Source organism: Eriocheir sinensis, chromosome 50 (assembly GCF_024679095.1).
Source record: "Eriocheir sinensis breed Jianghai 21 chromosome 50, ASM2467909v1, whole genome shotgun sequence".
Lineage (NCBI taxonomy): Eukaryota > Metazoa > Arthropoda > Malacostraca > Decapoda > Varunidae > Eriocheir > Eriocheir sinensis.
The window spans coordinates 8,509,468-8,581,556 of record NC_066558.1 but is presented as its reverse complement, the minus strand read 5'-3'; the positions used below and the strand labels follow the sequence as shown (position 1 = coordinate 8,581,556).

At 44.0% G+C, this 72,089-nt stretch overlaps 1 protein-coding gene across 2 annotated transcripts; it reads left to right on the top strand.

The window, feature by feature from the left end:
* The first annotated feature begins 32,180 nt into the window (after positions 1-32,180).
* LOC126982377 (methyl farnesoate epoxidase-like) lies at positions 32,181-56,159 on the top strand. 2 transcript variants are annotated; one of them, XM_050834393.1, is made up of 11 exons: positions 32,181-32,234; positions 35,084-35,192; positions 35,928-36,155; positions 37,055-37,215; positions 44,707-44,832; positions 47,111-47,212; positions 49,169-49,283; positions 49,550-49,730; positions 53,616-53,715; positions 54,315-54,474; positions 54,862-56,159. In XM_050834393.1, exons 2-11 carry the CDS (start codon positions 35,114-35,116, stop codon positions 55,041-55,043), a joined length of 1,434 nt encoding a protein of 477 aa, XP_050690350.1. In that variant the 5' UTR covers positions 32,181-32,234; positions 35,084-35,113; the 3' UTR covers positions 55,044-56,159. The 2 variants fall into 2 exon arrangements, with proteins under 2 accessions (XP_050690350.1, XP_050690351.1); XM_050834394.1 differs by lacking the exon at positions 35,084-35,192 and having other exon boundaries at positions 32,186-32,234.
* The last annotated feature ends 15,930 nt before the right edge of the window (positions 56,160-72,089 follow it).

The window sequence follows — 72,089 nt, the reverse complement described above, 5'->3', positions numbered from 1 at the left end:
CAAAACTAGCTATCTCGTATATGAGGTGAGCTATGGCATATGATATAGAAACATGTCTCACTAGAGCATGCAAGATGTGGTCCGACATGAGTGTTAGCGGGAGAGCAATGCAGCCAATCAGCTGCAACCTCTCCAACCTGCCTACTAATCCATATCAGACCCTATGACATACCGTTTTTCGCAAATATCTTTCAAACGAAGACACGGATCATCAGGATGCTTTGGCACAGATTGTTTCACACACTCCACTAATTTTTGACGCTATTGTTCATTGCCAGATGCGGTTAATTATGGCGTTTACTCTTGACTGTGATGGCAAAAACCTGCGTGAGCCACTGACACGTTCGAACAGGTGAGGCGTGACGTATTTGTGACGTGTATCCACCAACTACCTCCGCTCCTGGCTTCCCCTACTCCCATCATTCCCTTTCCCTCCCTCCTACCCTCCTTCCCCGAACTCTCTCTCTCCCCCCACCCTCTTTCTACCCCATACCTCCCTTCTCTCTCTCTCTCTCTCTCTCTCTCTCTCTCTCTCTCTCTCTCTCTCTCTCGGTGTACTGTACATGAACTGTGAAGCTATGCACACATATGGCTTGTCTATAATGGCGGAGAAATCGAAAGTATATGCTAAGTATGGTAGGGTGTTTTATGCACACGACCCTGATTCCTGTTCCAGCATAACTGGATGTTGCTTAAGTGCTGTATGAGGTTTGTTTGGCAATTATACGACCATTGAAAGTTGTACGAGTATATGACCCTCCTTCCCACATGTTTCGTTGAGGGTATGATGGGATGAAGTAAGCAAGGTAAAGGGAGGCAAGCCTGGTATTCTCACGTGGGGGGGCGCTGGACCAAAATTGGTGTGGACTGCGCAGGCAGACCGTGACGTCACAGGCTAGACGTGGAAGAGGTATGATTGCTCATTGCTGCGCAAGGTTGCCAACCGTACGATAATTATCGTACATGTCCGATAGTTTTACCCTTGGTACGATGTACGATAGTGTTTCTAATTCTCGTACGTTTGGTACGATAATTTTACCAAACCGCACGATACGATACGATAATTCCACGGATTTTTTTTTTTTTTTCGTTGGGGACATACCCCAAGGATGGAAGGTGGTGGCGTATATGCTGCATGAATAATAAAATTATAATATATAAGAATGATAAATCGAGGTTATGGCTGTATTTTGTTAATAAGGTGGTTCGAAGTCGGGGTCGGAAATCCAGATGTTAACGTAACGTGTCCTGTCCCTGACTCCCTGTACCAGAGCCTCGGGCCGCTGCGACATTCCATACGCCGTTCAAACTGCGGCCAAATTTCAGGTTTGTAAGCATTGCATACGTTTCTTGAAATGTCAAATGTGTTTAAAATATGCTTGAAAAGTGATGGACAACTGATAGAATGACGCCAAAGGCTTTGGAATTTTCGCTGCTGGCTACGCTAGACAAGGATTGTGAGGTTACTACGCCTCACTTCCATGAGCATGAAGTGATGAGTGGCGGTATAAAGGAGCGAGCTAAGATAGTGATGCTGACAGTGATGAAGGGGCTGTAGGAAGATTGTCGTAAGTGGTTGTGGTAAGTTGGTAGGTTAGCAAAATTAAAACAAAAACTAGAAACAGGCTGAAAACAGCAACTGTGAATGGGGCACTCGATCTTTGCAACAGAGAGCGTGAAATCTTCTGGAGCCTGTTGTAGGAAATTCTCCCCAACCAAGGACATGTGTTCTCGCATGACGAAAAAGATTCTGTATTGCAACCTACCAGATTCAGACGATGAAGACTAAGGTAGTACATATACTTGATACAATATTTAAGTTTTTTTTCGGTTCAACCACTCTAAAATTATTGCAAATATTTCAACATTAAGATACAGCAAGTTTTGTTTATTTATTTTGTGTTTATAAGGTTGTGAAACCAACATTAATTTTCATAATATTGCCAATAACAAATTAATATATACATGTGTTTTTGTTCCTAATAAATAAATGAATGAATAAAAAAACAATATATATATATATATATATATATATATATATATATATATATATATATATATATATATATAGATATATATATATATATATTCCCTCTTTCTCCCGGCTGTACGATAATTTGGGTGTAAATACGATAATTTTGAGTGCACTGCACGATAATTCTCTGCTGCGAGGATGGCAACCCTGTTACTGCGTGCGTGCGTGCTAGGGATGGGCAGGTACCGTTAATTTGAGTACTGAGAGTACCGGTACCGAAAACTCAGGTACCGTTAGTACCGGTACCGGTACCGGTACCAATTTTTTTTTATCTTAATGCCGTCTGATGAAATTCCTAAATAAATTTTCTGTAGAGAAAACTCTCTCTCTCTCTCTCTCTCTCTCTCTCTCTCTCTCTCTCTCTCTCTCTCTCTCTCTCTCTCTCTTCTCCTGAATGAAATGAATTTTTTTTTCGATAAAAAGAATAGCATATGTATACGTAGTTATTATGGATGTACTCATAGTCTAATAACAATAACAATATATATTAGTATCATAAAAAAAAAGATTCAGACATGAAGAATCATCCAATAAATCCAATAATAAAATACTGGAGACGGGAGCTATGATGGAAACGAAAAGCAGGACAAAATGGTGGGAACTTGGGAAGACGGTCAGCGAGGCAGTGACTCAGCACCGAGCACAACATTCAAGGCTTATCGTCTCCATAGGGCCCATACCGTGTAGCAGTCACCGCTCAAATTTCGTGTTCCTTCCCCTCAGTGACAATAAGAAAATGGGGCGTTGCAGCATAGACTCTTATGTTCATTTTTACTTTGTGTCAATGTTTTCGTTCGTGCTCCTGTCTCGCTGTTTCCTGTGCGTCTAATTGTTTATCTCTTGTTACTTGTTTATCTTCTACTGTCCGTCCATGTCCTCTTGTCGTCCATTCGTACACATTGTTATACACATACACCAACACTTAAATGTTACCCACACTTCACAACATTCACAGAAACGCATACCCACACAAACACCTTTTCTTAGTGTCTTGTCCGTGTCAATGACCTTTGTGATTTTTGTCCAATAAAGTAACCCTGGCGGATATGACTTTCTCTATCCGTGAACCGATTAGCACTTAGAACACTCGCTACCACCAACAATTGGTGACCCTGCAGTGTTGCTATGGTTCAAGGTGGCTTATAGCCGGTGCCGTACCAAGGGCACTCTCTCCCAGAGTGGAGGACCTGGGCAGGGTAACTTGTCCATTCGTCCGCCCTCTCCTGGGGCAAAAATCCTCACCTCCATTCGGGGTTCGTAAGGCTGAGCACTCAGGTCGGGAGAAATATTACGCCGTAGGCGTAGTTGCCACCTTCAGGGTTCTCCCCCGCCCTCCCCCAGGCGCCCTCTGCGCCTTCCCCAGGCACCCTCTGTGCCTTCCCCAGGCACCCTCTGTGCCTCCCCCAGGCACCCTTTGTGCCCTCCTCCAGACGCCTTCTGTGCCTCCCACAGGCACCCTCTGTGCCTCCCCCAGGCACCCTCTGTGCGCCTCTTCCAGGCACCCTCTGTGCGCCTCCTCCAGGCATCTTTGGCGCCCTTCAGGCATCTTCTGTGCCCCATAGTGCTCCTCCCGGCGCTTACCCACCCACCCCCACCCCTCCTCCTTCCTGCCTTTCCGCTGGTCCGGCGACTGAGACACGCACACCGTGTGACACACTACACAGACTCAGTGAACACTCAAACACAGTGCCACACACGCAGTGTACACGCCACACACAGACTCAAGTGTACACGCCACACACAGACTCAAGTGTACACGCCACACACAGACTCAAGTGTACACGCCACACACAGACTCAAGTGTACACGCCACACACAGACTCAAGTGTACACGCCACACACAGACTCAAGTGTACACGCCACACACAGACTCAAGTGTACACGCCACACTCAGACTCAAGTGTACACGCCACACACAGACTCAGTGTATACGCCGCCACACACCACACAGACTCAGAGAGACACGCAAACACAGTGTGACACCCCACTGGGCTTACTAGCTACCCCCTGGATTAACCACCGCCTCCTGGATCTACCACCGCCGTCTTGGATTATCCTACACTTGTGGATCCTTGTGTATAGTGCAGTGTGTCCAGCAACAGTTCAGTGCAGCACGTCCCCAGCAACAGTTAGTGTCACAGTGTTACCCACTAAGCGCACAGTGTTGTGTTACAGTGCCTTTTTGAACACTGATTCACTCCCCGAGCCACAGAGGCCCCTGGCACGTGCCAGCGCCTATAGTACACGCAGTTCGTTCTATTCTCACGGACTGCCGCGGCTCCTGGCATATGCTTGCGCCTCTCACTCCTCAACCGGCTGTGGCCTCTGGCACGCTGGCATCTAGCGCCTTACCACGCAGTCGTTCAACGCCCTCACGGACTGCCGAGGCCCCCTGGCACGCTGGCAGTTGGCGCCTTTAACACACGCAGTCGTTCTACTCTCACCGACTGCCGAGGTCCCTGCTGGCAGCTAGCGCCTTCACACGCAGCTCCCTCGATGCACTCTGACTGCCGTGGCCCCCGGCGCGTTTACGCCAGTGCCTATTGCCCATCTCCACGCCGCTCGACTTCACAATACCTGGCGACGACATGCAACTCTTCCTCTACTACGGCGGTGTCCTTCAGAGCACCACTCTTCTGCTCAGGACCCGTCTACGTGGTTCGCGATTCGGGAGTGCGGATTCAAGCCTTCCAGGATCTATTAAACAGCCAACCACTCAACTCACCGCAGCCCACCTCACGCAGCCCACCTCACGCAGCCCACCTCACGCAGCCCACCTCACGCTGCTCAACTCCTCGCTGCTCAACCCCTCGCTGCTCAACCCCTCGCTGCTCAACCCCTCGCTGCTCAACTCATCGCTGCTCAACACTTCAGCTCGACTTACCGTAGCTGTTGTCACTGCACTACTCACTCCAGCTCGACTCACCGTAGCTGTTGTCACTGCACTACTCACTCCAGCTCGACTCACCGTAGCTGTTGCCACCGCATTACTCACTCCAGCTCGACTCACCGTAGCTGTTGTAACCACATTACTCACTCCAGCTCGACTCACCGTAGCTGTTGTCACCGCATTACTCACTCCAGCTCGACTTACTGTAGCTGTTGTCACTGCACTGCTCACTCCAGCTCGACTCACCGTAGCTGTTGTTACCGCATTACTCACTCCAGCTCGACTCACCGTAACTGTTGCCACTGCACTACTCACTCCAGCTCGACTTACTGTAGCTGTTGTCACTGCACTACTCGCCCCCGCTCGACTCACCGTAGCTGAACTACTCAGCGCAACTTACCGCGCACCTCAACACAACTCTTCTCAGCGCAACTTACCGCGCACCTCAACGCAACTACTGAGCGCAACTTACCGCGCATCTCGACACAACTCTACACAACGCTACTCATCGCAACGCATCACCGTCTGCCACAGCGCCCCAGCACCAGGGAAGATTTCGTTCCTCCTTCCTCGTCACTGGGGGGGGAGTAATCTGTAGCAGTCACCGCTCAAATTTCGTGTTCCTTCCCCTCAGTGACAATAAGAAAATGGGGCGTTGCAGCATAGACTCTTACGTTCATTTTTACTTTGTGTCAATGTTTTCGTTCGTGGTCCCATCTCGCTGTTTCTTGTGCGTCTAATTGTTTATATCTTGTTACTTGTTTATCTTCTACTGTCCGTCCACCTCCTCTTGTCGTCCAATCGTACACATTGTTCCACACATACACCAACACTTAAATGTTACCCACACTTCACAACATTCACACAAACGCATACCTACACAGACACCTTTTCTTAGTGTCTTGTCCGTGTCAATGACCTTTGTGATTTTTGTCGAATAAAGTAACCCTGGCGGATATGACTTTCTCTATCCGTGAACCGATTAGCACTTAGAACACTCGCTACCACCAACAACCGCATGGCGACTGGCGAGGCCGCGCTCCGCCGAGCGTCACTAAGATCCAAACGGTACCGGGACTAGTGGTAATGGTCAGTGCCGAGTGATCATGAGTCTTCCCGGAATTGGGTACCGGTGCCGGGTGCCGGCTGAATAGATTCTTCTCGGCACCTGGTACCGGTACCGGGTGCCGTGAAGAATCGATCTTAGTGACGCTCGGCGGAGCGCGGCCTCGCCAGTCGCCATGCGGTATGGGCCCTGTGGAGACGACATGCCTTGAATGTTGTGCTCGGTGTTGAGCCACTGCCTTGCTGACCGTCTTCCCAAGTTCCCACCATTTTGTCCTGCTTTTCGTTTCCATCATAGCTCCCGTCTCCATTATTTTATTATTTGATTTATTTATTGGATTTGCTGGATAATTCTTCATGTTCGATTCTTTTTTTAGGTTGCTAATGTTTTTTTTTATTTTTTATTTTTTTACGTCGCGGCCTATTGCGCCGGTAAGCTTCTTCCCGTCGGATCCTGATGGTCGGTCCAAGGCTTCTTTCCGGTGGGTCCTGATGGTCGGCCCAGCCCGTTCTGGCGCAGGCGAGTGTTTATAGTGGCGCCATCTTTCATTGGCTCATGCTGCCCTCCCGGAGCTCATCTTTGATCCTAGAATCTAGAGTTCGGGTTGATAGGTGGTCTTCTGGACACCATGTGGGTAGTTTTAAGCCACTCGGCGGCGGCTGAAAAATCCCAGCTTGATGGCACCGGTCGGGGATTGAACTCGCGTCCTCCTGAACGTGGGGCCGTCTCGCTATCCGTTCAGCCACCGCCTCCCTAAATATATATTGTTATTGTTATTATACTATGATCGAGTACATCCATAATATCTATACATGCTATTTTTTTATCGAAAAACACACACACACACACACACACACACACACACACACACAGTGGACTTTTTCCCTCATATATTTCTGCCCTCAATTAGGATGTTTCTTCTGTTTTACACACACTCTCTGAATGATGTGAATATTTATTTTTTCGATAAGAAAATAGCATGTATAGTTATTATTGATGTACTCGATCATAGTCTAATAACAATAACAATATTTATTAGCAACCTGAAAAAAAATCGGACATGAAGAATTATCAATAAATCCAATAAATAAATCCGAGCAATCTGGTACCGGTACCGAGCAAGCAGGTACCGGTACCGTACCGTTTAGCTGATACCGTTAGTACCGGTATTGGTACCGGTACCTGCCCACCCCTAGTGCGTGGACTTCAGTCTTGACCCAGCCACCGGCTAGAGGAGGTCTATCTGAGCGGTTCGTTTTCTGTGACATGGGGAAACTCTTGTAGAGTATGCCTTCGTGTTGCATTGTTCGTGGGTGCAGATCCCTGCATCCCAAAGGGACCACACTGCTTTTTCAGTCTCCCAAAAGATGAAGTTACAAATACAGTTTAGTATTGTGTATAATTTCATTAGGCATATACTGTACATAAATAAATTATAAGTCTTTAGCCTCATTGGATAGCACAACGGAAGCTGCCAAGCTGTAGAGGGAAGGAACTCGATGAGCTTAGCTGCACTGGGCACTATGGTTTATACCCAAGACCCAGATAATCTACTTGCTCTTTGAAAAAGGAACACTTATCTAGTCTTAAGGACAGGTGAGCCTTCTGCAGTCTGTCCAAGACGGCATGGAGGTTCTTTAGGTGATGGTCCATGTCTTTCCCTTGTACTATCAAATCATCAAGGTATACATGTACAATTCTTCCTGACAGACCTATGAGAACTTGATTCATGATCCGTTGATAGGCTGCAGGTGCTGTTTTTAATCCAAAGGGGACTGTAGTGAATTCATAGAGGCCATAAGGTGTCGTGAAGGCTGTCAAGTGTTTAGATTCCTCTGCCAATGGGACTTGGTGGTAGCCCTGGCGCAAATCAAGGGAGGTGAATACTTTACTTTCCCCTAACTGTTGCAAAATGAGGTTAATGTTAGGGAGTGGATGTTTGTCATCAATCAATTCATCGTTCAGAGCGCGGAAGTCGAGACAAAGTCTGACTCCACCCTCCTTTTAGCAACAGGGACTAGAGGTGCGCTGTGTGACGCACTAGGGCGTATAATACCCTGGGCCTCAAGGTCCTTGAGCTGAATCTCTATTTCTTTATGATATTTTACTGGTATTGGGTATGGCTTTTTATATATAGGCTTGTCATTTTTAGCCTTAAAGTGTGAACATAATAGGGGTAATAGTGAGTGGCTCGTTTTTAGAGCAAACACATCAGGATACTTGCGGGTTAAGCCCTTCAGACAGCAATTTTCCCGTTGTGAGGGTAAAAATAGCTCGTCTATCAGCTTATCGAGTACCATCTGCTTACTTGACTGGGTGACAGGCGGCTTTGTAGCTGTTTTGTGACAGCCGCTACATTCATTAGTCGATGATTGATAGTATTCTGAGTGACAAGAATAAATGTGTCCCATCACTTCACCTGTTGGCATCTCAATAGTTTCTTCAGTTGGGTTAGCATAGGAATGATGAATTTACCTTTGGTTTGTTTGACGTTAGGAGTTAAGGTAACTAACCCGGGAAATAAAAATGAAGAAGGGATATCATTGGACCTTGGGAGAAATAAGGCTTGCTGGGCTCTGCCAATCTCTGCCTCCAGAGTGACATACCCTGCCGTGCCTGGTAGCAAGGACGCCACGTTAATAGCGTATGCTTTCACTGGTACTTCCTCCATCTCGTCTAAAGTAGGTTTATGATCTTCTGGGTACGGGCTCATATCGTCCGCAGCCAGGAATGTACTTCCACTGGGTAGGCGCCCACCATTACACTAAACTGCCCAGGTGTGGCCAGCGGTGCAGCTACCACATTTTGTCTCCACATAAATTCTAGGCCCAACAAAACTGCTGTTGGTAACACTATACCTTGTGATATTACTACAAACTTTTCTTTAATTTCTCCGTGCCCAAAGTCTACTACTACTTCGGCTATTCCTTTATTAGGGATTGGAGTCCGATCTACCCCTTGTATGGAGAGAGGTTCTGTAACTATCATCTTCCCGCCTACCTTCCTAAATAAATCTTCTTCTATTAGGGACGCTCCTGCTCCTGTGTCTAGCATTGCGTAAACCATCTCCTTTTGTGCATTAGCGCCTACGCACAATCTCAACGTGAGGGCGTTGGTAGGGCCGTGGACTGCCGCAGCTACTCTGGGGTCGTGTTTTTTTTGTTATTGTCGTGGTCAGGGTTAAACCAGGAGCGAAGGGGTGAGGGAACGGCCGGGTACACCGGTCGCCAGGCAGCGCAAGGCTAGACAGGCTGACGCCTGTTTCGATTGTGCTGGTACTGAGGGTACCGAGCCCGTTGGTGGGTGGTAGGCACCCCTATACTGCCTTCCATATGTGCAATCGCGAGCCATGTGTCCTACATACCCACAAGCATAACATGTAGGTGGCGTGGGCGCGTTCCCATATGGGCGTGTAGGTGGCGCGGCGTGCCGTCCTCCCCTTTGGGGTATCGGGTAACGTGACTGGCCTGGAGGGCGTGGAGGACGGGCTTGTGAGACATGTTTGGGTCCGGATGCCTGGGTGGAACAGACGTTCAGCACTTTTATTTCTTTGGCGATATCGGCATCGGATAGCTTCGACTCTGGATAAGCTTTATACTCATACCCTTTCTTTAATACCTTCTGTGGGTCCCCCTTTTCTTCCTCCGTTAGGATGAGTAAGAGGGCCGGAGGGAAAGCCTCTCTGAGCCGTAAAGCGGTTATCTCATTTAGCAAACTGGCATTGTCAGGCTTGAGAGCGATCAACTCGTCTCTCAATGTCTCCAGGCGGATGAGGAAGGTGCGGATGTTTTCTCCTGTCCGCCGTTTTGCCTCTCCCAATTCTTTCTGGAGGACCGAAAGGTCCTTACTGTAGAAACACACGTAGGAAGTCTTCCTTTACTTTTCCCAATCCTGTCCACATCTAGTGATACAACCGAGGAGATGATCGCGCGCTGCTCCCAGGGCATATTGTTTGGCTAACTCAATCTTTCCGGTAGTGTCCCAATTTGCCTGTGTCCGGCTTTCAATATCCTCTATCCATTTCTTTGCTAGCTTATGGCATGGGAGGTTTGGTGCTTTGCTACTTTTCTTCGCCACCACAAAACTATAAGAGTCCCTGCACTCTACTAAAATCATTCAAGGTATGACGGCTAAGTAGCGTGACAAGATCATCATGGGCAAGGGTGATCGATTTTCCATCTTCTTTTTTGGGGGGAGGGTTCTTGCCTTCGTCTGGCATTTTTAACTCTAAAGTCTTATTCCCGTAATTCCAAGAATAACTGTCTTCTCCATCGCTTTCGGATGTGGACATACACCAGTACAATACCAATATAAACCAATATAAATCGCAAGTTTCACCACAAGTTTCACCACATGTTTCACCACATGTATCACCACATGTTTCACCACAAGTTTCACCACCCCACCTGACACCAATGTTGTAACCCGCAATCCGGGTCACACAGGAGACGACACACTGTTTGTATTAGTGACACTTGACTTAAAATTCTGGTACTTTAGGAGTATTTAAAGGAGTTCATAAATGGGGTGATGAAACGGTGTCGCCTTTCTTATATGTATTTTATTCTACCTTAATACTACTTAATATTACAGAGGGTAAAATATTGTTTAAAACAGCTTCTGGCTTACTAGTCTCAATGAGTCTTCAGTTTTTCTTTAACTATTGGTTACTGAAGTTAACACTGTTATAATTTTGAGTAAAATCTCACACAATAAAGTATCATAGAAATATAATCCTAAGTAAAACTAAGATAATAGAACACAATAGATATGTTAGATACGCTTTCCTCTATGGTAATTCTTCACTCCATACTCACAGTAGCAACGATGAATGTTCTACCCATGTTGTCTAGGGAAGGACAACTGAGTGTCCAGCCACGAACAGAGTGCTGGTTAATCTGAGGTCAAGCCTGGAGAAAATGCTTCTTATATAGGCAGATATCGCGAGGGTAATACGTCAGGCGTGTGAGTCATACATCAAACTCACACCGAGCTCATACAATAATCTACCTAACCGACATGCTTAATTCACGCGGTGACGCAGCTTTGTTTTCATAACATTTTGTTCCGCGGCTGATCCTGTTTTTGCCGCGGTGATTGTGTTTTGGCTTAGAGAGATAAGCGGGTGCGTTAATGGGCAATTACAATTGTGTATAGGTTGGTAAATGAACAGTGGGGACAATCATGTGTTGGAGTCCGTGTTGTGTTTTAGCGGTCGATACCGCTGTTGTCATCGGAAAATATTGCCGGTGAAGATGATGATGACACGAGTGGTGTCGCAGCCCTCGGGGCACCACATCCCGAGCGAGGCTTCACACTACCCGCAGCGGAACGCCTCGAACGCCCTGCCCGAGCTCCACCGGCGCGAGTGGGAGCCCTGATGTCAGCAGCCGAAGCAACCTCGGACGTTGGTACGCTGAGGACGGGAGACGACTCCAGGACTCGGTCGAGCCAGCCCGCTAGGCACTGGCTCCCCTTCACCACCTAACGAGCCCTCCACCTGACGAGGCTGCTGCCGCGTTACGCCCGGCCCGGCACTGCCCTCCATCACTCAGCCGTAGCACCGCCGCGGTCTACCCGGGGAAGACACTGTTGGCCCCGAGACCGAATACCCGGGCCGCCCTTGCTGGCCTTACCACGCCGGCCTGCCTACCTGTCTTCCGTGGGCTGTATGAGCGGCCTCACCACGCCGGCCGTCCTACCTGTCTCCCGTGGGCTGTGTGAGCGGCCTTACCACACCGGCCGTCCTACCTGTCTCCCGTGGGCTGTGCGAGCTGAAGTGCATATTAAAGACGGAGTTAACATCTTGCGTATCGCTTCTCCTGACTACACTGTGAAAGGGGGGGGAGCAAAACACCTGGCTCAGAAGGAAAACTGTTAGCCCGGAACAGCCTTGGGCCCCTGCAGTTTAGTTTCCTTCACAAGTGGCGACCTTGCCAGGATTCCCCCTCCCCTCATCGCTGGTCAGGAGACCATTGCTACCAGCCAGTCACCACCGACGGTCAGGATTAACCTACCGGCACTTGCTGTTCAGGGCGAAAGTGAGTGTTTGGCGATTGGATTGTGCTGAGGTCCATTCCACCGCCCAGGCCAGGTGCGTCTTAAGAGACTCTGGTCCGGATCTCACGGAAGTCAGGTGCGAGTTCATCTCCTCTGATATAGTGTCTCCCGTTCCCGGATACGTGCTGTGTTCGTGGTGTTTCACACGGGGATACGGTTATGGGTATTTTCATGTGCGTTTGTGCACAGTGTTAACTTTCACCCCACTCGTGCCACTTGTGGGCGTCAGGCCGTGTGCGCCTCTTTAGTGTCAATTGGAAGTTAAGTCTTCCGCGTTTTTTTGTCGTCTATTTGCTTTGGGTCTGGTTTCTTCATCGCTTAGGGTTTTGTTAGATTCAGAGTTGGGATTTTGTATTTGACCTGTGGTTTGGTCTCTTCATCGTTTGGGGTTTTGTTAGATTCAGAGTTGGGATTTTGTATTTGACCTGTGGTTTGGTCTCTTCATCGTTTGGGGTTTTGTTAGATTCAGTGTTCGGATTTTGTATTTGATCTGTGTATCTTTCTATTTTGTTTCCCATTCGGCATGTCTTCCATCCAGGAACTAGTTAAGCTCGGTCGCGAGCTTGGGTACGACGGCGACGAGTTGAAATCCTTTGTGTCCGATGAGCAGGCACGCCTTCGGGACGAACGAGAGTTTGAGAGACGAATCAGAAAAGAAAAGGAGGAACGGGAACGCGAGGAACGTGAACGTGAACGGGAACGCGAGGAACGTGAACGGGAACGCGAGGACCGTGAACGGGAGAGAGAACATGCTCTCGCCCTCGAACGGCTGAAGCTCCAAGTTGCTGGCGGTTCGGCGGCCTTAGGCGTCCCTAGTGTCGACTTTGCTGCTCGTCCCAAGTTACCATCTTATCGCGAAGGTGAGGACATTGCCTCTTATTTTACCCGGTTTGAGCGAGTTGCTACCCTCCTCAACATTGCTAAGAGCGGTTACGCAGTCCACTTGGGAAGCCTACTCACAGGTAAGCTGGCTGAATTCTATACCACTTTGTCGGAAGAGGTCACAGGCGACTACAGTCAGCTAAAAGAAGCCATTCTGAAGCACTCCCATAGGACGAGTGATCACTACCGCACCGCCTTCCGCTCAGCCAAGATCAACGTTGGTGACACGTTCCAGCAATTCTCCACCCATTTGACTCGCCTTTTCGACCACTGGCTCAGCGCGAGCGAGGTAGACCACTCTTTTGCTTCGCTGAAGTCCTTCATGATCCTCGATCAATTTCTAGCCTCTGTTTCCACAGAACTACGGTTGTTCCTGAAAGAAAACAACGTTCAGACCTTAGAGGAGGCAGTAAAACGAGCCGATGTTTGGGCTTCAGCACACCACTCTTACCCACGCAACCCTGCGTCGGAACGCGGCAAACGACCATCCCTCACCAAAGCCGCCTCGCTAAAGGATTCACCACCTACGCCACGAAAGACGCCCTCGGTGGTTCGTTGCCATAACTGCGGTCAGAGCGGCCACATTAGACCTAACTGCCCTCAGAATCCTTATCTTTTTAAACAGAGGTCCAAGCCAGAACCAACCAAGGAGTCTCCCAAAATTGGCTTCTGCCGTTCCGGATCACCGTCTCGTCAGTATTACACCTCAGGCACCATCAACGGCTCTAGGGTATCCACCATTGTTCGCGATACGGGTTGTTCAAGTGTCCTAGTATCCGAGGAGGCATTGCCGGACGCGGATATTTCCAACGGTAAAAAGGTTCGCTGCAGCGACTACTTGGGTCGTGCCGACTACTTCCCTGTGGTAAGATGCTACCTCCGGTGCCCCTATTTTGACGGTTGGGTTGATGCCATCCGGGCCCCACTTAAGTTTTGCACAGTGCTGGTAGGTAACATTGAGGGAGTACGTGCACCTGACGACCCAGACGTGACAAAGGCATGTGACGAACCTACACCCTTTCCGGTTCCTTCCGACCAGGTTCCCGGGAAAAGTATTCAAGCTGTCCAGACCCGGGCCGCCGCCGCTCGCAAGATTCACCCCCTTGTACTTCCTCATCTGGAGCCCCTGGCTATTACTCCTCAGGACTTCTCTAAATTGCAGAGTTCGTGCCCTACTCTAGCGTCACATCGTAACAAGGCCACTACGGGAGAAGAAGAAGTCACTCGCACCGACTCCACCTTCGGCTACGAGTTCTCGGACGAACTGCTCTACAGGGTTTGTCGGTCTTCACATCACAGTAACCAGCTGGGGAAGAAGTATCTAGTAGTCCCTGTGGAGTGCCGACGGTCAGTGTTGACCGTCGCCCATGAGAGTCCCCTGGCAGGACATCTCTCCCATCGGAAGACTGGCATGAAGATTGGAGAGCACTTTTACTGGCCAGGTATGTGGTCTGATATACGAACTTTCTGTAGGTCTTGTGACAAGTGCCAGCGTATGTCTGTTAAGGGACGCCTTAGGCCGGTCCCTCTTAAACAGCTTCCCATAATTACTGAACCGTTTGCTAGAGTAGCAGTTGATATTGTTGGCCCATTGTCTCCTCCCACATCAGAAGGACACCGTTACATCCTTACCTTGATTGATTTTTCTACCGGTTTCCCCGAGGCTGTTCCCCTTAAGGACATCACTTCCATCTCTACCGCCGAAGCCTTGTTGACCATATTTTCCAGAGTGGGTATTCCCCGTGAGATCCTGTCTGATCGGGGCACACAGTTCACGTCTCAAATGATGGCCGAACTGCACAGGCTTCTTGGAGTGAAGCCGCTCTTCACTACCCCTTACCATCCGAGTGGGAATGGAAGAATAGAACGTTTCCACTCTACCCTGAAGTCCTCCCTCCGGAAGCTGTGCTCTGACAAGCCTCGAGAGTGGCATCGCTATCTACCGGCCGTATTGTTTGCTTTGCGGGAGATGCCTAGTGACAGAACAGGATTCTCTGCCTTTGAACTCTTGTATGGAAGGGCTGTAAGGGGGCCAGTTTCAGTTCTACGGGATCTATGGGAAGACGGTAAGCTTTCAGAGGATGAAAAGTCTTGCTTCCAGTATGTCATCGATTTGAAGGACAAGCTGGCCGACTGTTCCAAGATCGCTGCCCAAAATTACACCATTAGTGCCACCCGATACAAGACCTACTTCGATTTGAACTCGCAAGATCGTCAGTTCAAGCCTGGTGATGAAGTTCTCGTCCTTCTCCCTGACACTTCCAGTAAGCTATTAATGGCTTGGAGTGGCCCCTACAAGGTTCTAGACTCTAGAACCTTGTAGGGCGTAAAAACAGGGTGAATTATCTGATCGATGAGAAGGGTAAAGAAAAGTTATATACGCTAACCTCTTGAAGCTGTATCACAGACGCGCCCACATAAACCAAGCTACTATCCTAGATGAGCCTTCCATCCCTAGTGACGGACAAGATATCTGTGAAATAGCCTTCTCTCTGTCCCAGGGTGACTGTCTTGACCCGGCCGAGGACTTTCCGATAACCCCGGATGGCCGTGCAGACCGCGACGTCTCTGATCCCCTGCCTGCAGTAGGAGAACAACTCACTCCTGATCAGCAGAACGATCTCCTCTACCTCACGAACAAATTTAGTGATGTCTTATCAGAAATTCCAGGCTGTACCTCCACTATCGAGCACGACGTCAACCTTTGCTCCTCCGAGCGAATCAAGCCTAAACTCTACCCCATTCCTTTACATATCAGGCCTTTCTTCCAACAGGAAGTGGAACAACTTCTTAGTCAGGGAATCATCAAACCCTCAAGGTCACCTCATTGTTCCCCGGTCGTTATGGTAAAGAAGACTTCTGGCAGCTACCGCCTTGCCGTGGACTACAGGGTATTGAATTCCATGACTATATTTGACGCGGAGCCAATCAACACCATCACGGAGGACCTTCACAAGTTTTACGGTAGTAAGTACTTCTCTGAACTAGACTTAACTAAAGCCTATTACAAGGTACCCCTGACGGACCGAGCCATGGCACTGACGGCCTTCCCTACACACTTGGGACTAATGGAGTTATGTCGCCTCCCTTTTGGACTCGTCACAGCATGTGCAACCTACATTAGGCTCATGCGAATCGTCCTCGCCGGTCTGGAGGGAGTCACCTTCTACTTCGACAACATCTTCATATCAGGTTCAACTTGGGAAACACACCTGGACGCCCTCCACGCTGTCCTCCTCCGTCTCAGACAACATGGACTGACGGCCCGACCTTCAAAATGCCGATTCGGGTTTACATCCATCCAATATCTAGGCTTCATTGTGGACGGTAACACACTACGGCCTCAGGAAAGTAAAGTATCTGCCATATCTTCAGTCACACCTCCTACAACTAAAAAGTTGCTTCGCTCCTTTCTAGGCATGATCCCCTTTTACCGAGTCTTCATACCTCAGGCATCCTCCTACACTAGTGGACTCTCCGACCTCCTGCGGAAAGAGAACCCCGAACCACTGGTATGGTCAGATGAGCTGCGGACCTGTTTCGAACAACTCAAGTCAGCACTGCACTCTCAGCCAGTCCTCAAGTTGCCTGACCCGTCACGTCCCTTAGTTTTACGGACCGATGCATCAAATCAAGGTTTGGGCGCTGTGTTGTTGCAGTACGTTCAGGATTACCCGCACCCAGTAGCTTACGCTAGCAGGAAGCTCCTGGACAGAGAACGCAGGTACGCTACAATTGAAAAGGAATGCTTAGCAGTCATCTTTGGGATTAAGCATTTTGACTACTATCTGCGGGGCAAGGAGTTTGTGCTTGAAGTTGACCATAAACCTCTCGTCTACTTGACCCACTTCAAGGGGAATAATGATCGTCTCCTTAGATGGGCACTTTGTCTTCAAGGGTATCGATTCAGGGTTGTACACATTCCTGGGAAGGATAATATTGGAGCAGATTTCTTAAGCAGATGTTAGTTATTGTGGGATGCTACATAAATCAATGGGTTTCTTTTACTGTTGAATCTCTTGGTTTGGTTCTATGGTTTCTCTTGTGTCGGTTTGGTTTAGGTATTATTCATTCATATGAGCTAGGCTATATTTGTCTTCCGATTTCTAGCTCGATACTCTGTATCGAGTCTTGTCGGCGGAGATGTGTAAAGGGAAGACAACTATTAACTCTTCGACTCCAACATAGCTCCGGAACACCTCACTCGACCTACACTCATCCCGAGCGAGGCTTCACACTACCCGCAGCGGAACGCCTCGAACGCCCTGCCCGAGCTCCACCGGCGCGAGTGGGGGCCCTGACGTCAGCAGCCGAAGCAACCTCGGACGTTGGTGCGCTGAGGACGGGAGACGACTCCAGGACTCGGTCGAGCCAGCCCGCTAGGCACTGGCTCCCCTTCACCACCTAACGAGCCCTCCACCTGACGAGGCTGCTGCCGCGTTACGCCCGGCCCGGCACTGCCCTCCATCACTCAGCCGTAGCACCGCCGCGGTCTACCCGGGGAAGACACTGTTGGCCCCGAGACCGAATACCCGGGCCGCCCTTGCTGGCCTTACCACGCCGGCCTGCCTACCTGTCTTCCGTGGGCTGTATGAGCGGCCTCACCACGCCGGCCGTCCTACCTGTCTCCCGTGGGCTGTGTGAGCGGCCTTACCACACCGGCCGTCCTACCTGTCTCCCGTGGGCTGTGCGAGCTGAAGTGCATATTAAAGACGGAGTTAACATCTTGCGTATCGCTTCTCCTGACTACACTGTGAAAGGGGGGGGAGCAAAACACCTGGCTCAGAAGGAAAACTGTTAGCCCGGAATAGCCTTGGGCCCCTGCAGTTTCGTTTCCTTCACAGGCTGGAATATTGATGCACCAAATCGAGAAAATTAACCAAGAGAACAGCAAAAAATGCTTAAGTTGAGCTGTCACAGATGCTGTATTTCGACCATACTATACTATATATGTGTGCTTCATATTTCCTTCTTGTATCCCTACCAAAATATCGGTGACTGAAACAGTGAGGAATGCCGTACCATTCTCTTAGTGATGCAAAAACTAGCCTAGCCTACTACTATAATACATAATGTGACATATGCCTCACTAATTTTCCAGGAATTTTAATGTTTTGGTTAATCTAGCCAACTACTGCTTCTAATATACCGAAAAAAGAGCATGGAGTACATAGGATACTTCTTTTGCTTCACATTTGTGAAGGTTTTATAGGTATACTGGTCATACCAATTTGAGAACCCAGCCCCTAATTGATGTGACAAATTTGGTAGTATAATTATAAAGATGGTGCAACGTACGTACAGAGAATGTTAACTGTTTAACAGTTCATGTGACTATGAAAGTCTCTTGGCACATTTCCTGTCCTTAGTGACTCCCTGTAAATCAATGTGAGAGGCTTGCCCAAAGCAGATGTACAATCAATCGATAAATCAATATCAATCAATAGCTCTGAATTAAGCCACTGGCACCTGTAAATGGCACTGGAGGAGGGCCTGAATCATCATCTGGGACGTGCAGCCACTCGCCTGTCCCTGCACTTGACACAACACTTACCCCACCACCACCAGTCACCTTCATCTTTACTGCTTTCACTGTACATACCTGCATGTGGTTTTGATGGAATACGTACAGATGGTACAGCCCCTGGCTTCAGTGCCCTTGTAGCCTTTAGTCCCCAAGTGGCACCATCAATCCTTGGAGAATAATCACTTTTTAAGAAGTGACGAGTGCACACGCGGGCATTTCTGGCGTCATATTTATCTGCCCGTCGACACGCTATTTTCCTCTTCCGACAGGTTTTCTTGTCTCTGGGGAACCTGTAAAACCTTAGGCCACTATTTCCTAAGTTCCTTGTGTTGCTGGAACACCCAAACACCGCACAAACACCCATTTTAGCTTCTTAAATAAGGGATTTGGGCTCCAGTGGGCACCAGTTAAACAGCTGGCGGGCGTGACGTCACAGACGCGGTGCATGATGGTAAAACAAATGCTCAGTGAAATATCCTCTCTCTCTCTGATCCTTGATCGAGACTACCTGGTGTTCCTTCTACCATGGAAGTACGTGCGTATCTGACGCTTGATCATTTATACGAAATCGCGGAAGAGACGGAAAGGAATAAGGGTGGAATTGAAGCGGGAATTCATTGCAGAGTAAAAACGTGAAACGAAATTGGAGAAATATACGAATAATTTATTCTGATGTTAGGAGAAGACTGCCATACGATATGGGTTCATGTAGATATGTTAAAAAGTCATAGCATACAAAAATAGACAGCGAGTATATGATGGGTGGATTAATAATGTAAATAACTGACAACATATGTTAATTTGATATCCATCACCATCGACAAACAGGTCATCCTCGTCATCACTGTTGATGCTGATGCAGACGGAATATAATTTTTATTTATCTGCCATTAATTCAAGTCATACGTGTGCATGGATTCATATCTCGTGAACAGCTTCTTATGTGATTTACCCCCTAAATAGGGGGAACGGGCCTTTGTCTTTCGACGGCCCGTCGCAGATGGGAACCCGCCGCTGGCGTGCGGCGGGTGTAGGGACACCTCCGCCGCCGCCACGGCCACGGGTAATAGCCGGCGAGCAGCGACGGAGGCACGGGCTCTCTGGGCAGGCGCCCAGCAGACACCCGTAGCGGTACTCGTGCGAGCAGCCGACTGGTCGACTTGACCGCGGAGGGGTGGCCCAAAGCGAGGATGACCCCACGGGTCCACCTCGCCTCCATAGAAGGGCCACCCGGCTGCTCGCCCGAGGAGTGCTGGCGTTCCACTGTCGTGAACAGCGCAAGTGGAAGAGAGAGAGAGAGAGAGAGAGAGAGAGAGAGAGAGAGAGAGAGAGAGAGAGAGAGAGGGGGGGGGGGGATGAAGGGGGGGTGTTGGGAAAGGGAGGTAAACGAGAGAAAGAGGGAGGGGGAGAGAGGGAATGCGGGGGAGGAGGAGGGTAGGAGGGAGGGAAAGGGATGGGAGTAGGGGAAGTCGGGGGTGGAGGTAGTTGGTGGATACACGTCACAAATACGTTACGCCTCACCTGTTCAAATGTGTAAGTGGCTCACGCAGGTTTTGCCATCACAGTCGAGAGTAAACGCCATAATTAACCGCATCTGGCAATGCAAAATAGCGTCAAAAATTAGCGGAGTGTGTGAAACAATCTGTGCCAAAGCACCATGCTGATCCGAGTCTTCGTTTGAAAGATATTTGCGAAAAAACGGTATGTCATGGGGTCTGATATGGATAGTAGGCGCCAGGAATCTAGCTTAAGTGAATAAGGTATAGTATATTTAAATGATATGCCACAGGGAGTAAACAGTTATATGTGCCTGTTTACAGACGATGCAAAACTACTAAAATATATAAGAAACAGTAAAGACTGAAATTCTGCAAGATGACCTGAACAAGATTTGGGAATGGAGTATGAAATGCGAGATGGAATTCAATGTAAAGAAATGTCATGTAATGGATATGGGAAAGAGTGAAGGGAGTCATTAGGAAGGATAAACACTCGTAATATCTAACATTTGGGGCTCTTAATGTTACGTCTACTTTTTAAGGCCAGATCGAGAGGAGGTATACGTCGGGTTGTCCTGTGCATTTTTACCGTTATAGGGGCGCAAAACTATCGCCAGGCTGAGGAAACCCCCGACAACTTCCGCGAGAGCCTTTGGAAATAAAATAGTTGGACCAAACCTTCCAAGAGATTTATAATATGGACAAAATAGTCTGCCTTTATCCTTTATCCTCGCCGTTCGTCGCGTTCCTACAGGTTGCGCGATAAAGCCTGCGTCGACAAGAGGGTGTCCTCGTCAGAGGGTTCTGGTAACACTGGCGTCTTGTGGATGGCTCAACAGACGCTTCAGTGGACAATATCGCCTCTCCTCATGCAGTGTAAGAAAAATGATACTATAATCTGCAGCCTTTATCGTTCAGAGTATATAGATTGATAGTTTAAACGCCATTTGTCTTTTGGGGGCTCGTTTTTCGTTGCGTAGTGTGTTGGTTTTGTTGATTTTCTTATATCACTTTTTACGGATGAGTTTGTAATAGGCCGACTTTGTGAGAATCCAACACTTCTCTCCAATTCCGTCCCAAACATGAAAATAAAAGCCAAACTAGCCACGTAATTGTTAATGAATACTAATGCTACGTTTAAAAAGATCTCTGGCGCGAGTCTGTCTCTAGCCATGGTTCGTGTAAGTTTTAGTTTGTCTCAAATATAAACTGTTGTGTGATTTAAGTTATCCATATCAGTTTGCTAATGCAACTTTAGATGTACAATAATACAAGGGCTGCAGCATGGGGGATTCATGTGTGTGTGTGTGTGTGTGTGTTCTACGATTATCAACAAAATTACAGGTAGTCCTTTTTTATTCTTTTTCCGGCAGTGTATTTACGGTTCCTAATTACGTTTAATAACCGAAAATTTGAAGTAATTAAAGTCGATATACAGCCAGTCGGTTTTGTAAGTCTTCGTCGTAGTTTACGTAACATATCGCAGGCCTTAAGCCCCATTCACACTGTGCCGACTCTGGGCCACGACTACCCACGACTCTAGGGTACACTAGGTCTTGGGTGTTGATATGAAAGGGTCGGGTATGTCTTGAAAGAGGTCTTGAGACTGTTGCCGAATGCTGCGCCGACGTCGTGACGGGAGTCTGGAGTCGTGAGGGTTAACACGACATGCTGGTAACTAGTTGGCCGAATGTCCCAGACAGTCGGCAAGACACCAAGACCCCAATAAAACCTCCACCCCCTTCTTGGAGCGTGGGAACCAACTTGTCAAATGGAAAAGTCGCTGGGTTGTCGTGGTCAAGAGTCGGCACAGTGTGAACGGGGCTGTATGCTATAACTGCGCGTGACCTCGGTGCTCATCTCCGTCGCATTTACCCTTGAGTGGGAAGAGCCCATTACCCCAGGACGGAGGGCTAGTGTGTCACCCGGGTTACATCCCCGGGTTTCCCCGGGTACCCATTTATCGACCAGTCAGAAAGAAACGATGAGCAATTTGGTGTGCTACGTGGCGACTGCCCAGATCAGGATTCGAACTGGGGCCTGCGAATTCGTAGTTAAGCAACGTATGGAAGACTCCTAAAACATTCGAATATAACCAAGGGCAGCGGTCGGCAACTTGCGGCTCCGGAGCCGCATGCGGCTCTTATGACACCTGTGCGGCTCTTGCCACCTACTTAAAAACGTCCAAATTATCGTATAAAAATGAGAGCACATGCTCCAGATAATGAGCAGTTCTCCAAAGAAACTCAGGAGCAGAAGTCACGTTAAAATTAAACCCACTATGGTGACCAGGTAATAGTAAGTACAGTTAGCATGTTGTTTAAAAGTATGCAGGAGAGACCTGTGATGATTCAGACGGTGGGATGGACAGGACATCGCATTTATTGTAAAACGTATGGGGCTGAGTGCCGCGAGATCTTGAGTGAATGTGTTAAAACTTTGTTGCCTTGGCCCACACAGGACAACAACGCCCTCAGAGGTGTTCTTTTCGATGCTAATCATATCTTGTTTTTTGCATCTCCGATGTAATATTTTTTGGGTGTATCGTAAGCTCTCACTTCAAGAATATGTCAAGCAGCGAAATGTCCATTATCATGGAGAAGCAGTGATGCACGGCGAAGGTATTGCCGCAGAACATGAACACCTAGCTCTCGTGCCGGAGTGTGACCACCAATTTATTTTTTATAGAGTCGTGATGATTTGGACAAATGATTTTTTCATGATTTTTATTAACTTTATATAAGTTTAAACACTACAGGTGTTGTAACATTTATGAAAAAAGGTTAACATGGTTGATTTATATTCAGATATGCTTGTGAGAATAGAAGGAAGTCATAATTCCAAAATTCGGAAGATATTTCTGATAGTTCTCCTTTTTTATGTAAGTATTGAGAGGATAGTTCTGTGTTTATATATATGACATTTAAAAGATATTTTCTTCTGTATTAGCTAATCAAATTTACGTTATATTAAGATTATGCCGAGTACTATAGTGTTCGTACCAACCCACCTCCCCGGCCGAACCATCACCATGGGAAGGGATGGTTCAGACGATTTAGAACCTTGTGTTTCATCACCTACTATTGAAAATTGGAAATAGCTACGGGTGTAATACTAACAAACTATAGGGCCATATGTTTGGAGGAAAATATTGAAATCAACATAATTACAGTACTTCAACTTTTTTTCAAAAAATATATATTTTATCATCACCGCTCTCCCCTAATATTTGTTCAGTCGCGGTAACAAACTATAAGGGATTGACAATAAGTTGCTGGTATCATAATAAGTTAAGGAGTGGCTTAATAAATATAACAGTTGTTGTATGACAACTGCAATTATTTTTTTTTTTTACAAGAAAGGAAGCAGCTCGAGGGCAACAAAAAAAGTGTAGAAAAAAATCCGCTAATCGCTGCTTCCCCCCAATAAAAGATAAAAGTAAAGAGTGGCCAAAAGAGAGGTCAATTTCGGGTGGAGAGTTGTCTAGATACTCTCCTCTTGAAAGAGGTAATGTTATAGGCAGGAGGAAATACAGATGAAGGAAGGCTGTTCCGGAGTGTGTGTGTGTGTGTGTGTGGGGGGGGGGGGGGGAGATTGCTCCCTCTTGCACGAGGGAGCACGGGCCTTTGCCAAAGGCGGCCCGTAGCAGGGAGCCGACAGACCGACTCTATCGGGTATCGAAATCTAGCCGACCAAGCCGGTCCGTCAACGAGGACTGGCGTGTCTCTGCTGTTCCAGAGTTCACCAGTGAAGGGAATGAAAGAATGAAGGTGCTGGTTAACTCTTACATAAGGAGTTAGGACAGTATGAGGATGAGCTAGAGTGCAGCGGGGCCGCGGGAGGGGGGAGGCATGCAGTTAGCAGGTTCAGAAGAGCAGTCAGCATGAAAATATCGATAGAAGATAGAAAGATATGCAATATTGCGGCGGAATTTATGAGGTAGAAAACTGCTTGTAAGAAGAGAGTTGATGAGACGAAAAGCCCCCCCACACACATGAAATGCATACTCCATACGACGTACTCCATTTTGTTGTTGTTGTTGTTGTTGTTGTTGCTGCTGTTGTTGTTGTTATCACTATTAATATTGTTATAGTGTATTTGATTATCTAGTCCAGAGGTCGGCAACCCATAATTCGAGAGGAGCCAGTTTCTTCAAACTTGCCAGGAAAGCAGTGGTGCTGGAGCCGCAGTGTAAATTACGAAACATTAAAATTTTCCTCCTACATAATCATGTGAGTTAGATAAAATACCCACAGACTAGATAATCCAATACGCTATAACATTATTAGTATCTTCCTAATATTTAGGAAGAGTGTAAAGAACTGCACGAAATTCATATTGATTTTTTTTTCTTTTTTTACGTCTTGGCCTACTGCGCCGGTAGGCTTTTTCCCGGTGGATCCTGGATTCCTGATGGTCGGTCCAATGCTTCTTCCCGGTGGGGCCTGATGGTCGGCCCAGCCCGTTCTGGCGCAGGCGAGTGTTTATAGTGGCGCCATCTTGCATTGGCTCATGCTGCCCTCCCGGAGCTCATCTTTAATCCTAGAATCTAGAGTCCGGGTTGATAGGTGGTCTTCTGGACAGCATGTGGGTAGTTTTAAGCCAATCGGCGGCGGCTGAAAAATCCCAGCTTGGTGGCACCGGTCGGGGATTGAACTCGCGTCCTCCTGAACGCGGGGCCGTCTCGCTATCCGTTCAGCCACCGCCTCCCCTTATGCTGATATAATAGTATTTTTCTCTTCTTTTTTTTTCTTTTTTGCTTTAGGTATCGTCAGGATCTCGAAGAGGTACTTAGAGCACAAATAAACATTATTGAAATAGCATTGTAAATCAATATTGTATTCGTGCAACTTGCGGGTAACAACATGACGGCTGTGATAAGGGTGGTTGAACTAACTCTGTGGCTCCACGTCCCTACAGCATGACTACTGCAAGCTGTTTATTTGCGACTCGTACTACTCGAGTGTCATCGACGTGCTATTCCCGAAAGGTTCCTCTCTCAAGCCCAAAGTCGACAAAATGTAAGTGGGAGGCGGTGACGTGCCACATGTTCCTACCTAAGATAATAAGCGCATCTAACATCACCATAGCCGATCCAGGATTCAGGACTTTTCCTAAGGTAGAGGAGGTAGCGTTATAATTGTATTTCGTAAAGAATCCTTATAACCAAAAACTAACTAAAATTATGAGTATTCTTTTTCTTGAACACAACAATAATATGAAAATACGTATAGCCACTGTTGCCAGACTGTCGTACTCAGAGCATAGTATTTACCTGTTTCTGACGCCTAACTATTGCCAAGAAACGTCAGAATCTAACTCTTTTAACGATAACTATAAATTAGTTTCGTTATTGGAGCCCAGAAGACAGTTTTGGGGTAGGAAGTCGGGAAATATAATCGGCTGAGTACGGCAATGTGGCAACGTTGGTCTGTAGGCTCGAGGCCCGAGGCAGCAGCGCCGGCCATTTAGAGGGTATCAGATACCATAAATAGCATATTTTTTACTACGCAAAGCAGGTGATGTCACTTATTGTGACTTCGTGAGCTTTCATATGTATCTATTTGTGTATATTTCATGGTGGCAAAATTTAAATTACTTGTTTCATTTTTACCAGTGACACGAATTTGTGACTGTTTTTCACAATAGAATTTCACTCAAATAAGTGAATCAGACCCCACATAAATATTACCAGTGTGTGTATGAACGAATACAAAGACAAGCACATACTTTGATTTAACTCTAGGATGTCTCGTGGATCATTAATAAATAAAGACAAAATATCCGGATAGGCCACTCTTTTGCCCGTTACCTTCAATGGCCCCCCAAATCAGTCCCTGCGCTAAGTTTGTACCCCATATTTTGGTGATGTTAGGTGCGCCTATTGATATTTACTATAATTAAGGCCCGATGCTCTAAAACATTTCGGAGCTCACGCACCCACATATGGTAAGGCTAACGTAGAGGTTGTGGGTATTTTCATGGGTAGTTTTATGAGTCAACTGAGGGATAGTTTGCCAACTTTTGTACCATGAATATGAAAAACACTCATGAGAACCCGACTAATCTCCTTTTGTGGCCTTGGAGAATAGTTGTTGTGAGACCTTAAAGCGCCTGAGACTACGGGCTAAGGCTTACTTGGAATTGATATATTTCTTTTTCCCTCACGTTTTATTGAAATTGTCAATGTCTTACGTATTAGCATTTGATAAAGTGACTGAAAACTGATAATTGATTCTTAACACACACACACACACACACAGCATCATCCGTCGTAGGGAGTCGGGTCATTGCAATGGTCGGGTCTGCTTCAATACATGTAACAAGAAGAGTGTGCACAATGCCTTGGTGTGCGCGAAAGAAAAGAGCTCAACCATCCTCAGCCCCATGAGACCCCTTGAGTTGGGGGAATTCTACGGCGTCTTCTCTCTCTACCTCGGAGGCAAGTGTTGTTTACTTTAGTGGACCACGTGCTCTTTCTTAATCTTATCCTTAACACTTCGGGGCTCTCACACCCTCGTTTGATAAGGCTCTGGCAGAGGTTGTTGTGGGTGTTCCCATGGGTAGCTTTACTTTAGTGGACCACATGCTCCTTCTAATGCCCATATCTATGCGTGTTATGCTCCTATACAGGTGCCCTGCGCATTATTGTCTAGATCCAGATATCCTCTCACTTCGGGGCTCACACACGTGCTCTTGAAAAGGCTTTGTTAGAGATTGTTGTGTGTATTTCCATGAGTAGTTCTATCAGCCTAGTGATAGTTAGACAAGGCTTCGGCACCGTGAGCGTGAAAACTCATGAGAACCCGACTCATCTCCTTCATGGCCTTTGGAAATAGTTTTTGAGAGAGCCGAATTTAAGCGTCTGAGAATATTGTCCTTAGCATTTTCTCAATGTTATTATGCTGATGTATTGCTCTCTCTCTCTCTCTTTCTCTCTCTCTCTCTCTCTCTCTGGTCTGTTGGGGGGGGGGGGGGGGGTCTTGGTGCTGGTTATGGAGGTCGCCTTCCCGCAGTGGCGGATCCAGGGAGAGGGGCACCTGGTCACGTGCCCCCCCCGAAAATAAAATATTGTAATTTTTAATAACGGAATTAATAACAATAATAATAATAATAATAATAATAATAATAATAATAATTATTATTATTATTGTTATTATTATTATTATTTTTTTCAGCATCATCATCATTATTAAACTGTATGAATGTTTATCTACTAGTTCACGTTAACATATGTTTAAAAGTAATTATAGGGGAGTAACGGAAGGCGGGCTAAGGATCTTCTATACTAACAGCAGAAGCCTCAGAAACAAGATAGACATACTAAGGGGTGAAGCTCGTGTAGAAAATTGTGACATAATAGTGATCACTGAGACATGGATAGACACTGCCAATAGAAATCTTAGGTCGGAATTTGAAATAACGGGTTATCAGATGTTTCACAAAGACAGAAGGGGAAGAAGGGGAGGTGGAGTTGCGCTATATGTTAAAGACTCACTTAAATGTTCCATTAACAATTCAGTCAAAATTAACATCGACTCAGAATCAGTTTGAGTGAACGTTTACAAAGGGAAAGAAAAACTAACTCTAGGAGTTCTGTACAGGCCACCCAACCTTAACAGGCAGGACACGAGTATATTACTACAGGAAATTGGCAGGGCGAGTGGGAGTAAAAATGTCTGCGTAATGGGGGACTTTAATTATAGGAATATAGACTGGGAAGACCTAGTGGGTGACCTGGAAGCCGAGGATTTTCTTAAAGTTATACAAGATAATTTCCTTAAGCAGGTAGTTACTGACCCTACCAGAGTAGATAACATTTTAGACTTAGTCCTAACTAATAATGGGAACTTGATACGTGAGTTGGAGGTGGGCGGTGAGTTAGGAAATAGTGACCACAGAACGGTTCGTTTTATCTTAGACTGTGCGGTAACCCGCAAACCAAACCCAGGTCGGTGCCAGATTTTAGAAGAGCAAATTACGAAGGGCTTCGAAGACATCTTGAAGGAGTAAACTGGGAAAATTTAGGGATTCATGAGGGCCAGAACTGTGGGTTGGAGAGCCAGGAGAACCACGTAGAAATAACTTACAATAATTTACTTAGAGTAATAGTAGAGGGGCAAGGACAGCATATACCCCAGCGAACACTTAGAAAAGAAAACAATGACCCTAAATGGATGACTCGTGGGCTAAAACACGAGATAGTTTGAAGAAGGGAATTGATAAGAAAATAAAGAATGGTGAAACACACCTCAGGGGCTGGTATGTCGAACTATCTAGATTAGTAAAGAAAAACACCTGGGTAGCAAAAAGGAACTATGAGATTAAAAGGGCAAAAGAGGCGAAAAGTAATCCTAAGGGCTTCTTTCAGATGCATAGAACAAAAACAAGGGAGAAAATTGGACTGCTGAAAGCAAACACAGGCGAGCTAGTGGAAAATTACGAAAATATGAGCACATTGTTGAACGACTACTTCCTTTCAGTATTCACACAAGAGGATCGAACGGCTATTCCGGAAAGGGTTCAGGTGTACGAGGGCGGGGATGGCGACAAATTGAGGGATATAATCATTACCAGGTAAGTAGTTCAGGATGAGATAGATAAGCTTAAGAAGAATAAGTCGCCAGGTCCTGACGAGATATTTCCGCGAGTATTAAAGGAATGCAAGGAGGCACTCAGTGACCAACTAACCGACATCATTAAGATGTCGGTAAATACTGGTTATGTGCCCAGCCTATGGAAAGCAGCTAATGTGACGCAGATTTTCAAAAAGGGGTGTAAGGCACTAATATACATGTATATAAGATCCTTGTACATATTTAATGTAAAAATATATGTGGCGAAGCACCAGCTAGGCTCACGCCACCGGATGTTTGATGATACCTTGCTATTTTGTGGCCGTGAGAAAGAAAGTGTGCTGACACTGAAGCTACTAACGTTGGCACCGGAAAGGGAGGAGTTCCGGCGACTCATCAGCCGGAAAACACACCCTTCCGGCGAACAGGCGACGCACATAAATACCTTCGCCCAAGCACCCAGGAGCAGAAGACGGGTGAGGGCATGGGACACAAGCTGTTACTCTGGGTGTGCTCTTTATCTTCGTGCGACCGCTCATACTTTGTAACTATACCCAATTCAGACGGTAAATATATTTAAAAACTCTACACACGTTTTACGTCCCAGTCAGAGAGAGAGAGAGAGAGAGAGAGAGAGAGAGAGAGAGAGAGAGAGAACTAAGTGAACTAAAGGCTTCCGCCCGGCCATACATTATCTGCATCACTTAATTTAAGGCTCGTTTTCTTACCCAGATAACTTCAATCAACGTGAGGTGAAGGCAACGGTAACTCCGGCCTGACTAGTGAGGTAACAGTAGAGCCTAAAACACCAACAAACAGTTACACGTATCAACCTCCAATAACCACCTAAAAACTGGTAACAGGGGGACAGGTCAGCTGCTTCCAGCTATCGCCCAATTAGCTTAACATCGGTTATAGGCAAGATGCTGGAGTCCATAATAGCCAGGAACATTCGGGACCATCTAGAGCAGGGGTCCCCAACCTTTTTGTTCCTCTGTACCCTTTGGGCATTTTTATAGGTTCCCGTGTACCCCTAAAAATTTGGGATGAAAAACGATGAAATTGTAATATATTGATATTATTTTATAATGAAATCTGTATGTGTAGACTGATGATATAATCTAAATAACAGTTTTGCTTACTAAAATGAGGAAATTGAAAAAAAATACAAAAAAAAAAAAAAAAACGACATTGTGCAATTTGAATGCAGATTACAACACCATGTATTGTACAGTAGTGGGTATTCTCTCGGACCCAATGTACCCCCTGGAAAGTGCAAATCTACCATTGGGGGTACATGTACCCCAATTTGGGAACCCCTGATCTAGAGGAACATAGCTTAATTCACGACTCGCAGCATGGGTTCACGGAAGATAGGTCATGCCTCACCAATCTCTTGTCCTTCTACAGTAAAGTATTTGAGGTGGTAGACAAGATGAAAATTATGATGTAATTTATTTTGATTTTAGTAAAGCGTTTGACAAAGTTCCTCACCACTGACTGTTGCTTAATTAAAATACAGGTTCACGGAGTAGAGGGTAATGTTTTGAACTGGGTCAAGGCTTGGCTTAGCAATAGGAAGGAAAGGGTGCAAATCAATGGTAAAAGATCTGACTGGGGCTGTTACGAGTGGGGTCCCACAAGGTTTGGTATTAGGTCCCCTATTGTTTATTATTATTTATATCAATGACTTAGATACAGGAATTAGTAGTGATGTCAGTAAGTTTGCTGATGATATCAAGATCAGTAGAGTAATTGAGTTGGATCAGGACGCTAGTATTATCCAGGATGAACTAAACAGATTATATGACTGGGCGGTTAAATGGCAGATTGAGTTCAATGTAGGGAAGTGTAGTATTCTGAGTGTAGGTAGGAACAACTCCTCACATAACTATTGCTTAAATGACACTCCAATAAACAGGTCTGGGTGCGAGAGGGATTTAAGGGTCTTAGTGAGCTCTGCTCTCCGTCCAAGGGCACAATGCATTCAAGCTAGAAATCGAGCAAACAGGGTACTGGGTTTTATTTCAAGAAGCGTAAGCAACAGAAGCACCGAAGTCTTCCTTAAACTATATTTAGCATTAGTTAAACCTCATCTTGATTATGCAGTTCAGTTCTAGTCACCTTACTATAGAATGGATATCAAAATGTTAGAATCGGTGCAGAGGAGGATGACTATAGTCAGTGAACCGTACACTATAGACCGGAAACTTGCCCCGGCCCTGTCATTAAGCCGCGAATTTTGGAAAATCAACCGCTTTGGTGCGAATCGCGATAACTCTCTTATTTCTGGAGCCACAAAAATGTGTTTGGTATCAATCTGCGGCAAAATGAAAGGGTTATATTTTCTAATAAGAGACCGGGCTCAAAAACCGACTCGAAAGGGTAAAATGTTGAATAAATTCGCCAAAAACGACTCTGAAAAAAGCTTATTTTTGAGCTCCCAACCCTGACACCCACTCATTTTTTGAGAATTTCAAAACACTTATTTAATAAATAATTTAGCCCTACCAATGTGCTTTCCAGTATGATGTATACGGTTCCCTACTCCCAGTAGTTTCGTCGCTAGAGCTCGAAACGTAAACCCTTTTGAGAGCGATTTTGACGAACTCCAGACACTTTGCCGTTTTTGTCTAGTGTGGCATTGCTACTGCCTCTAGAAGGCTGTAATTTCGCATGTAGTCCCTCTTGGCAATATAGTTTGACCAGCTCGAAGGAGTTTTTGATAGATCGATTCCAAGTTTGTCGTCGAGCCGTCACAAAATAGCCTGTTTTCGGCCCTTTTGCCGCGATTTGGACACGTCCTAGTGTTTTCCTTATAACTTTATTTATTTAGTGCTTTTCAATTTCTTTTTCTGATTATTAATCTGTATTAATAGAGCTTTCATTTGCCACCAATCACGCCTTCCTAGCTTCAGTAGTTTTTGCTCGAGCTTGACCAGAAGTCGCGACGGAAATTCGCCGAATCTGACTCATTTCACGCGCCGCGACGAAAAACCTTCCTGACGCCACAAAAAACTGATATATCTGCCTAAAAAAATCATATATGAACACTTCAATATGGTGACTATCTTGTATTAAAGCCATTTTAAGGTATCTATATAAAAAGTTACTATTTTTATATAATCATTTCACTATATAAATCAACCTATATTAAGCTTTATTATACATATTTTTTTTTTTTTAGTATTCAACCATATTTCTTCCTATTTATGAATAATATATATATATATATATATATATATATATATATATATATATATATATATATATATATATATATATATATATATATATATATATATGTGTGTGTGTGTGTGTTTGGTATCAAAAGAAAGCAAATTAAATGTATTATTCATAAATGGGAAGAAATATGGTTGAATACTAAAAAAATAGAAATAACATGAATTGATTTATATGATTTATATAGTGAAATGATTACATAAAAATAGTAACTTTTTATATAGATATCCTACGTTCTTATGTTCTTGTGTGTGTGTGTGTGTGTGTGTGTGTGTGTGTGTGTGTGTGTGTGTGTGTGTGTGTGTGTTCATTTTAATTGACCAAAAGTCACATGTGCTGCTTAATGGATAAATGTTAATTTACCTAAGGCTTCTTCCACATTGTAATCACTCAGTTGGGGCCGTTGCTCTGCGGCGGACGTCACGGCACTCCAGAAAACTTCCTCTCCAAGTAAAAGTAAGGCTAGGGGCATATGGCACAGCTGCGCGTGCTCATCTGCGTTAGCCGTTAGGTTCTCGGTGCGACAACAGATAGACAAGATATTTTTCTGTGTAGTTACCTCAGATTTCCTAACTTAAATATGAACACAAAGCCCAAAAGTTACTAACTACTACTACTACTACTACTAGTACTACCACTACTACTAGCTGACTACTACTACTACTACTACTATTACCTAACTAACCACTAAACCATCATGTCGGACGGTGAAAATAGCTCTTACTTAAGACTTCATTTGGAGAATCGTCTGTTTTATGATTGTTTTATGTTTTGTTTTATATATAACTGTGTGATGCATCTTTACCTTGTGTGAAAAATTAAGTGAGCTTCACAGGACAGAATATGAATGAAGGTATTGGATACAAGTAATTGACATGCCCCAGAATAGATTAGGCGCACCTAACATCAGCGTAGCCGATCCAGGATTCAGTACGCTTCCTAACTAGCAGGATGTAGTCTTTTAATTGTATTTCGTAAAGAATCCTTATAACCAAAAGCAAACTAAAATTATGGGTATTCTTTTTCTTGAACACAACATTGAATAAACAACAGAACAATAATATGAAAATACGTATAGCCACCGTTGCCAGATTATCGTACTCAGAGCATAGTATTTACCTGTTTTTGACGCCTAACTTTTGCCAAGAAACATCAGGATCTAACTCTTAACGATAACTATAAATTAGTTTCGTTATTGGAGTCCAGAAAATAGTTTTAGGGAGGAAGTCGGGAAATATAAGCGGCTGAGTACGATAATCTGACAACGTTGAATCTGTAGCCCGGAAGCCCCAGGCAGCAGCACACGCCATATTGCGGGTATCAGATACCAAAAATAGCATATTTTTACTGCGCAAAGCAAGTGATGTCACTTATTGTGACTTCTTGAGCTTTCATCGAGTATGTATCTATTTGTGTATATTTCATGGTGGCAAAACCTAAATTACTAGTTTCATTTTTACTAGTGACACGAATTTGTGACCGTTTTTCACAATAAAATTTCACTCAAGTAAGTTAATCAGACCCCACAGAAATATTACCAGTGTGTGTATGAATGAATACAAAGATAAGCACAAAATTTGATTTAACTCTAGGATGTCTCATGGATCATTAATAAATAAAAACAAAATATCCGGATTGGCTACTCTTTAGCCCGCTACCTTCAATGGCCCCCAAAAAACAGTCCCTCAGCCAAGTTTGTACCCCACATTTGGTGATGTTAGATGCGCCTATTGAACACTCCTCAACACCAACCAAGGTCAGGGCTGATACGTGGTCCGGATGGTGGGAACCAACGCAGCCCTTCAATAAATTAATTTTCTATATTGCGGATCCGCGACACTTACGGGAAACTCGGATATGCTTTAATTGTCCGAGTAACACACGGGAAATCAATTTAAATGCACTTAGCTGGAGTAGGCGAGTGTCGAGGCAGGAAGCTGTGAATGTTGGATGAGCCTCCCCGGGAGTCCTGGCCAGCCATGGACAGTATGATTTGCTTATGGCCAGTGGTGGGCACGGTTCCGCTAATCCGCTGACCGCTAATTACCAAAGCTAACGTTTTCGTTAGCTGATTAGTGTTTTCACTAACATTGGAAACAGTTAGCGGACCAATAAACTTTCGCTAAATGTAGTTCCTCCTCCGCTAACTTTAAGTCCACTAAAAAAATCATACAGGTTGTTCTTGTCCGTTGTGAGCAGCCAGAGCACCAGTTGAGCCACATGGCTCAATAATTCCAGGGCTTCCATTTTGGGGTACATTAATATTATGCCTTAAAGTAGGAAAATTGGACAATTATTAGGGAAACTTTTTGATATTTTAGGGTAATACATCTTCCATTTCCGACTCTTTGAACTCGGGACTTAATAACAAGAATTCGATATTTTTCACCTGACAAGAAATAAACTTAAAATAATAAAGATAAAAGTGTCAGTTATGGAAACAAGTAAAAAATGCGTAAATTTGCGAGAAATCTTGGGTAAAATATACGGATTTAGGATAAACTGGAGGCTTTTTTCTCTTCTCTTCTGAATTTAATTTGTTTATATGTGTACATCTTTATCCTCATCTAATTTTGGCATGCAATACCTTTCTGGAAAGTTCTATGTCTAAATTACAACATATTGAAATTTCGGGTCACTAGGTCTGTTAAGTTTCAGAGCCAAAATACTAAACCGATCCTAAATCCATATAAAAAGTTAGCGGTTAGCGGTTAGCGTTAGCTTCCACTAATTTCTTTATCAGTTTAGCGGTTTAGCGTAAGCGAAGCTAACTTTTTAGTTAGTGGATTACCAGTTAGCGAAGCTAACTTTTCGGTTAGCGGTGCCCACCACTGCTTATGCCAAGCTGAGCATTGTCAATCTATGTACATATGTAAAAGAAAAAAGAAGAGTCCAAAACGTGGTGAACGAAGGCAAGACGGTAAACCGCCTCTATGCTATTGACGGGTCGAGGGCTGAGTCAAGATCTAAGATCAGAGAATGCGAGTCGTCACCTCGCCCAGGCAAGTTCATGAACCCCACGCCGTGACGTCACCCGCTGCCACGTCACCATACGTGGCAGGTGTTACATTATCCTTATTCATTGGTTCAACCGTTTCGAATTAGAATCATAATAGTCTTATCCGAATAATAACCCAAGTGCAAATTACCCAAATAGTGTATAATTTCTCCCTATTGAAAAAATTATTTTACAGTAAGTAATTTTATAAAGAAATTTCCGACACCCTGTTTCTGAGGTCCCTGATTGATGGTGATTGTAATGATAATGATGACGACGATGGTGATGATGGTTTCTTTGCTAACAGGCAGTGAACGAGGGTGGCCAAGCCGTGATCATGATACTGGGAACTCTCTTCGTCATTTTCCTCATGTTACTCTGGCTGGGCACTCGGAAACCCAAAAACTTTCCCCCAGGTAATAGTTACACGTATCTCTGTATGCTTATGTTGTTGATATTCTTTCAAGGGAAGTGTGGTGTCGTCAGACATCCCCGTAACGTGTGACATCCCATCCTGACAGAATACATACATGAATTTCAACACGGTACCATCATGTCTTTTGTCGACTGCATGTCGGGATCTATCCCACCCAAGTTTATTTATATTATTATAAAAGCAAATGATGACTTATGTTTGTATATAACTAGGATATCAACCATCACTTCTTCTTCTTCTTGTGACCTGTTCCGCTTTGCATTGCTTTTTAGGTCCTCCTTGGTACTTTTTACACTTAAGTGTTTCACTTGGTTACTTTATGATAGCAAAGATTGGGTTCCGCGATGCGAAGTTTAGGATGGGATGTCCCACGATACGGGATGGCAGACGACATCGCAGAAGGCAACTCTAGCTCCTTCCGAAATTGATCTCATCTCTTTTTCTGGCTACTCATTCTTTTATTTATTTATTTTTTTTTCTATGGAAGGATCATGTGGAGCTTAGCGGGTCTTTTTATTTTTGTTTGTTTGTTTGTTTGTTTTTGTTTCCCTATTTGTCCTTCCACACCATAATTCTTTTTCTCCTTCTTTTTCTTCTTCTTCTTCTGCATCGCTTCGTAGGTCCCCTTTCTCTTAATTCTTTCTTCTGCTTACTGACACACTTTGCTCTATTATTTATTATCTTTTCTCTCTTTTTCTGGTAACGCTGCGCTTAGGTCCACCACGCGTGCCACTCTTTGGGATGATGCCGTCTCGTGGCCTGCCGCACCATAACCTGTACCTCCTGTCTGACAAGTATGGTCCCGTGGTGGGTGTGTTCTTCGGCAGCACGCCTGTGGTGGTGGTCAACGGTTGGCACGCCCTCGTCGAGTCCCTCCACAACAGAGACCTCAACGGCAGAATCCACTTTTTCCTCAGTAGCCTCATCAACGGCGGACCCAAAGGTGATTTGGACGGACTATGAGTGAGATGTGAACGTGGGATGCTTGTGTCCTTGAAATATCGGCAGCCATTACTATTTTAAGATATGAATGATTGAATTGCTGAATGGAAATGTGTGTGGGGGGGGTGGGGGGGTGGAGACCTACGTGGGTCTTCCGTGGGTCTTCCGTGTTGGCGGAAGGGTGAATGGTGCGACCTGGCGCCAGTTGCCAAGGTCCCTCAGGCGTCATCGTCACATGAGCCACGTTGCCAAGTGAAATGGAAGGTTTACAGAGTCGTTGTCTTTCCCTCAAATCTCAAGCCATTCATAACACCATGCAGTCGTATTATGAATATATATATATATATATATATATATATATATATATATATATATATATATATAGAGAGAGAGAGAGAGAGAGAGAGAGAGAGAGAGAGAGAGAGAGAGAGAGAGAGAGAGAGAGAGAGAGATAACGTACGTAACGTAACAGTGAAACAGATCGCCATGAGCAGGTCATCACTTGATGTGTAAACAATGGGGGGTTCCCCGGGCCAAGCCACAGGGCTCAAGTTAGATTCGATAGACTATAATGGGGAACATACGCTCTGAGTCACATCCAACGTTATCATAAATTATCGTTACCACATTGTATTTTTCGGTTTCTGACCCATAATTACTGCATAAGAAACATCAGTAATTAACGGATTTAACAATAACACTTATTGAATATCGTTCTTTGTGGGGGTACGACAGTTTGGAGTCTACAACTGTTTAATGCAATGTTCCGAGTATGGTAACACTGGGCACGTCGCTTCACTTACCCGCCGACTTACCTAAGCAAGCCTCCACGCATGCAGCTGCCCATCCCATTCAAATAATAAGGTAACAATAATAGCAATAATAATGCCATTTTTACAGGAATTTCCGGCAATGAATCTGATGTATTCCACGAGCAGAAGAGCTTCACAATGAAACATAAATATGGAAGCGTCAAGAAGCACCACGAGGTTGTTATAAGCGACGAAACCAACGGCCTTTTGCAGGAAGTTCGCGAGGCCCAAGGAAGCGTGGCGATACAGGTAATGGAGAGGCCTGAGACTGAGATTCATGTAATTAACCGTTTCAGGCTCGCACTACGACTATTTCTCAAGGCCACAAAAAAGATTAACCCGGTTTTCATGGATGGTTTCCCGTTTAAGTTGCAGAAATCATATAAAATCATAGAAGACCCACCCTTCAGGAACTTAACGACTCAAGGCTGGAGGCTGCAGAACGCTTAGCGTCAGACCTTACTATTATTTCCGATTGGGGCAAGAAGAACCTGGTGTCCTTCAACGCCTCAAAAACACAGTTTCTCCACCTATCCACTCGACACAATCTTCCAAACAACTATCCCCTATTCTTTGACAACACCCAGCTATCACCCTCCTCAACACTAAACATCCTCGGTCTATCCTTAACTCAAAATCTCAACTGGAAACTTCATATCTCATCTCTTACTAAATCAGCTTCCTCGAGGCTGGGTTCTGTACTGTCGCCAGTTCTTCTCCCTGCACAGTTGCTGTCCATACAGGGGCCTTGTCCGCCCTCGTATGGAGTATGCATCTCATGTGTGGGGGGCTCCACTCACAGCTCTTCTGGACAGAGTGGAGGCTAAGGCTCTTCGTCTCATCAGCTCTCCTCCTCATACTGATAGTCTTCACTTAATTTCCGTGCATGTTTGCCTCTCTTTCTATCTTCTATCGATATTTCCACGCAGACTGCTCTTCTGAACTTGCTAACTGCATGCCCCCTCCCGCGGCCCCGCTGCACTCGACTTTCTACTCATGCTCATCCCTATACTGTCCAAACCCTTATGCAAGTTAACCAGCATCTTCACTCTATCATCCATCACGCTGGTAAACTCTGGAACAATCTTCCTTCATCTGAATTTCCTCCTGCCTACGACTTGAACTCTTTCAAGAGGAGGGTATCAGGACACCTCTCAACCCTAAATTAACCTTTATTTTGGACACCCTTTAACCTCTGTTCGGGAGCAGTGAGTAGGCCTTTTTTCTTTTTTTTTCTTTGCGCCCTTGAGCTATCTCCTTAGCTGTAAAAAAAAAAAAAAAAAAAAGAGGATCACAAACCATTCCATGAAAATCCCAGCAGCTTCTAGGAGCAGTTTTTCATACAGGGGAACTATGGATTGCCTGGGATGGCGGGTTCCTCCCTTCTCCTTCGTTGTATACCTACGACAATAAACTTTCACACATTACGTTTGGGGCCCTTGTTACGAACGTCGGGTTGTCGGGTTGTCATGAGTGTTTTTCCCGTTCACAGCAGTAGAAGATGAAATGCCATATGTATATCATTTTTGCCCCTGGCTATGATGATATACGTACGGCAATGTCGTTTTACGGGGTTGTTAACAGCGGAAATCGGGAACGGAAATCGGGAACGAATAACCGGACGTCGGGTATGTTAGACGGGAATCGGGTACGAATGTGTGTTCGTAGGGTATGTTAGACCGTAAATCGGGTACGTAGAGGTCGCGAACCAGTTGTACCGGAAATACAGTACGAATGACTGTGTTGTTTGGGTACGAAGAGGTTGCGAAAACGGGCGGAAATACAGTACGAACGTATGGGATGTGTTAGGGTCCGAATGAGGTGATTGACCGGAAAGTATGAATGTTGTTGTGACCGGAAGTTGTGAGTACGAAGAGGTGAGTATCTGCGAAGGACCGGAAAGTCAATGACCCGTCCAATGTTATTGTTTTGGATGGATAGGAGGGAGGGAGGGATGGGTGGCGGGTTTGGGTAGGACTGGAATGTGGTTCGTGACGTAACGTAACGTAACATGTAACGTATAGCAACAGAAGAGCAGTTGGTTGAGTAGAAAACGAGATGTCGGCGCGTGAGTAACACAATCTCCCCAATTGTCATGATTATATTATGGTTATTATTCATTTTTCACAACAAATGAGACATCAAAACACTCAAAAGTGTTTAAAAACTATTAAGTGGAAGAATAAAATTCCAAAAGTAAAAGTGGTAATAGAGGAAATATTCACCCTAATTGAATTAAAGATCATGAAATACTGGTATTAAGAACTACTGATCATAGTGTTCACAAGTAGGAGGATTTATATTTTCAATAATCAAAGTCTTCCAGCAAGAATTTATATGAACAATATTCATTGAAACATAATGTTTATTGGTTTATTATTTTTTTCTGTAATTTTACTCAATTTACTGTATATACTGTGAATTCCATGTATTTAGTTTTTGAGCAGCAATTCCCTTTTACATACCTGATCCTAATTAATGATTTTTTTTTTTATCTTTTGATACTATGTGTAACTAAAATTGATATGTACTTGTCGTACTCTTTTATTTTCAGTTTAATTTGCTAGTCATTTGGTAACTCCTTTATTTTCTCTGCATACAATATTTGATGATGCATAGGATACGCTAAGATTAGGATAAAGTAAACCTGTAATCCAGTAATATATTCCCTATTAAGCTGTCGGTTTCAACAATGCTAGATCATTGATTGTCAGCCTGTATGTCCGGAATACTGTAGAGCATGTCTGGTTCCTAACATGCTTAATTTGGTACTTGTTTTATATTCACTTATCTTCTATTTATTTAGTGTGTATTCCCTTTTGGTAATGATCATCAACAGGTGAATAGATTAATAATAAACTAAGCACATAAGAGAGTGAGTTCTGCCCACCTTAGTTATACATGATTACGTGTCACTAATACCCTTCCATACAGTAACTAATTGGTTTCCTCCAATACGTTTTGATAACCGGCGGTTTTCTCTGAAGACCCGGTTCAGGCACATGGTTATCCCGCGTCCTTTCTCTAGGTTTAATGAGGAAAAAAGTGTTCTGGCATAGTTATGACTGGAAATACAGAAATATTTTAGTCCTCATTGGTCTCAGGTTATAAAAATTAACATTACTGGTGTATAATGTCACATTAATTGATAAAAAAAAATGGTTCTATAATTTTCCTCCATATCTGAGTGTTCATGTCTTCATGCGTTGACCACATTAAGAAAAGGCTCCATGGTTTCCTGGTGTTTGGGTTCCATTACATACTACTTTCTAATAGGATCTTGGAGATCCACTTATATTGTTGACCTAATCCTGTGGTTTACTGTGGTTTGGTTCCATTCCACACTACTCTCTAATAGGACCCACTATAGTCCCTTGGTATTGTTGACCTCGTCCTTAATGTATTAGGTCAATTATTAGAATATATTTGTTCGGTAAGATCATTTTTATTTCAGGGGAAAGTATATCTATTTTTTTTGTCGTTTTTGTTGGTGTTGTTGACGGCTTGACCTACTCCTTTGTGATTGTATTTCTTCCTTTACGAGAAAAAAGCAATACCTAGTTTTTTTCGCGATTCATAGTGTGGGTGGGATCTAACATTTGGGTAGAAAAAATGTGATGAGTGTATTTTTTTTTTTATGTTTTTTTCACACTTCATTGTCTTCGCATGCTCAAGGATATGAGTATGGGAAGGTTTAATCCCAGCAAAATCATTTTTCTAAACCAAGAAAGTGTATACTCTGCTTCCTAATGTACTTAAGATTCATTTTCAGAATTGTGTGTCATGTTATGGGAGTAATATTTTTTTGTTTAATGCCTAGGAAAAAAAATATAGTTAAAGTTGTTGTTTAAATTGCCTATTTTTCTGAAAGCTCAAAGTATAACTATCTTTTCTTTCTTATTATATTCTCCCGTAAGCAAATGAATGTGTGGAATTAGTGAAGGTAACAGAGTTACAATGCTTATATGGAAAGAACAAGTACCTTAACTAGCGAACTCTATTATTGTTGTTGTTTTTTTTCAAATGAAAAAAAAAATCACCCTCTCAATACTTAGCACTTTGACATGCCCTAAATAAATGTGTTATATTGGATTGCATATACTGATTTTCCAAAAAAAAAAGAGAAAGGAGAAAAGTATGAATAAAATATAATAAGTAGGAATGTCTTGTCTTATCTTTGCTCATTTGCTGACAAACACCAAGTTATATTTTTACAATCATCTCATCTTCAAGTGTAACTACATTGATTTTCAGCGTCGTTTATATGCATTAACGAAAAGTAAAATTTATGGTTATGTGACTGTGAGCAGTAAACGAAGATATGATGTATGACACAGGTAACAGGTAATAGAAGGAGCCGTTGCAAGAAACGTAGCAGAAAGGTAACGGTATGCTTAGTAGGAAGGTTGTGGCAATATTCACGCTAAAGGAAGCAGTAACGTAGCAAAAAAAAAAAAAAAAAAAAAACGCAATGGATACAGCTTGACCTACTCCTTTGTGATTGTATTTCTTACTTTACGAGAAGAAAAAGCAAGTTTTTTTCACACTTCATTGTCTTCGCATGCTCAAGGATATGAGTATGGGAAGGTTTAATCCCAGCAAAAATTTTCCACTCCGCCCGGGAATCGAACCCGGGCTCTTTCGGTTGTGAGCCGAGTGTGCTAACCACTGCACCAAGAAGCCACCCGCTTATCAGAAAGGTTGTGGGAATGTGCACATTAAAGGTACCGGTACGTAGCATTGGCGTAATGGGATGTAGTAAAAGGGTTCTTAACCCTAGAACACTAACCTTAGAAAAAGTCACACCACTACTAACCATGGGTACATCATACCCGATTTTGAAAAAAAAAAAAAAATTAAATGTAAAGTTTTAATGGAATAAAGTTACATGAAGGGACTTCAAACTTTGTATCTTGACTTAACATTAAGAAGAACTGAAAAACGTATTGTTTTGGTATGAAAATCAGGTACTGAAAAATGTTACTAAAAATAGGAAAAATGTTCAAAAATTTTTTAAAAAAAATTTCATAAAAAAAATTATCATCCGATGGCTTCCTAACTTCTTGTATGGCCTCCCAGATCCTGTGATCCACTGCACAGGTGATCACTAAAAAAGTACGTAAACAATATCCTAGGGACATGTACAACACCCTGTATCACCAACCATGGGTATGCCGCACCCGAATGTAGGCCTACAACAAAGGTGAGCAGAGAGAGCGAGACAACGTGACCTTCCCCTACACTGTCAAGCGGGCACATGAAGCTACTGAGGAGGTGGGTACCCTCAGAGCACCGGAACCATACACAATGGCAATGAATCATTCGCTTCGGGTACCTCATACCCATGGTTAGCGTTCTAGGGTTAAAAGATGATGGGGACGTGGTAACTAGGTAGTAGAAACGTTAGAAACGTGCATATGATCTACAAAACGTTGCAATATTATTATTATTATTATTACTATTGTTATTATTATTATTATTATAACATTATTATTGTCATTATTATCATGTATGCCATGTGTGTGTACTATAACTTGTCTGAATTATCCCTCTCATCCAGAATTAAGATGTATTTTAACAGAGTGTTATTATTATTATTATTATTATTATTATTATTATTGTTATTATTATTATTATTATTATTATTATTATTATTATTATTATTATTATTATTATTATTATTATTATTATTTTTATCATGTATGCCATATGTGTGTACTATAACTTGTCTGAATCCCTCTCATCCAGAATTAAGATGTATTTTTACAGTGTAATTCAAAACGATCCACTAATTGACTTTCGTCTCCCACACTGTTTACACAAAGCATTGCTTCTCATTCTCACGAAAAATATACCATCATCCCGCAGCAGAGACGTTAAGTCATTCCCCACCAGGGGTCAGCTTTGTTCACCTAACGCGGGAGAGTGGGAGTTACCTATCACATCTGCTAGAGGAGGGTGGGGTGGGTGAGGGGGGAAACAGGTGTGTCTTGTCCAACGACTTTTTTGCTAGCCGGGAGAGGAAGCTGGGAAGGGGCAGGGGGGGGGAGTGAAGGGCGGAAGCAGGTGTGTCATTTGTAACGAATTTTACGTAACGACTTTCCCATCATCGCCATCTTCCATAGTATATTTCCAACTGTGATAGTGTTTGCGCGTGCTACCATAAGCCATTCTCATTTTGTTCACACGCGGTAAGACCCAACATTTAAGTCATCCCGTCATTTCACATGTTATTTCTCTTTCTCCCTTTCTCTTTCACCTTTTTTCATCTCCATTTTCTCTCTCTCTCCTTTCTTCTTCCTCTCTTTTCTTTCTTCCTTTCTCCTTTTCTCCTCTTTCTTTTCTCCTTCTTCTCTTTCTCCTTTTAGCTTTCTCCTTTCTCTCTCTCTCTCTCTCTCTCTCTCTCTCTCTCTCTCTCTCTCTCTCTCTCTCTCTCTCTCTCTCTCTCTCTCTCTCTCTCTCTCTCTCTCTCTCTCTCTCTCTCTCTCTCTCTCTCTCTCTCTCTCTCCTTTCCTCCTCTCTTTCTCTCTCTCTCTCTCCTTTCATCCTCTCTTTCTCTCTCTCTCTCCTTTCCACCTCTCTCTCTCTTCAACCTTGGGCAAGGCCGAACCACATTTCAATCTTACCCAAACCCGCCACCCATCCCTCCCTCCCTCCTACCCATCCAAAACAATAACATTGGACGGGTCATTGACTTTTCGGTCCTTCGCAGATACTCACCTCTTCGTACTCACAACTTCCGGTCACAACAACATTCATACTTTCCGGTCAATCACCTCATTCGGACCCTAACACATCCCATACGTTCGTACTGTATTTCCGCCCGTTTTCGCAACCTCTTCGTACCCAAACAACACAGTCATTCGTACTGTATTTCCGGTACAACTGGTTCGCGACCTCTACGTACCCGATTTCCGGTCAAACATACCCTACGAATATACATTCGTACCCGATTTCCCGTCTAACATACCCGACGTCCGGTTATTCGTTCCCGATTTCCGTTCCCGATTTCCGCTGTTAACAACCCCGTAAAACGACATTGCCTTACGTATATCATCATAGCCAGGGGCAAAAATGATATACATATGGCATGTTATCTTCTACTCACAGCGCAGAAGCCTTGCAAAACTACCATCTGCCTCAGGAAACCACCCATGGACACCCCGACAACATCTGCGAGGGCCTTTTGAAATAGATGGACTAATGCTTTGAAGAGTTTGATAGTGTAGACTTGAGGTTGCTTACTTGATAGTGTATTTTATCAGCTCTTATGGACATTATTCTCATATTTAATTAGTCTACTTTTTAATGTAATAGGAGCCGCGCGAAATTCAAATTAATGTTGGTATAATGGTGTCATTTTTTTTTCAAATGTCATATTAGTATTTATAAGTTATGTGGCTAGTGTGTTATCTTAATTTCATTTTGGGGCGAACTTAGAAGCGTTGGATTTTCAGAGTTAATTCATATTGGTATTTATTTTAAGACATGTGGCTTGTTTGGCTTTTTAATCCCATTTTTGTGGTGAAGTTAGACGTGTTGAATTTTCACAAAGTCGGCATATTACAAACACAGTTATAAAAAAAGTGATAAGAAGAAAATCAACAAAACTAGCTACCCACGCCTTGAAAACCAGGACAAAAAATACAATTCAGACACATAACTGTTGATGAAGACCGACATGACGTTTGAAGAATCTTGGTGTGGTTATGTCTGAAGTGACTCGAGCCAGTGTTGCAGAACTTGGTGAGTCTGTCCGTCATCAACATTATCTTCGGGATGGTCACCGGCCGCAAGCATCAGCGAAAGGATCCTCGGCTGTTGCAACTTCAAGAGACTATCAACAAGGCTTTCCGTTCCCAGAATGTAAGCACAAAATAGAAACCTCATTATCATCATATTTCTTTTAGCGGAACAGCGTCTGGCGGGCTTTTTTTTTGTTATTATCTTTGTGTTTTGCCCTTGTGGTGTCACCTGCCATCCACGTATCCTAAGACATCCCATCTTGATCTGCACATGCGCGGAACCCGATGTTTACAAACACAGTGTTGATCTCGTAGTTTGTCCAGGCAAGATGGCGGGAAAACAGCATGGCAGCTTTTATGGAAAAATGGCCAAATTCAAGGATGACCTGGACCCCATAATTCAGATAGCCTACCATTAAATGGAGAGAATCCGAGAAACAAGACCATCAATCAGAAGAGTGTAGGTTATCTCATTTATCACATTTACCGACATACAAGGGGTGTAGGTTATCTCATTTATCACATTTACCGCCATACAAAGGGGTGTAGGTTATCTCATTTAACACATTTACCGACATACAAGCAGTGTAGGTTATCTCATTAATCACATTTACCGACATACAAAGGGGTGTAGGTTATCTCATTTATCACATTTACCGACATACAAGCGGTGTAGGTTATCTCATTTATCACATTTACCGACATACAAGGGGTGTAGGTTATCTCATTTATCACATTTACCGACGTACAAGGGGTGTAGGTTATCTCATTTATCACATTTACCGACATACAAGGGGTGTAGGTTATCTCATTTATCACATTTACCGACATACAAGGGGTGTAGGTTATCTCACTTATCACATTTACTGACATACAAGGGGTGCAGGTTACATCATTTATCACATTTACTGACATACAAGTGGTGTACGTTATCTCATTTATCACATTTACTGACATACAAGGGGTGCAGGTTACCTCATTTATCACATTTACCGACATACAAGTGGTGCAGGTTACCTCATTTATCACATTTACCGACATACAAGTGGTGCAGGTTACCTCATTTATCACATTTACCGACATACAAGGGGTTCAGGTTACCTCATTTATCACATTTACCGACATACAAGGGGTGCAGGTTACTTCATTTATCACATTTACCGACATACAAGGGGTGTAGGTTACTTCATTTATCACATTTACCGACATACAAGGGGTGCAGGTTGTCTCATTTATCACATTTACCGACATACAAGGGGTGTAGGTTACTTCATTTATCACATTTACCGACATACAAGGGGTGCAGGTTGTCTCATTTATCACATTTACCAACATACAAGGGGTGTAGATTATCTCATTTATCACATTTACTGACATACAAGTGGTGCAGGTTACCTCATTTATCACATTTACCGACATACAAGGGGTGCAGGTTGTCTCATTTATCACATTTACCGACATACAAGGGCCGTAGGTTACTTCATTTATCACATTTACCGACATACAAGGGGCGTAGGATATCTCATTTATCACATTTACCGACATACAAGGGGTGTAGGTTATCTCATTTATCACATTTACCGACATACAAGGGGTGTAGGTTATCTCATTTATCACATTTAACGACATACAAGGGGTGTAGGATATCTCATTTATCACATTTACTGACATACAAGGGGTGTAGGATATCTCATATATCACATTTACTGACATACAAGGGGTGTAGGTTATCTCATTTATCACATTTACCGACATACAAGGGGTGTAAGTTATCTCATTTATCACATTTAACGACATACAAGGGGTGTAGGATATCTCATTTATCACATTTACTGACATACAAGGGGTGTAGGATATCTCGTATATCACATTTACTGACATACAAGAGGTGTAGGATATCTCATATATCACAGTTACTGACATACAAGGGGTGCAGGTTATCTCATTTATAACATTCTGACATACAAGGGGTGCAGGAAGAAACTGTCATATTTCAAGCAGTTTTCAAATTCAAAACATACGTCGTCATTTATTTTTAGAAAGATAAAAAATAAACTTAGGTGGGACGTATCACGATAGGCAGTCGACAAAAGACACGGTACCGTGTCGCAATTCATCCACCCTCTGTTTGTAAACAAAGCCCGCGCATTCGCAGATCGGATGGGATGTCTTAGGATAGATGGATGGCAGATGACTCCACACCCATGAGTTGCCTCCCTTGGTGAGAAAAATGTCATCATTTTTACCATCATCAACATCATTATCGTCATCACTATAAAAAAGAACAATGCTGATGTTTATTCATCATGTAGCATTTTTCAGTTATGTATATGAGAAACTACAAATCTTTCTAGATGAATATTGTAGACTAAACTCGCATTCTCTGATGTTCCTGAAAGTCCACCGGGCGCCTCAACCCGATCTCCAAACTCCTACTGAAGCTGCGTCCTGAGAAATCCCTCACCTTCAGGGCCATGAAAGACACGAAGGACTTTTTTGAGGTAAGCACTGCAGGACGACAGGGAGCTGAATTTTATTTCCTGCCAGGGATTCTTAGCTCTTACAGAGGCATGTCCCTCCGTGGTACAGTGGTCAGGTCCCTTACTATGAATCTGCAGGCTTGAGTTCGAATCCCGGTCTACCGGCGTGCACCCCACCCAGCTGTTCACTCTTCCTTTTGGACTGGTCAATAAATGGGTAGACTACTTGGGGAAACCTGAGGAAAGTAAACTGTGGTAACCTGGGCCCGGATCCACAAAGGCTTAGTTCGTAGTTTTGGGCCCTTAGTGCGTAGTTTTGAGAACATCGAGATTCACAGAGCTAACTACAAACTAATCGATGACGTCACGGGTTAGCGCGCAGATCTACAAACGTTTACCGACCTCTGTGTGATGTTAAATTTGTTGGTAAATAACTACTGCCTCGGAGCTGACGGTAACGCTAAAAATATTATCAGATTTACGTATAAATGCTTATAAATCGCGTTTTTCAACTTGAAATATAACTTTGCGAGTAGAGGAGGCCCATTTCATTATAAAATGTTGAGATATGCACCCTTTGAGAGGTATATGATAAGTGTGGGCGGTATGGCAACACCCGGCCGGGGGATTGCCAGACCTCCCTCCTCTGCCTGCCGTGGAGGATGGCTTGGCGACGAGGAAAAGTTGCCGAACTTTATGTAATTTCTGATTTACTAGGGAGAATTTTGCGTTTTCCTTCTATATGTAGATACAGAAAGCTTTCATTTACCCATACATGTGAACAGAACGATCTTACAATATATAATAGCGAAGAAATCCGAGGCATATAGATGCCCAGACTCAATTCTGCCCGAGGCTCAATTTTATCGATGACAGGGGCCTATATTTTTCCTTCCCCTGTCATTATTAATGAATCTCAGGTGTCGCAACTTGGTGTGAACATGCCCTAAGTATTCACCTGTGGAAATATATTGATGTATATGTGATTGGTATCCTATTTTCTGAGAAAAATGAATGTGCGATCATGGGTGTCGGAGTGCTGCTCTGGAGGATGGCTTGGCGACGAGGGAAAGCTGCCGAACTTTATGTACTTTCTTATTTAATGAGGCAAATTTTGACATGGTCTTTGTCATCATAATAAAGAATGATGATTATGCTAGTTCTAGACGCCATATCAGTCGAAAAAAAAAACACATACACGAGCTTGAGCTAAGATAACAAAGGCATGTGGATGTCCGGGCTTAATTTTGCCCGTGACACTGCCCCCATCCGTGGAGGGACCATGGACCTTTGCCGGGTGACAGCTATCCCATGAGTTGGACTGCAGATATGGCAAGACAGTCTTAATTTTCCCTATTCCTTCCTTCCGTCCTTCGTTCTGTCTGCCTCGATATCTGTCCCATATTTCTATTTGCTTTCTTCCTGCCTCAATCTCCTCCGTATCTTCTTTTTCTTCATCTTAAGCATGTTCGTAGGCAACAAGACATCGAACAGCAGAGCTACTTTGACGTAAATGTGCAGCAAACAACGAAATAATTGAATTCGTAGGTTACGATTTAGTACATGTTTGCCTTGAAAGGAAGAAAAATGGGAAAAGAGAATGGGTTTCTTGAACCAGCAGCTGGAGGGGGCTCCCTAGGATTGGCTGACGGTTCTGTTAACGTGCTTGCGATTCGCTGCAAGGCCAATGACGTCATCAACCAATCAGCGGCCTCGCTGTCTTAGCGCGCCTCTAACTACAATCTAAGGTTTGCTTCGTGAATCTGACGCTAACGTCAGTAGCTAAATCAATAGTGCGTAGTTATGTTAGTTCGTAGTTATTGAGTCTGTTTGTGAATTCGGGCCCTGGATGTTTCACTGGCCCTGTGTCAGAGTAACGAGTTGTCTCCCACCACAGGCTCAAAGGACCAAGAGATGAACACCGCCGCCACATGCGAATAAAGCATATTCTTCCAACTCTACTTCTCGTTCATGCAGGCGACCATCCGGGAGCACCAAGCCACCCTGGACCCAAGCGAACCGAGGAGCTTTATTGATGAATACCTCGTTATGATAGAGCAGCAGAAAGACGACCCAGACTCCTCCTACTCAGGTAAGACCATTAATGACTGACTGGCATACCTACAGCCCTTTTGTGCTACTTGTTGGTCTTTGCTCTCACAGTAGCGGCTGCTTATTTTTGAGTGTTGTACATATTTTTTTTATAGAAGAGGAAACAGCTCAAGGGCAATAAACAAGGAAAAAACTCGCTAATTCAAAAGTGGATGGAAGGGGTGGTCGGAAGAGAGGTCAGGAAGAATTAGTGTCTCGATATTCCCCTGGCCAACCCACCTCAATCGGAATATTGGTTTCTTCCAGTCAAACAGCTGTGTGCCATTTGCAGCAACATTTTCATGGGCGCCACAGACACCTTGTCCTCCGTGGTGTCCTTCGGCCTGCAACTGGTGATGGAGAGCCCGAGCGTCCTGGCCAAGATCCAGAAGGAACTGGACACTGTCTTGGGCCCTGACCGCCTCCCCTCATTGGACGACCGCTACAAGTCAGTTTCATTTGATTTTTTAAACACTGTATTAGTCTTTATCAAGTTTGATGTAGCTGATTTGCCTTTTTTGACCCATTTTTCAAGGCATGGTTTTAGTGAAACCAGATTGGCGAGATCGTTTTAGCGTTGGCTCCTGCGGATCTTTTCCTCTCTGCCGCTCTGCCACAGTCCGAACACCTTTCTCTTTCTCTCATATTTTACCTATTGCTGACATATGAGAAAAAGAGATAGGTGTTGGATCTGTGTGGCAGAGTCGCAGGGCGGGATGGGTTAGAGGGAGCCAACGCCAAAACAGTCTGCACAAGATGGTTTTACTTAAACTCTATCCTCAAAACGGAAGTAGATAAAAAAAATAGCCACATAACTTGTCACCTTGTCAGGCTGGAGTAGGTAGGAAGACACCTACCGAACGGGCGCAAGCCGCTCCCGGTGAGGTATATATGGGAGGTGAGAAGGGAGCTGAAGCCCTCCAAAGACCCTTCCCATGTCCTCACTAACCGTTTCCCTATTGTCTCACCAACACCGGAGAGTAGTTCAGCATGCTCTCTAAAGACAGATCCTCTCTTTATCCACACCACACAACATATACACCTTTTCCCAAAATTTAAATTTCAAAATGGCGCACATACACCAAGCCTCGGAGTCCCCGCCTGGGGGGGGGGACCACAAATTCCCCCAGGGAGGACTCCCCTTCTGGCTGCCGACCCGAGAGGTGTCTTGATAACTCCTCGAACCTCTTTCTTCTCAATTTCTGCAACATTCGCGGTCTTCGCTCTAATTTTCATTCTGGGGAACATCATCTCTCCTCCTCTAAACCTCACCTTCTCTTCCTTACCGAAACACAGGTTTTGAGGCTACTGACAGCAATCTCTACTCTGTTCCCTCCTACTATCTCTATCCTAAATTTCAATCCAAAGCTGGATGTTGCGCCTACGTGCGCAACGACATCACTTGCTCTCGTGCCCACGACCTTGACTCTTCTGAATTTTCCACCATCTGGCTAAGACTTCATTGTCATTCTATTACTAAATACATATGTGCTGTTTATCTCTCACCTAACTCTACCAACTATGTAAAATTCTTTGACTATTTGAATTCTAAAGTGGAGCACATCTTGACCCACTCTCCCTTCGCTGAAATCTCCATCCTAGGAGATTTCAATGTTCACCACCAGCTTTGGCTTTCATCCTCTTTCACTGACCATTCTGGTGAACAAGCCTACAACTTTGCTATCCTCAACGACCTAGAGCAGTTGGTCCAGCACCCTACACGTATTCCCGACCGTCTTGGAGATCGGCCCAACATTCTAGACCTCTTCCTTACCTCAAACCCTTCTGCTTATTCTGTCAAACTGTTCTCTCCGTTGGGCTCCTCCGATCACAATCTTATTTCTGCATCCTGTCCTATCGCTCCTGTACACCCTCTGGACCCACCGAAGAGGCGATGCTTCTGGCATTTTGCTTCAGCTCGGTGGGACGACATGAGGATGTACTTTTCCGATTTCCCGTGGAATGATTATTGCTTCCAGGATAGAGACCCCTCTGTGTGTGCCCAGCGCATCACAGAGGTGATTGTCTCTGGAATGGAGGCATACATTCCTCGTTCTTTCTCTACTCCTCACGCTAAAAAGCCTTGGTTTAATCACGCTTGTTCTCGTGCTGTCAATGATAGAGAGATAGCTCACAAAAGGTACCAGAGCCTTCAAACTAATGCTAATTATGAACTTTACATTTCTGCCCGAAATCGTGCCAAATCTATTCTCCGACTAACCAAAAATTCTTTCATTAATAGAAAATGTCAAAACCTTGTTTTCTCTAACTCTTCCCGTGACTTCTGGCATCTAGCCAAAAACATCTCCTCCAACTTCACTTCTTTATCTTTCCCTCCACTCCTCAGTCCTGACGGCAACACTGCCGTCTCATCTATCTCTAAGGCTGAACTCTTCTCTCAAACATTTTCTAAAAACTCCACTCTGGACGATTCTGGGCATATTCCTCCTACTCATCCCCCCTCTGACTCCTTTATGCCTGTTATAAAGATTCTTCAAAATGATGTTTTCTATGCCCTCTCTGGCCTCAATCCTCAGAAGGCTTATGGACCTGATGGAGTGCCTCCTATTGTCCTTAAAAACTGTGCCTCCGTGCTGTCACCCTGCCTGGTCAAACTCTTTCGCCTCTGCCTGTCAACATCTACCTTTCCTTCTTGCTGGAAGTATGCCTTCATACAGCCTGTACCTAAGAAGGGTGACCGCTCCAATCCCTCAAACTACCGTCCTATAGCTTTACTTTCTTGTCTATCTAAAGCTTTTGAATCAATCTTTAACCGGAAGATTCAAAAGCACCTTTCCACTTCTGACCTTCTATCTGATCGCCAGTATGGGTTCCGCAAGGGGCGTTCTACTGGTGATCTCCTAGCCTTCTTAACTGACTCTTGGTCATCCTCTCTTAGCCGTTTCGGTGAAACTTTTGCTATTGCGTTGGACATATCAAAAGCTTTTGATAGGGTCTGGCACAAATCTTTGCTTTCTAAACTACCCTCCTACGGTTTCTATCCTTCTTTCTGTACCTTTATCTCCAGTTTCCTTTCTGACCGTTCTATTTCTGCCGTGGTAGACGGTCACTGTTCTTCCCCTAAATCTATTAACAGTGGTGTCCCACAGGGTTCTGTCCTATCTCCCACTCTTTTTCTGTTGTTCATTGATGATCTTCTTTCCAAAACGAACTGTCCTATCCATTCCTACGCCGATGATTCCACTCTGCATTATTCAACTTCTTTAAATAGAAGACCCACCCTTCAGGAACTTAACGACTCAAGGCTGGAGGCTGCAGAACGCTTAGCCTCAGACCTTACTATTATTTCCGATTGGGGCAAGAAGAACCTGGTGTCCTTCAACGCCTCAAAAACACAGTTTCTCCACCTATCCACTCGACACAATCTTCCAAACAACTATCTCCTATTCTTTGACAACACCCAGCTATCACCTTCCTCATCCTCGGTCTATCCTTAACTCCAAATCTTAACTGGAAACTTCATATCTTATCTCCTACTAAATCAGCTTCCTCGAGGCTGGGCGTTCTGTACCGTCTCCGCCAGTTCTTCTCCCCTGCACAGTTGCTGTCCATATACAGGGGCCTTGTCCGCCCTCGTATGGAGTATGCATCTCATGTGTGGGGGGGATCCACTCACACAGCTCTTCTGGACAGAGTGGAGGCTAAGGCTCTTCGTATCATCAGCTCTACTCCTCATACTGATAGTCTTCTACCTCTTAAATTCCGCCGCAATGTTGCCTCTCTTTCTATCTTCTATCGATATTTCCACGCTGACTGCTCTTCTGAACTTGCTAACTGCATGCCTCCCCCCCTCCCGCGGCCCCGCTGCACTCGACTTTCTACTCATGCTCATCCCTATACTGTCCAAACCCCTTATGCAAGAGTTAACCAGCATCTTCACTCTTTCATCCCTCACGCTGGTAAACTCTGGAACAATCTTCCTTCATCTGTATTTCCTCCTGCCTACGACTTGAACTCTTTCAAGAGGAGGGTATCAGGACACCTCTCCTCCCGTATTTGATCTTCCTTTCGGCCACCTCTTTTGTTTCTTTTTTAGGAGCAGCGAGTAGTGGGCTTTTTTTTTATTATTGTTTTCTTTTTTGTGTGCCCTTGAGCTGCCTCCATTGTTGTAAAAAAAAAAAAAAAAAAACCTGGGGGGATTATTTTTGGGAGCCCATCATGTCTCCCTTTCTGTGCTGACATAGAGTAAGTCGATTATCTTGACACATCAAATATCAATAGATTAATTACTGTAATAGTAGTATTTTGCTGTGTATGTCTATTACCTTTTATTTCTTAGTAAAGACTTGTCAGTGCAGCCTTTTCGTTGCAGACTGGTGTACACATACGCAACCTTGCAAGAAGTGTATCGCTTCAGAGCTCCGTCGCCAATCACAATTCCTCACAAAGCCATGAAGAACACCACGCTGCAGGTCTGGGGCCCGTGTTCTTAACCGCACCGGCACCCCAGGACGCCTATTTGAAAAGCCTCTCACAGAAGTTGCTGGGATTTTCAAGGATGGTCTTGTGATTCTAATGATAATTTTACATGACTTCTGCACCCTGAACTGAAAAATAGCCCTTGAAAACCCAGTTAATCATCTCTGTAGCCTTAGAAAATAGTCGTCGTGGGAGCCCGATGTGTTCTAGAAAAGTCACCGTCACTGCTTCTTAATCGATCAATCAGCCTCGGTGCCAAGACCGAGCTTAATTCAGCAATCCAAAAGATGACACCCACCCACATGCTCTGTGATAAAGGCGGTAAAGGGGGCAAAGGAAGGGACTTGTGACATTTGGCTTTACTGAGCTGAATGAACCTTGCTCTGTACCCCTGCGTATATAGGCCCACTGGATTATTGCACTCCTGATATCGTGTGTGTGTGTGTGTGTGTGTGTGTGTGTGTGTGTGTGTGTGTGTGTGTGTGTGTAAATATCTGGAATAGATCAATTACAATTTCTATTTCCAAATCTTTTTTCTTTTTTAAAGAAAGTTAAAGTTCCCCCTATTATATTTGTGTGTTTGTGTCTCCAGGGCTACAACATCCCTACGGAAGCCATCGTCTTGAACAACCTGTACAGCGCCCACATGGACCGCGACTACTGGGGGGACCCGGACGTCTTCAGGCCGGAGAGGTTTATCAACGCTGACGGCACACCAAGGAAGCACGACCGTCTCATCCCCTTTGGAAGAGGTGACACATCATTTAATACATGAAAACACACAGACGCACTGTTGGAAATAAGTAACGAACATCCATGGGTCGACTGAATAGAATTTAAGTGAGATCTATAGATGCTGTGCTGGTAAAGTGATACCAATGGCAGCACCAACAGCGCAACACAACACCACGTCTGTAGATTTCGCTCAAATTCTATTCAGTCGACCCATGGGTGTTCGATATTTTTCTGCATGTTTACTGATTTACTTACATTTACACCTACTTATTTGGTAACTCATTTATTTACATATATCAACAACACAACTGAAATGAGCATCGCAGCCCCACGCATGCAGTATTGCGTATGCCCACAATTAACTTTACTTACATCATCAGCGTGCTCCTTTTAACTCTCAACAGGGCAAAGGCGGTGTCTCGGGGAACCTGAGTCATGGAAAATAACCTTCGCCTTCTTCAGTTCCCTTCTGCACCAGTTCACATTCACTTTCGACCCCACCCTGCTCCCGCCCACAAGTGAGGGGGTAGCAGGTCTTGTCTATTGCCCATCGCACTTCAAGGTTTTTGCCAAGCCTAGATACTGATGATGGCGATGATGCAATTAACGTCTTTGTAAAGGTGACTATACACCGTTCTTGCGCCTCTACCAAACTTCGATCAAGGACCTGTATTCTTAATTTGGGTAGGTGGTGGCTGAGTGGTAGCGTGCTGGGCCCACATTCACCGCGTGATGGACGACGCGGGTTCGAATCCCCACGCTACCACCTCGGATTTTTCAGTCACCGCCGAGTGGCTTAAAACTACCCACATACTGTCCTGAAGACCACCCATCAACCCGAACTCTAGAGGAAACCGTCCAAGTGAATCAAGAACGAGTTCCGGAGGGCAGCATGAGCCAAGAGAAAATGGCGCCACTATAAACACTTGCCTGCACCATGACGGGCTGGGGCCGACTACAATCTAGGCCCCTCAATAAAAGCCTACCGGTGCTGTAGGTGTACACGTAAAAAAAAAAAAAAATCATCTCGGCGCCTCAGTTTGCCTGTTTGAAAAGATTCGTAGAAGTTGCTGGACTTTCCATGGTCTGTTTTGTGATCCCAGTGATAGTTTTACACGACCTCTGCACCCTGAACCGGAAAACCAGCCATGAAAACAAGTTTAGTCTTCTCTGTGGCCTTAGAAAATAGTCTTCACTAGAGCCCGATACGTTTAAGAATATGGACCAAGGCCTCTGCAAACTGGGAGTGATTCTACGCTATGCACGCTATGCCACCACGAAGCTTTCAATCGCAGCTGTTGCTTTCATTGAGGCTGTTCACACCGATGTAGTGTATTATAAGCACAATGCTATAATTATAATGTGTTGTTGATTGCATTTGTCTTCTTTATGGAGGAATATGTCATTACAAAGCCCAAAGGAATAATGTAAACTTGTTGCCAATCTGTGAGTTATATTTTGTCACCCGGTGGAGGGGATGATAGCGCCATTGCCTCTTATATCAAGTTTCAGGGCAGTGTTGTATTGTATAGTATTTATTAATTACAAACCTATTATACACAAGTTAGAGTACCAGCGTATGCCAGACTTCATGAACCTCCCTTTGATGTTGTTTGTTGAAATTTTACTGTTTTGTTGTCACCATCCTTACTTTCTCTGCTTTCTCATGTTTGCTTACAGTAATAAATAACGATAATGGGTCTGGAAATGTATGCTATACTTGTATTCCCACGAAAACGCCTCACACGGCAAGACCACAACTCAAACTGAGATGACACAGGGCCTAGCACCGTCCCGCCAGCAACGCAAACTAGGCCCCTTGCCGGAATCCCGGACAATCCTGGTGATTAAGAGTTAAGGGGGGCGACTACGGGGTATATCTTGACGAATTTATTTAAAATCGGACGAGTACATGTTTTTCGCTCAGCGTGGCCTAGAAACCCTAAATTGCCATGTAGTGAGGTTTGTTTTCGTAAGATTAACCCCCCTCCCCCCTGGGGGGGCTTTTGTGTCATAGCCGGACATGCGCGTCATAGGAAGCGCATGTCAACATATGTGGTATCATTCGTATGTACGTAAAAATTGCATTAGAATATTCTTTTTTTCCGTAAAATTTGTCATCTGTCATCCTCTCTTCTTCGCACGGAGAGGCAGGGGAGGAAGGGAGGCGCCACCGCGCCAGTAGGGATGGGCAAGTACCGTTAATTTGAGTACCGGTAGTACCGGTACCGAAAACTCAAGTACCGTTAGTACCGGTACCGGTACCGGTACCCAAAGGAGTTTTTTTTTTCTTAATGACTTCTGATGAAATTTCCAAACAAATTTCCTGTAAAGAAAACTCTCTCTTCCTTCAACTTAATATCAACTAGAGTAGAAATGCAACGTTTAGGAGCCTTCTGATTAATGTAAAATCACTTAGGTTTAAGGACAGACCACCTAGTCTGTACCATGGAGTCTGTGTGGTCTAATTTTCTATGTAAATCTATGTTAATCTCTCTCTCTCTCTCTCTCTCTCTCTCTCTCTCTCTCTCTCTCTCTCTCTCTCTCTGAATGAAGTGAATATTTATTTTTTCGAGAAAAAAAAAATAGCATGTATAGTTATTATGGATGTTCTCGATCATAGTCTAATAACAATAAAAATATTTATTAGCAACCTAAAAAAGAAAAAGAATCGGACATGAAGAATTATCCAGTAACTCCAATAAATAAATAAAATAATAAAATAATGGAAACGGGAGCTGTGATGGAAACGGAAAGCAGGACAAAATGGTGGGAACTTGGGGAGACGGTCAGCGGGGCAGTGACTCAGCGTCTACAGACAGGACTCATACCACATGGAGGCGGGCGAGCGCCGAGCGTCACTAAGATCCTAACGGCAATGCGCAGTGCCGAGTGATCATTAAGCTGCCCGGAACCCAAGTGATCATGATGCTTCGCGGGACCAGTACTGATATCAGTTATCGATACCAGTACCGGCGAGTGATCATTAAGCTTCCCGGAACCCAAGTGATCATGATGCTTCGCGGTACCAGTACCGATACCAGTTATCGGTACTGGTACCGGTACCTGGTATCGATAACTGGTATCGATACTGGTACCGCGAAGCATCATGATCACTTGGGTTCCGGGAAGCTTGATGATCACTCGGCACTGCGCATTGCCGTTAGGATCTTAGTGACGCTCGGTGCTCGCCCGCCTCCATGTGGTATGGGCCCTGTGTGTAGACGCTGAGTCACTGCCCCGCTGACCGTCTCCCAAGTTCCCACCATTTTGTCCTGGTTTCCGTTTCCATCACAGCTCCCGTTTCTATTATTTTATTTATTTATTGGAGTTACTGGATAATTTTTCATGTCCGATTCTCTTTCTTTTTTAGGTTGCTAATAAATATTGTTATTGTTATTAGACTATGATCGAGTACCCACTACCCATATCACTGAGATATCCACTCACTAAGTGGTGATCTCTTTCTCTCTCTCTCTCTCTCTCTCTCTCTCTCTCTCTCTCTCTCTCTCTCTCTCTCTCTCTCTCCTGCTACACCTCCAATATTTAATCATCTTATATAATTCATCATGCAATTATTTATAGCCAGAAACTCTCGCCAAGGGATTCAAACTTTTTTCGTTAATGCTTTATTGGATAAATATGATCTCTCTCTCTCTCTCTCTCTCTCTCTCTCTCTCTCTCTAAAAGTTAACGAGTCATACGAGTTTAACAGTGGCAAGTAAAAAGAAAACGAAGTCTTGGGTTAAAAGTTAGTGAGTCCCACGAGTCTTTAGAAAACGCTAATATATATTGTTATTGTTATTAGACTATGATCAAGTACCCACTACCCATATCACCGAGATATCCACTTACTAAGTGGTGATCTCTCTCTCTCTCTCTCTCTCTGAATGAAGTGAATATTTATTTTTTCGATAAAAAAATAGCATGTATAGTTATTATGGATGTATTCGATCATAGTCTAATAACAATAACAATATTTATTAGCAACCTAAAAAAAAATCGGACATGAAGAATTATCAATAAATCCAATAAATAAATCCGAGCAACTGGTACCGGTACCGAGCAATCTGGTACCGGTACCATACCGTTTAGCTGGTACCGTTAGTACTGGTACCGGTACCTGCCCACCCCTACGCGCCAGTGCCCAGTGAGACACAGACAGGGAGAGCACGTCGTACTTTTTTCTCCTCTCCAGCCAAAAAAAAAACGTCCTTACAAATGATGTACAAGCGCAAGACAACCAGAAAAATAGTCAGCACCATCAAGGGTGCTTATGGAGCGGCCAAGCCTCAGAAAACAAGCAAGAGAGTAGCGTAGAAGCAAGGCACTCCCACGAGGTACTCCCGCTCCACGGAAGTGCCGCGGGACCAGATGCCTTATCATTCTCCAGTAAGTCAACAAGGTATACACAATAATATGTGAAAATTTCATGCCAATCAAATAAATACAAATGGCAAGACAGGAATGAAATGGAAAAGTCTTTAGGAGCCAATATCTCGAAAAGTAGTTTTTTAAACTACAAAAAAGTTTCACAAAATCAGTTAAAAGTCTGATCGACTTTTGTTAGGTATCAGTTAAAACTACAACTAAAGGACATTTTTTTTTTTGCTGGGAATAGATTTTCAATAATATCAAAAGAAGACGGGACACAGAGTGGAGAAAATAGTAAGTGACAAAACATTGTAATTTTTTTTCTTCAAAGACAAAACGAAAAATCATAAAGTTACTTCCAACAAAATGTAGATAGGTAAACAAAGTTTCTATGATATTTTTTTTCAAACCGATTAACTGAAAAATAAAGCCTGTGAAAAAAAAAAAAAGCTATGTTTGAGTCTCTCCTAAACTTCACCCGAATTTAATGAAAATCACAGAATATCATACCTATACACCTACAAACAACATACTAATATTTCAAAGCTATTGGACGTACCATATGCGCGGTAGGATCCCCTGTAGTCGCCCCCCTTAAGCAAAATCAATGATGGTACAAACCATGCTGAACATTCAATGTCCAACTAAAAGTAATGCAGTTACGATGTTTTCATGTTTGCTATACAGGCATAAGGCAGTGTAGCCAGTGTGCGTGTGTGCTTGGGCTGTGAAATGTTTCAGAATATGGCCTTCTCAGTGCTAACCGATACCTTTAATGTTTATTACTCTTCCTAAAGTATTAAATGAGGTACTTGTTGATGAAGGAAAAGAATTATGCTCTCCGACACCCTCATCTATAGCCTACTGAAAGTTTTAGCAGCCAATGAGGAGATTAATCGCTTCCTCAAGAGTAGTGTTTAGATTGATGGTACAAAAGCATCGTCAAACTACCACCAGTCATAAAGTTACTCATAGAATTGTCCACAGCTCCTCCGAAAGTTTTGTCCAATGTGTGTTCTCGGGCTCCGAAATGTTTAAGAATATGGCCATGATTACACTCTTCGCCGACACCCACATCGATACTCATAGTTAGCCAATACCTTTAGCGTCTGTTTTAGTCTTCCTCGAGAATACAAACAAATCATTTACTTATCGGTGACGGAGAAGAATTATTGATATGCTTTTCATAGTTGATCAATACCTTTAGCATGTTTTAGTCTTCCTGGAATATACAAATAAATAATTTACTTGTCTTATACTTATACAGCTGAGTCTGGCTGACAGGCACACACGTCACGCAGTCAGCAACAGGCATGTCTGGACACAGGACTGGCGACCTGTGCTTGCCAGGCGTCATGGTTGAGGTGTGTGCCACGCGCTGAGCCGCGGCTGAGTGACTGAGGGGAGGACAGGCAAAGATCCGTAGTGCCAGACGCTTCCACCCAACGCATCTGAACTTACTGTGATGCCAGCCATATATGGGGATTTGTCCCTAGATTTGGGGATTTCGGGGCACTGATGGGGACATGGGGACATTCCCTCTCGATTTGGGGATAATTTTGGATAAGCTGAATGACCCAACTAACAAGCTGTACTTACAGTTTCTGGAGTTCATATTACCTCTCTTTAATGAACTCAATAAGAGAATGCAGTCTGAAAAAACTTAGATCCATACTCTGCACCACTCTGTAAGCACAGTTTGTAGAACAATCATGGGTTGTTACATTAAAAATGAACGTTTAAGAAAAATAGCTGTTGGAAATGTGTAGTACAGAGATCTATCAAACTGTGTTCCTCTTAATGAAATATATCTGGGTCCTAAAGTGGCTGCAGCAGTTACAAATAACACCCATGGATTGTCAAAACAAAATTTGAAAGCTTTTCAGAAGCGTTGCTTGAGTTTCTTTATTGAGAGTGTATTTGAGATAAGTATGAGATTTCCCTTCAGAGAAATTATATTAAACAAATTGAGCTTCATTGATCCCAAAGAAGTTAAGTCAAGGAATGTGGTCTCCATTGGTCCACATGGTAGTGTATTTCCTGGAATTTTAGGTCCTGACAAAATAGATGACCAAGACAAAGAATGGAAAGTACTAAGAAACACCGATCTTGCAGATTCAGAAAATAATGATGTTGAAGGCCTCTGGGAGACAGTTAGAGAAATAAAGAGATGTGATGAAACCCCCATGTTTCCAAATTTGTCGTTTTGTTTGTGGGCTATTGTGCTTCCTCATTGTAGTGCCACAGCAGAAAGGATATTTTCATCTGTAAACAATTTAAAAACAAAACAAAGAAACAAACTCAACCAGAGCTCTAGTTGGACTTTTGCATTCAAAGCGGTATTTGAAAGGCCGGGAGTGTTTCAATTTTGCTGTAAAGGACAAACTAGTCAACATGATGACTTCAGATATATACAAATACCATGAAAATGATGATTAGAGTGATGATATTATTTAGTATGCAAATGTGTTATTCTATTCTTTCTCTCTGGCTTAGCACAGTATGCGCAGAATGTTAGTTGGATTTTTTAAGCTCCCCAAGAGGTTAAGAGCATTAATATTTTAATTTATTTCTGTATCATATTCTAAGCAATTTAAAGAAATACATCATCCCCATCAGCCTAAAGTATAAAATTTTATTTAATGTATTTTTTATTGAATGCTCATGAGGTTGATAATAGTTTACTGCTTTTTTTTCAATCCTTTTGATGATTATAATAAAAAAAAGTTAATTATGCTACTTCATGTGTAATGTAATATATCGTGTAAAACAAAGTATGAATTATTTGTACATTAAAATCAACATGGCAATTTTAATTTACATGTGGAGTAGCTATGTAGCATATATTTCAGCATTTTTATAACAAGTATGGAAATATATGAAATGGGGATTTTGGGGGATTTTTACCCCGAATATTTAGGGATTTTGAGACCAGACTGTCTGGCAACATTGTCCGAAAAGGAGATTAGTTGGGTTCTAATGAGCAACGTTGCCAGATTGTCGTACTCAGCCTCCTATGTTTGCCGATTTCCGACATAAAAACTGCCTTCTCGACCCCAATAACTGCCTTCATATATAATTATCGCTTTAACCCGCACAGCGCCAGATACGTACGACGTACGCATTATTTTTTAATACCATTGAACGTCAGATACGTACGTCGTACGTATTTAATGTACTATTTTTTCCCGTCACTGGAGTGTGTCAAGGGTGATTTATGTGGTGGTGCCCTAGTAGACTGATCCTTTGGGAATACTGACCACCCAATATATTTCATTTATTGCCATAACTGTCAAGCCTGGCAGCCATTATTCTGGGTACACTTTTTATTTTATTTGTGTGGAGGTAGTTTTGGAGATCTTGATGTGGAAATTGAAGTGGTTGGTGGTTGAAAATTGGTTTGACAGTGTTGTGGGTGAGGAATAGCGGGTATACTGACGTCCAGAACCGGCAATATTGTACCGGCAATTTTGGTAAGGAGGGAGCCACGTAAAGGGTGGGTGGTAATGAAATGGGTGTTGAATGGTGGCCAGGATGGTGGTAGTGGGGTCAGAGAGAATTTGGATGACAGCTACTTGAGGTGCTGACGGTCACACACAGCAATTTTACGCCGGCAATATCTGAACAAAATGGGCCGCTGCCTAGGTGTGAGGTCCTGAAAGGATGTGTGTGAGGAGATGGTTGTTGAGGGGTGAGGGAGGGCAAGTGAGGGTTAAAGACACAGATAATGTTTGTAAATAGATTCACAATGACAATACGAAACAAAAACATCATATATTGTTCGTAATAATGCCAGAAACATACCATGAACTCGGCAATTACGAACCTTCTATAAATTGTAACTGCGTGAGCGAACACTCTTGTGGGTGACTGTACATTGAGTTGAACTATCAAAAAGCTCAAAACGAGTTACTCTCTAACAATATGTATAAGTCTGTGCTAAATATATCGAGAGAAAACGATTTACTCGGATACGCACACTCAAATCCAAGAAAGTCTACGAAAATAAACACGACCATTTCGCTTCCCGACTCAATAGAAATGGCCCAAAACACCGACTTCTAGGCGACGGTAAGCTAAAAAACGTTATACATCTTCATTTAACATGGTTTTAAGCTGTTTTATGCAAAAAAAAAAAAAAAACGATTTTTCCTCCGCCGATGGGATGGGGAGGAAAATACAAAATACCAAAACCCTGTACTTAAAGAGGTTAATTATTGGTGTTTTTTGGCAGTAACTATGGCTCAGAAACCGGTAAATATGAGGCTCTGGGTACGAGAATCTGGCAACGGTACTCATGAGTGTTCTTAAAAAAAAGTCATGGTATAGAATAAGGGTCAGGCTACCACCGGGGTCGTAAAGCTACCCCTTATAATGCCCCAAAATCCTACGAAAGTCTTGTCAGATATGTGTTTGGGCGACGTTATGTTCAGTAGTAGTACTCCCTCCACGCGATGACTTACTTCTGCTTTCTTGAACCTCGCGTTAGATTTTGTTGATAATAATATGGTTTGATTTGTCTTTCTTTGCCCGTTTTTCAGGGCATAGTTGGTCAATTGGTATAGTTTATTTTTTATATAACTTTTTACGACTGAGTTTGTAATATGTCGTCTTACCTAACCTTATCTTACCTCTCTTTGCCTTGCTCACCTTACCTTACCTTGCCTTGCCTTCCTTTATCCACTTTATATTACTTTACCTTACTTCACCTTACCTTGCCTTCCTTTATCTTATCCACTTCATCTTACTCTACTTTACCTCACCTTACTTTACCCTATTTACCTTACCTTACCTTACTTTACCTTATTCACCTTTCCTTACTTATACAGCGTACTGTACCTTACCTTACCTTACCTTACCTTGCCTTACTTTACCTTACCAGCTCTCACCCTTGCCCACAGATGCCGCCCTGGACCTCGATGGGCCCCAAGCGGGTACCCGTGGGCATGATGATAAGCTTACTGGGCATCGTACAGGAGATGTACAACATATGGTCTGTGGCTCGAAAAAAAAAAAAAAGTCAATTATGAAGGCAAAGACAAGTGAGGTATTTCCACTTATTGTTCATGTGCTGATCCTTGGGAATGTGTAGATGAGAATAGCCTTCTCCGCCGCCAGTGACAGCAATGGCGCAGCGCGAAGCGTATTACAGGCCTTTATCGTAAACAAACAAATCTGACGAAGCTAACTAAACTAAATCTAATCTAATCTAACCTAACGACCCTACATAACTATATGCAACCTAACAAAACGTAACACCCCGCAGTCTAACCCAACATGACCTTACCTAACTGTATCTAACCTAATATAACCCAACCCACCCTAATCTAATTTAACGACCTTACCTAACTATATATATTCTAATACAACCTGACCCACCCTGATCTAACGTAACTTGACCTTACTTAACTATATTTGACCTAATATAACCTGACCCCCCTAATCTAACCTAACTTAACATTACCTAACTATATTAAACCTATTATAACCTTACTTGACCCCCTCGATCTGCCAAAATACCATGTGGTAGACTGCTCCCATAAAGATTATACATCAACACTTTCCATTTTTTTTTTTGTTTTCCGGAAGCTGTTAGTAACTGCAATGCATTCAGATAAGTAAATACAACACATAGCCTAACATCAGTAATAACTTAATGCGACACGGCTACCTGTATTTCCATATTAGCCCAGAGATCCTTCCTGAATTGTCTTTCATCAGTGTCTCCTGCTGCAGTTTCCGCGTGGAGCTGCTGGACGGCAAGCTGGACTTCGGCGTACCTCTGGAAAACGGCTCCTACACGGGATTAATGGGCATCGTGCAGCGTGGGGTGAGATTTACATTTTTTCATAGCTCAAGGAAAAAAAATACAACAAAAAAATCAGGAACAACAACCAAAAACGCTATAGACTTACACAGATGTTCAGATCACACAGACTCCAAGTGAAATTCACCCAGACTTTGCATTTCTACTTAAGCGAATATTAGGGAAACGGAAGTGGCGGTCGAGTTTGTTTGGAGAGATTTTTACATAAATTTACATAAATTTTTAGACCACAGAGGCCTTGGTCCAGATTAGGTGGTCTGTCCCTAAACCTTAGTGAAAGCATATTAATCAAATGGCACCACGACTTTGCTTTTCTACTTTAGTAAATATTAAGTTGAAAGAGGAGTCGGTCGAGTTTGTTTTTAAAGGAGTCAATCGTGTTACACTGGACCACTGAAGGTTGTTCTCGCACTGCAACGCCGGTGAAGAAAAAGTTGGTGCAGTCTGAATTTACTTGTTTACATTTAACTTTTGTACCATTATTTTTCGTTTGAAATGTGTCATCGATTATAAACAATTTTGAATGAAAACGTTTATCGCCCGGCATTCTTTTGGTAACAACATAGTGCCTGTGATAAAGGTGGCCGAACTCTCCTATTCTATGGCTCTGTGTTCAATCAGGAGGTGGCTTTGTGCGTGACTCCCATAGGCATCACACCGGCCCGAGCGGCGGCAACTGACTTCAGTGAGTGGGTCGGCGTGGAGGATTACCAGCTCATCTATCAACGGCCCTTCCCGGAGGCGGACTTGTCTGGCTTTGTCAAGCCCTTCAGTTATCTGGTATGAGGTTGCAACGACAGATATTTTAATCGTCACATTGGTGATTATTAAGTTATTTGGCTATGTATAGTTTGGCTTTTTCATTCCATTTTTGGAACGGAGTTCGAAGTGTACGTTGGCTTTTCACACTTGATTCGTATTAGTATTTATTAAGTCATTTGGTTAGTTTGGCTTTTTAATTACAATATTTGGGATGGATTTTCATAGTTATTATACACAAACTCAGTCGTAAAAAGTGATATAAGGAAATCAACAAAACCAACCAACCTCGCAGAGAAAAACAGGTCAGAAGAGAGAAATCAGAAACAATACTGTTAATAAAAAATGATGCGACATTAAAAAAAAGTTGCAAACAAATCTAGTGTATTCATAATTCTGGTGTGTGGCCTTATAATTCATGACCGTGTGCTATTAATATATGATATAAATTCTTTCTTTTAGGTGTGGTTGGCTCTCTTTGTCAGTGTCCTTTTCTTCTCCGGGATAATGATTATTGGGCAGGCGATGCAGTCACGCTTCAGGGATAGGTGAGTTTGAACACCATGTGGATAACTTGCTTTAGTTTAGCCCACACAAAGATAATTCTTGTCACTAAATGTATTCCCTTCACAGTAAAGGTAAATTATAAAGTTGTATGTGAAAGAAATAGACACAATGACTAATATCAAAAGGTATTCAAACGATGTAGCCTACTATAGTTATAACATCGAGATCTAAGTCTTTTACTCGGTTCACCATAAAGCTAAGACATTCGTATGACAACAATATATTTTAGAGAGCATTGGTCTGAGTACATATAAATTTGATCATAGATGGGAAGCAAAATAGAGACGTTTCAATGTAATAACTTTTGAAAGCAGACCGTGGACAATGAAAAACACCCCGATCGAAAACCTATTAGTCTAGGTAAACTAATTTCCTCAGACAGTATATGAACTCAATTCCAGCGTGTGTAAGAGATAGGAGATTACATATATAAACAGTCATCAGCGAGGATAAATACTAGCAATATATAACGTTTGGGGCTCTTGTTACGTCTGTTTTTTAAAGGACAGAGAGGAGCTACGTCGGGCTGTCATGAGTGTTCTTTTCCCCGTCCATGGCGCAGAAGCTTTGCAAAACTATCGCCAGGCTCAGGAATTAAACCACCCATGGAAACCCCCGACAACTTCTGCGAGAGCCTTTGGAAATAGGATAGATGGACCAAGCCTTCCAAGAGATTTATAATATTGAAAAAACAGTCTAACTTTATCCTTTATCCTTGCCGTTCGTCGCGTTCCAACAGGTTGCGCGATAAAGCCTGCGTCGACAAGAGGGTGTCCTCGTCGGAGGGTTCTGGTAACGCTGGCGTCTTGTGGATGGCTCAACAGACGCTTCAGTGGACAATATCGCCTCTCTTCATGCAGTGTAAGAAAGATGATACCATAATCTGCAGCCTTTATCGTTCAGTGTGTATAGCTCGATATTTTATGTATTATACAACTTGATATACAATAATATAAGAAGACTTTGGCAAGCGACTGCAACATGGAGGATTCACGTGTGTGTGTGTGTGTGTGTGTGTGTGTGTGTGTGTGTGTGTGTGTGTGTGTGCTACGATAATCAACAAAATTACAGGTCTGACTTTATTTTTTTCCGGCATTGTATTTATGGTTCCTAATTACGTTTAATATACAAAAAATTAAAGTAATTTAAGTCGATATACAGCCAGTCGGTTTCATAAGTCCTCGTCGTAGTTTACGTAACGTATCGTAGGCATGGGCCCTATCACAGTGTAAGGAGTCTCCTTACATTGTAGGCCCTATACTATAGCTCCGAGGGGCCTCCGTGCTCATCTCCGTCGCATTGCACCTTGAGCCCTTGAATGGGAAGAACGTATTACCCCAGGACGCAGGGCTAGTGTGACACCCGGGTTACCTTCCCAAAGTCTACCCGGGTACCCATGCATTTATCGACCAGTTCGAAAGGATGAGCAGTTCGGAGGGCCACGTGCCGACTGCCCAGACCAGAATTCAAACCGGGGCCCGCGAATTCGCAGTTAGGCAGGGGTCACATATAATCTTGTGCCAGCAGCGGCTCTTTGATATGTATTTTTCTTGGTGTGGGCACGGAGCAGCGACATCCTGGCTGCCTCACGGGGCGGTGCTGCGGGTGCTGGGAGGGGCGTGGCTGCTGACGTCCCTGGTGATGGTGACGGTGTACGGGTCCAGCCTCAGGGCCATGCTGACCCTGCCCCGCGCGCCCCTGCCCTTCACCACGCTCGAGGAGCTGGCCGACTCGGACATCACCTTCATCACTGTCAATGGAACCTTAATGGCGACGGCAATCCAGGTAAGGGATACACACACACACACACACACACACACACACACACACACACACACAGAGTAAATACCTTGGGGTACGCGAGGTCTTGGTTGTTGATGTGGAAAGGTCGTGCATGGTCTGAATGAGGACTAGAAACGGTCCACAGATGCTGAGCGGATGTTGGGAAGGAAGTGTGGGGTCATGAGGGGGAGCGCGAAAAAGCATTCAATGTTAAGGCTTCCTTCACACTGTGCATAGCAATGGCAAGCCAGCCCTCGTCGGGCGAGCAATTCGGCCGGCCCTTCCGCCGGTGGTAGACTGACTAGTTGCTCGCCCGGCTCCTCCTATACGGGCTGCCTAGTGCACCCGTGTCTCCGTTCGGCGCTCCTGCCGGCGGAGGCGACCCCCTACACCCGCACGAGGACTGCATCGCCTGGAACTCCCGCTCTGGGCAGCCATTGCGGTAAAGGCCCGGTTCCTTAAGGGGATAAATCTTTAGAACGGAACTGTGCCTGGACTACGACAACCCAGCGGCTTTTGGGCCCATACTTACAAAGCTAACACTTCGTCTTAGGCTCGTCTTAAGAGCCCAAATCGGCCCTGGGGAGTCCTATATCCTGGATGTTAATCTGAGACTCGGCGCGGGTCGCTAAAGTTGATCCCGGGCAAGGTAAAAAGAAGGGGCGGTAAGTTTACACCAAGGAGAATCTATAGTCTCCTTGGTTCACACCGGCCGCTCCGCGCATGGTGTGACGTCACGTGAAATTAAGTTGTGGTTGAGTAGATCCTGCGCGCTTGACTGGCGTATATGGTCGGCTGCCGGCGGCCATATTTGTACGGCAAATATTAGCGTGGGCGTCTAAAGAAACGTGTAAATTTAAAGTTAAAGAGAATGACAGGTAGCCTGGTCTATACTCAGTGATGTAGAACTAAAGTCTGCGACCAACATCTAATTTTATACCAGTTTTTATTCCTTTTTACGGCATGTAACGACTACATACAAAGCCAACAGAATCTGCTCCATAATAAGTTTTTTTTTTTATTACATATGTCCATCCATTTCTTTCTAAGTTCTTGATGTCTTGGCAGCCGAAACTGATCGGCAACCGCGTACTATACAAAAAGTTGGCATATTAAAAGATAATAAACTTTAACTAAATTTCCCATTGAGTGAGTGAGGAGCTCAGGAACAAGGCTGGTGCGCGCGAGACTGACCTTTCTTCCATGCCCGGACCCCTCAGTCCTTCTTTCACCTGACGTCATGCGCAGAAGAGACAAATTCAGGTACCTCCCCCCCCCTGGTGAACCCACCTTCCATTCTCTTTACCTTGGTCCCAGGCAGGCTTAAGTCCTGGGTCTTCGTCTGAGGCATCGACCTTCAAATGTAAACATTGCCGGGTGTTGCCAAACAGCCAGCGTGCCTCATCAAAATCGTTTTACATTCAAACGCTCACTATAGCCTTACAAAACCCTAATATAATGAATATGATGTACTTCAATTCAATAAGGCGTTTTCATTAGTATCACCGGCAAGTCAAACGAAAGCATACAAACGCAGCTGTCATGATTTCCTTATTCCAAGAATAGGCGAGTGGAATACTCCATGGAATTCCGCTTCCGCGGAAACATTATTCTTACTTTTCAACGGGTCGGTGCACAAGAGTGGGCGGAGCTTATTCAAATCATATTCGTTTATTGCTGCCAAAGCTGAACTATGTGTGGGATGCATGACCCACTATTACTTAGTGCATGGTGTTAGGTTATTAATAAGTAATAACCCATAGCTGTTAGGGCGCTAGTTTAAGTGTTACAGACAAAAGATGTCAGCTCTGGCGAGTGCTGGCATCTTGACAGCGGCTCGCGAGCCCGCGGACGTTCGCTGCCGCAGCCCACTTCACCAGAGACCCAGCAAGCGACCGGAGGTGCTTCCTCTACCTCCTTTCCGCCCACGTGTTTTACATCGTGGTGGTCTTCCTGCCCTGCCGTATCCACAAGTCAGGTGACTGTGTACTGCAGGCAATGGAAGGCCTGGGAGGTTACAGGACGACCCTGGGTTACGGGAAGCGGCTGGAGGACTTCAACGTTGGGTGGACGGACCACGTGGCGATCAAAGTGCGGCTTGAGGCGCGCCCATCCACGCAGCTAAGTACAGTTCTTGCCTAGAATAGTTTAATCCAGTTAGCTAGGTTGCTGTGTGCCTGGAATTAATTAATTATTCCTTATTTTCAGCGAGTTTTCCTTGTTATTTTAAATAAACTGAAGAGCAGGTTCATCTAGTCTTTGCTTACCCTATGAGTGTGTGATTGGTCATAAATAAGTGACAAAAAAGGGGCTGCGAGTCTGAGAACTCAATTTTCAGATAATTTATTTTATATTTTATTGCTGAGAATACGTCGAGATATTTCAGAAGTCCAGACCTTTTTCAAGAACCCCACATTGTCAGCATTTTTACTGAAAATGAATTAGGCTACTGCCCCGCTGCCATACGACAGGCGCCATCGCCCGGGAATAGCTCGTGTATACATCACTCTTCAGACCCAAGTAGCCTACTCAAGAGTGCACACTGTCAGAAGTAGTAAGGTGGAGGAATTCGACTTTGTTCCTAGCGGATGACTACAGATCACCTGTGCTTAATCCTTTGTATATGCCCCTCATCCAGCGGCAGACGAATTCTCGATGGGAGGAACTGTGTTTACAGTTCGCATGTATGAGTTTTGAGCCAACTCTAATTTTCTCCTTGTTTTAGCTTGATGTCAACTACAATATTGCAAAAATATATATTTCCTCGCCCGCACTTGACCCGTGGGCTTCGGCTATGTGAAAGCCGATAAGTGGCCGAGAAACGGCAAAATTACACTGCATTTTGAGACTAAGAAAACAGCATGGAACGTACATCAGAGTTCTCATCTCATAACCATAAAGCTGTTAAAAATATTTACTTTTACTCAAACTCCATTCTTTTTTGAGTGGTGTTTGTTACAAAATAAACAGTCTTGTGACGCGTGGCATCTAGCCTAGAGTCGCTTGTTGTCTTCTTTAGAGAATTTGACAAGTGATTACTGTGTGGATAGCTATTTCAGTCTGCCATGACCTTACAGCACCACCTATGACAAAAATGCCCATCTTAAGATCACTCACTCACCACTATGACCCAGGGTATGTATGGCGGGTTGCTCTATGCTACCACCCCCTACAATTAGCTCGAATTATGGGTTTTATGGTGAGCCCTTTTTAGGATCCACCGTACCACAGCCACGACTCGTGAAAGCCCAGAAAAGTGTCTGCCGACGTTCTCGAGTCAATAATTATGTTAAAAAATGGTGCAAGGAACACACCAACATACAAAAAAACAGTTCTGCTCCGGGATTAAAGTCATAGCCACGAATTAGAGTCGGACAACGCTGCCTAGCGATAAAAAAAAGATGCGAAATGTCATCAGAAAACGCATCATCTTCCCTTTTTTCCCTTACCTTATGTCATTTTCAGGTTCTTTTTAATGTGAAATGACAAGAAAATAAATATTTCATCATACAACACCAACTTTCTGGTTTTCAAAACATTCCCACGAGAACTTGACTGCTGTGTGCTGTGGTTATACCTACTCGCTGATTGTCCGATGAAAAGCGTTTGCTAGCGTTTGCTGGCGATTGCCTTTTAGCAAACATATTCCGGAGCACGTTTGATCCCGTTTTCGTCTGTATGCCGTCGTTTGAGTTGTCGGTGACACTATTGAAAACGCCTATACTTTCACCATTTTAAGGTATTCTTACCCATTATTTTTCATATAAGATAACTGATCTTTCGAGCTAACTCGCCTGTCAAGGTTTCAGAATTGAGTGCTGTAATCGGAAGGGATAACAACGAACAAGATAAATGGTTAGACACCAATTTACTTTGAAGAAAGTAATCAATCCACAACAGCCTCACAAAACTGAAGTCTCCAACACGAAGGCTTCAGCACGCCGGACTCAGCAGTGATCCTCTGCACGGCTTCTTCCTCTTCTGGCGTTCCGTCCACGGAGTGGCAGTGACGAGGCAGCACAGTTTCGTCCTTGAAGTGGTGTAGACGTGGTAGACGAGGGAGGCGCAGGAGGAGAAGGGGCATCAGGGTCACGGCAGTAATGAGAGTCCGGGCGTGGAGAGGAGCGAGGTAAGGGCACCCAAAACAAGTCCCAGTTACGAGGTAACCCAAGTGAGAAGCAGAGCTGGCTGGAGCAGAACCAAGTGTTCAGGCCGCCCACCAAGTCGCCTCCCACAGCGGGTTGAGAAGCCTCGGTGGTTCGTACGACCGAGGCGTCGAACGGCTTCGCAGGCTAACGATCAGCGGGAGTGTAGCAGGTTGTT

What these genes read in the sequence shown, in the direction of transcription:
- LOC126982377 (XM_050834393.1), top strand. Translation starts at nt 35,114, where the DNA reads ATGATACTGGGAACTCTCTTCGTCATTTTCCTCATGTTACTCTGGCTG. An exon ending in AGGCTTTCCGTTCCCAGAAT is followed by an intron (nt 44,833 to 47,110) that starts GTAAGCACAAAA and finishes TGTTCCTGAAAG; the next exon opens with TCCACCGGGCGCCTCAACCC. An exon ending in ACACGAAGGACTTTTTTGAG is followed by an intron (nt 47,213 to 49,168) that starts GTAAGCACTGCA and finishes TCGTTCATGCAG; the next exon opens with GCGACCATCCGGGAGCACCA.